At 35.4% G+C, this 72,089-nt stretch overlaps 1 protein-coding gene and 1 long non-coding RNA gene across 3 annotated transcripts; both read right to left on the minus strand.

The window, feature by feature from the left end:
- Positions 1-5,778: 5,778 nt before the first annotated feature.
- LOC134723745 (dentin sialophosphoprotein-like) lies at positions 5,779-20,391 on the minus strand. Its single transcript, XM_063587290.1, has 5 exons — positions 20,287-20,391; positions 15,400-15,474; positions 9,001-9,453; positions 7,839-8,012; positions 5,779-7,106 (listed from the first exon to the last, which is right to left on the minus strand). Exons 2-5 carry the CDS (start codon positions 15,466-15,468, stop codon positions 6,045-6,047), a joined length of 1,758 nt encoding a protein of 585 aa, XP_063443360.1. The 5' UTR covers positions 15,469-15,474; positions 20,287-20,391; the 3' UTR covers positions 5,779-6,044.
- An 8,530-nt stretch (positions 20,392-28,921) lies between these two features.
- LOC134721841 (uncharacterized) lies at positions 28,922-35,794 on the minus strand. 2 transcript variants are annotated; one of them, XR_010107940.1, is made up of 3 exons: positions 35,639-35,794; positions 30,426-35,215; positions 28,922-29,204 (listed from the first exon to the last, which is right to left on the minus strand). It is a non-coding gene; the product is annotated as an uncharacterized LOC134721841 (long non-coding RNA). The 2 variants fall into 2 exon arrangements; XR_010107939.1 differs by having other exon boundaries at positions 30,426-35,794.
- Positions 35,795-72,089: the final 36,295 nt, after the last annotated feature.

Genomic DNA, 72,089 nt, shown 5'->3' on the forward strand with positions numbered 1-72,089 from the left:
GCGAGTGACGCTATGCAGACAAATAAAGTAACAATGTATAAATCACCAAAAACTGTTGTTTAAGAATACATTCATGTGTGTATTTATGATAAGCTTTGGCGAAAGAGGTTGCGAAAAAAATAATTGACCCAGGGGAAACCCTGGTACTATGTTTATATAAAAACCATTATGTCTGGTCAACAGAAGTAACAAATAAACGTAAGTTTAGTACATTACAATAAATACCCAAAACATGCAATGGAATGATTACTTTGAAAGTTAACGAATCCATCATACAAATCAGATTTAATAATTGGGAGCGAACAATATTATTCTCAAAGGGGCATTAGCTAGTATCATCATATTCACTGATTTGACTCAAATTCTCATATTTGATTATAACGATTTAAAAAATATCTCCGATTAAATTATGTCTGACACAAACACGTATCAATGCATGGATCGATAATAAATATCGGCCTTTCGTTTTTGTGTAGTCTAGAAGCCATCAATTAACCATCGGTCATATAACCAGATATCAACATAAGCATAAATACAAATAGATCGCTTCCTCGTGCAATTAGATTTTTCTATGTCTGATGGATTTCATGTTATAGGTTAAAACAAACAAGTTCATCATCGTTTTACCTGTAAAAGAATGTTTTTTTTTAGTGAATCGAATCAGCCAAAATTTCATAGAAATTGATCCAATATCCACCCATTTAGGTGCGAATCATATCTCTGGCCAGAGATATGATTCGCACCTAAATGGGTGGATATTGGATCAATTTCTATGAGACAAAATGGTTACTTTTGATTCACTTTCAATGTTGGCATGCTTATCCTTTTAATAACTGAACTCGACTAAAACATGCGTAACCAATCACTTGCTGATGGGTTAAACTGAAGGTCACACACATACGGATTCAATGAGACCAATCTATTCACCTGAAAGTGAATAACGCATCAGCGATCTTTCTTTACTTGATTTGACAAAATTGAGCTAAGCTGGGTGTTATAAACCAAATTAGTATTACTATTTCGCTTTCATTCATGATAAGACAAAAACAAATCCTATATTATTTTTTTCATATACCTTGTAGCTAATGTCCTTTTAATGTCATGCAATCTTCCACACACAAGCATATGCTGATTTAAATTCAGCTTAATATAGCATATATGCTTCACTAAAGTAATACATTATCATTATACATTATATACATATAATTACGGTTTAGACAAATCTTAGAATATAAGAAATAAAACAGTTTTATACAATCAACTAGCAAATTATGTAATATAATTGAGTTTGATTTTGATTTTTATTCTAATTGACCTTTCACGCTTGTTTATTGCTCAAATTATTTTGTCGGATAAAAAATGTATGAATTAAATGGACAATAGTATAGCTGTCAAATTCATTCTCAATTTGATTTATAGTATATTTTCAAATTCCCCCAAAAAGTCAAAAGAAACAGCAATCATTCCCCGTTTCCCTTCTCAATTCTTATTATAATGCAATAGCATTTCCTGCGTAATTTTAACTAGATGCCATATAATATCCGAAGACTATCAATGGTCAGATAAACCTATATTTATAAACAAAGGAGTACGGTCCAGTAAGACCCCTTTTTGGCCCCAAAATATAGCAGTTTTACAAAATTGTTAAAATGTAAACTTTTAGTTATTTAGTGCACAGTAAAATGCTTCTGCTACATAAATATGGGCTGTTTTGACAATACAATGCCCTTATATCGGGTACTATTAAGTCATGCTAAATTACTGAAAACTTCACTATTCTAGCATTTTAGTTAAATTTTAGACGGTTTTCGTGTAAAACGAAAGTGGCCGCATTCGTGTTCATCCTTAATATTGAAATGTAAGTTGTATTTTACGATAATACATACCATATATAAAGGTTGAGGATGAACACGGGTGCGGCCACTTTCATTTCAGGCAAAAACAAGCTGAAGAGTGACATTTTTCGGCATATTTGGTAGATTTTTCATATTTCAGCTTGAATCGGTGCGTTTTTCATGACTTAATTAGGTAATCACATAAACTAATTGATTTAAATAGAATAGACACGTAAGTGTTTAAAAAGTGTTCAAAATCTTTCGTCAGATGAAATTTGAGGCCAAATTCGGCCCTTACCGGACCTACTCCTTTGAAAATAGAATAAGAGGAAGCTTTTGCGATCGTATGCTAACTATTTTATCATATATCATATGTATGTTTGATTTCATGTTATACATTAAAAATACTATGTATGTCATGGTTTTATCTATATAAGAACAATTAAATTGTTGTGCTACGGATTAGAAAGAAAATGGTTATTATTGATTGCTCCGTTGTTTCACATCATAATATTATCTTTCTTTTCTTTTCAAATGAATGAACCACTTGTTGAACACATTCGCCACCCATGCATTTCTACTAAAGGTTAACTTAAAAATCGCATGAATGCGGATTCATCTGAGTTGAATCATTGACTTACAACCAAACAACACATCAGCGACATAGTGTGGTTTATTTTGACAAAATTGAACAAAACTGGCACCTAATGTCGAAATATTATTTGTATATTCAGATTTTATACATGTTTGAAACATAAAAATAACAAATTTTTTAACAGGTTTTAGTCTGATTCGTAGCTAATGCCCCATCAACTCTTAGGAAAACATGAAACAATAATAAAATAACGTAAAAGCTATATACACAAGTACTTATTTTATAATTTTTCACTGAACTGTACTTGTCATCTTATTACAAAACAAATAAATAATAAATAACAATATATGACTAACAGAAAAAAAAGCAAATACATTTGCCTTGAAACGAACGTAGCGAGTACGAACATTATTGTCGAACAAATTACAAAATACGTTCGATTTACACAGAACAACTTTTACTAAAGACATCGCATATTTTGAAATTAATAAACTGGCCATATTAATCTAATATGTTTAGTTTAGAATATTTCATCCTTTTCGATGATCGATTTATGCTCATGGAAGCATTTGATTGCGTACGATATTTTAAGCGAGACAAACAAAAAATAACTGGCCGTCTCATAGCATCATCGAAGTGATAATGTCAATAGACTTCTGATAATACCGATTATAACTGTTTATGAATTTTACAATTATGTAGAACTAACAATAACACATATAAATACAAACAAAACATGCGTTTGTAATTAAGACAACCCCTCCATTATCTACCTTATAAAGCTTTCATAAAACTCAAGTTATGACTTAATATCAGACGAAATAAACAAAATCACTTGATAGATATTTAAAAATAATAAATGTAAGACCCTTCAGATGTGCACAAGGCTTGCGAGTTTTGATTCATTTATAATTTTTGTCTGAGGTATTTTTTAACAGGGTTCAAACTGCAATATTCAACTGTAAAAACTGCCAAAATAATTGTCCGACATTAAAATCATACAGTGCATTGACTATTTTATTTATTGTGTCTGTTTATTTAACGCACCAATGTAAATATAACGGAATTTGATGAGTCTGTCATTAAAGTGAGAGGGTTAGCGCTATAGAACCAGGTTTAATCCACCATTTTTCTACATTTGAAAATGCCTGTACCAAGTCAGGAATATGACAGTTCGTATCCATTCGTTTTTTATGCGTTTTGTTAATTGATTTTGCCATGTGATTATGGACTTTCCGAATTGATTTTTCTCTACATTAAGTATTTTTGTAATTTTACTTTTAATACCAAGAACAATACCTCTCGTTATGGGGTTAGTATGTTTTGTTCCATTGGTTTACACTTGTCAAATGTGTATTTGATAAACTTTCATGAAATTAATCACGGAAAATTCTAGCGAGCTTTAAAATCTTATATGAACAATATACTACTGCATATAGAATAGTCATACACACATAAATGTACAAAAGCGACATAATTCAATAACTTTCTAAAATATCAATTAGACCGTTTAAACGATAGAAATGTCAAATGATTTGAAAATTCTAAAACAAAATGTTAACCTGTATGGAAATTTTGAGATTCAAGCTTTATATAAGATGGGTTCTTAAATTTGCGAGTATGAATTAACTCATCATAGATACCAGGAATTATCGTGGATTGACAACTCATTTAAAAGCATTGGTGATGTAAAACAAAATTGTGTGTAAACTGTACAAAACTGCTATAACGCTGATTTATCTTGCGCTGTTTTTAAAGATTGGATTAAGCATGACTTAAATTAATTCTGTCCAACAAATGAAATACTTTTTTGACAATGTGAAAGATAATATATTCATTGTGATATGATGTGACAATTTTCCAAAAAATGTTAAAGTCACAAATGAAAAGTAAAATAATAAAAATACTGAACTCCAAGAAAAATTCAATCGTCCCTACTAAAATGGCAAAATCAAATAAAATTCTATATAATTCTTTAAAAAAAAAACAAATTCAAAATGGATAGGAACCTTTTGTGGTTGTATATAAGTGTTGAAGCATTGACCATGGTTGTATATGAGTGTTGAAGCATTGACCAATACTCACTTATTAAAATGAAAAAAGGGGACAAATACTATTGATATTTATTTTTTGGTAAATCACATTGCAGAACATTCAAAAATTGTTATTCTATACTACAATAATTACATTATATGCATGTTTCATTATAATACTTTATTCTGATTGGCTAACTGCACATCACGCGTTATTCCGTAAGCAGTTGCATTTCTCAATACAACTTTTCATTCATGATAACACGTGGTCGAACAATAAAGTGCACAGGTGAATTAAATTAAAAAAATACATAAAATTCGTGTTTTCATGATCATAGCTAAAAAATGTAATTATAAGTATTGAATACTTCTTTTTGTAACTTTATAGGGTTGTAAAAGCGTTGACCATGCGCACATTTTTAGAATGAAACGCTTCCGCGCTTCATACAAAATGTACTTCGGTCAACGCTTTTACACCCAAATAACAAAAAGAAGCATTCAATTCTTAATTGTAATGCACTTGTAATGACTTCTATATATATTAAGCTATTATTTCCTTTGAACATAAAGTCTCGTATGTCAAATTAGTCAAATTCATTGCAATATAAACTAATAAATAACAGCTTATTATCAACTAATTGCTACACATATAACTAGCAAATCAGTTATCACCGAGAGTGTTTTCCTATATTTTAATATCATCTTGGATTTTTACTGCCATGCATCATCGAAGTGATAGTACCGGGGGTCATTTACTAGTCCCCTGAACATGGACTTCTGATAATACCGATTATAACTGTTTATGAATTTTACAATTATGTAGAACTGCCAATAGCACATATAAATCCGGGAAAAAACATGTGTCTGTAATTGAGTCAACCCCTCTATTGTCTACCTTATAAAGATGCCATAAAAACTCAAGTTATGAGCACAATCACTTAATAGATGTTTTTAAAAAAAAATGTAGCACCCTTCACAAGGCGTAAGTCTGTTAGTATTTATATTTTTATTAGTTTTGTCTTGAGTATTTTTAACTATGTTCAAACTGCTCTTATTTAACTTTTAAAAACTGCCAAAAATTGAATTGCTTAAAATCTTAGTCATACGTATTGATAGATATGAGTTAAGGCTTAACTCAAAAATGTTAATTTAATACAAGACGTCTTTTACAATTAATCTATGTTAGTGTTGGTAACTATTACTTTATTGTAACGCATTTTGCTCTAATCTAATCATGTCAAAACTACGTGTTAAAGGGAAATTTTGTTTTTCATTCATTATATGTAATCTAAATTAATAAACACATGGCATTACCTTTACTAACCATAAAATCAATGTCGTTTGAATATGTTATACAGTAACTGTGGATTCATTATTATTCGTTGGATATCAATGAATTTTGAAGGTTTCGGTAAAACACGAATTAGAATGTTCAACGAATGAAAAATTCATCAAGGTGTTATGCAGACTGTGGCAACACCACGAAATCAAATATTCATGAATATGCAAGTGTTTTTCAGTCCACAAAAATTGGTAACAACGAAATAAATGAATCCACAGTGTTATAAAGTTTTAGTTTTTCTAATTGCATACCAGATTTAAAGAAACGTTATTTCCATTTATAATATTGATAGTTGGCTGACTTGCAATCTTTGTAACTTCTACTGACCCTTTCAGTACTGCAACGTTATTTACATCACTGACAATGTTCGATGCATCAATTTCTATTATCGTTTCTTCTTTATTTGAGGTCATTTTCACCACTGAATTTTCCTGTAGCGACATATGGCTACATGCGGAGGTGTAGGAATCTTCAGACTTGTTGCTATCCGAACTATCTTGGCTACATCTGTTTGAATGCTTGTTGGCAGAAGCAACTTTCTCATTGACATTCATATTAGCATATTTACGCATGATAGGAAGAGGGGTATCTTCATCAGTTGTAAAATCTACTGGATTTATATTATCGACATCACTTGTTGAACCTTGATAATTTTCATATTGATGGGCATCTGATTCTGGCAAGGTTTGGACGAAAGGCTCAGATACAATTATCTTTGATAACACCAAATCCGATTTTGGACACTCACTCTTTCCTGTTTCAACTGATGAACTAGATATGTCACTTGCTCGATTTTTAATATCAGTACTAAAGCTATCTGACTCAAAGTTATTATTTTTATTATTGTCAGATATTTTGCATTTTTTGAAAGAACAAGCCGCCTTGCGTCCTCTCACTAGACCTTGCTTTTTCGATTGAGTAATATTTTCTACGTCGAAAATTTCGATTGTTTCGTCTTGGAAATGAAGAGTTTCATATCCCTTCTCATCTGGATCTTCTTCAACCGTATCATAGTCGCCTTCTTTATTATCCTCTTTCGGTGTATTTCCATTGGTCACATCAAGGGTTGTAGAAAAAGATTCTGTAACGGATCTATCTACGATTTCCGATTCTGATGGACTGATGCCTCCTTTTGATATTTTGATTTCGCGTTCATCATCATTTATTGGTGGAAGGTTGCACTTTGTGTCTTTAAATCTCGTTTTATCCATCTCATCTGTCAAACCCTCATTTTTTCTTATTGAACTTGAGTTTTCATATGGACTACTTGAAGGTCTGTCTGATTGAATGTTTGGGAGACTCTATATCAAAAAATGAAATACTATTAAAATGTTTCTGAATTATTCTTTGACATTTGCATTCACAAATACATTCGTATTTGCACGTACGATAATTTCATGTATAAAACCAATTGGTTATTTTTTTATTCTTTGTGCTGTAAAATTTATAATAGTGAGATTAGTTTGATGATTGCAGTTGTCTGTTAAATATCATTGCTCAGAAAAAGAGTCATATGTATACATCATTTTATCGCATGATACCTGTACTGTAGAGTTATTGTTTTCAATACTCCTCTGAAAATGTCGGGTCAGGGGATTGCACTATTGCAAGTATGTTTGCATCCTCTGAGGTCTATGTGTATTCGTTTCATTTTGTTTTTGCATATGTCGGGCTGGGGATTTCCTCTTTCGAAATGTATTTAGTTAATATCTTGTCGTAACATATGCTTTTGTTGCTAACTGTACTACGTATATTTGACTGTTGTTGAATGCTAAACAGTGTCCAATAGTCGTTTTTAGCTTCTTTCTTTTTTTTTTTAACTATAATGGAGACAGATGCAGCATGGGAATCACTACTTTCCTTCCCGGACAAAAGTATCTTAGTGGGGTGTGTGTTACAAATTCCTTAGATATCTTTTACCTAATTTGCTACATAAGATTGGTAGTACCTGCCACAGACATTGTCTTGTCAAATTAAGGAGATACTACGTATGATATGCATGTTATCTTTTATAAAGTATAGGAATAATTTACCTTTTCTGGTTCCTCAGTAGAAGTTGGATATTTTGTGTATCTTGGCTTCTCATCAACTTCTTTTTCATCCTCTTTTGAAAATAATAAACCCTTTTGTTGTCCACTTAAGTTGTTTTCCTTCGTCTTGTCTGCATTGAATGATATAGGATTTTCACTGGTGTCGCTTCCGTCAATCTATAGGTCGAGAAGGCAAAATGTTAAAAACAACTTGTATTGTATTGATATTCATTGTTATTTGAAGAAGAGAATAATTATGTGGTATGTCCATGACACAAGATCGTTGTGCGAAGTTATTAATATTGAGTTGTGCTTCCGATTAAAGATATGGTATAAGGGGAACAAGAACGACTTACCCTTTTAGAGCATCTGACATTAACCCAGTCTTTAAAGTATTCATGTACATCAATCTTAAATTTCTGTGCTTTGTGTACTTTTACATGTGTTTGTCTATTCATATTTTCTATGGACTTTTAAAATTATATCGTTTTTTTCTTCCAATTTTTGGAATATTCTTATAATTCTTTACTCAAATCAGTCGGTGATATTTTAGCGTTAGATGAAATTTATTCGTTTCAGCAGGCAGATTAAATAATTTGACCTCGCAATGTATCGTTTTATGTTGGAATGATAGTGCCTTTTTAAGGGACTGCATATTAAAAAATCTGTTAAATCAAGCTGAAGTTCTTCCATTATCTAAAAGTTTTACGAACACAATCATGATTTAATTTACCGAATAAAATATCTGTCCGGAGACATACATGAATAAATACACACTTTTTTTATAAAATTTAAATCCTGGTTTCTATGATGAGTTTATTTTATGTCGTTGGTTTTAAAGATTCTGAACAAAATGTACGAAATGTTTTAAGGAAATCGGTGTTTATGTTTCATTAATTTTATATTGATTTACAAAGGGAAAACTGATTCATGTTCGATAATTAGTTCGAAATAGTTCGAAAAAAGTTTTCATCCTTTTGAAAATTATGAAAAAAAGGTTTAAAAACTGAACACAATGCATCATTTTCATAGTATTATAAAAAGGCAAATCAGAATTAAAATGCAAAAGCCTTCCAGCTAAAACTGTCTACACGATTAGACCAATAATTACTGAATTAAATGAATGCTTTTCAATCAAAAATAACTCTTCTTAATTTTTAAATACCTTGGTGCATTTCGTCGAATTACGTTTTATATCTCCACTCCGATTTTTGCAACAAACATACACCACCATCATTCCCAAAGCTACTGCCAGGAGGGCAGATAGACCAATGAATATATATAACAAAATTCCTTTTGATTGTGTCTCTTTGAGTATATCTTCACATGAACATGTTGTTTTTAAAGAACTATCCTGACACAATATGAAACAGGCCAAACACACTTTATTTTCGTTGAGTGTTATTCCATAATGACTTGAAGGACATTTTCTTTTGCATACAACCATGTTTGATTCGAATTCATCGTGCTTTTCGTAACATTTGCCTTTCAATTGGTAATACTCTTTCGGACATCCATAGGTCTTACAGCTGTCATTCTGTAGATTCGTGCAATCGGGACAGCACGTGTCATCTAATGTGGTGTTGATGTAGTTGCATTTAGGTGTTTCTTTCTTTCCCTTTAAAACATATTGTTAGATTTTGTTTTAAATATTTGAAAAATATGATAATAGAAAAAACACTGGCTTGAGCACACTAAAATCTTTACCATAGTTTTATACACTTCCAATGTGTATATAGAGTTCCTTGTGGAATGTCAGTCCTCGAAGGTAATATCTGATCCAATCAAGTTCAAACTGATATATAAAGTAAAACATATTCATTTCATACCTAGAATTTTTAAAGCATTTTCATTCAAAATTATTTATAGCAGGGAAAAAAGTAAAATCAAATTGGTAAGTCCATAATTACATGGCAAATTCTAAAAGACAAAACACATCAAAAATGAATGGACAACAACTGTCATATTCCTGACTTGATACAGGGATTTTCAAATGTAGGTATTGATGGATTAAATCTGGTTTTAAAGCGTTAAACCTCTGACTTTGTACGACAGTGTTATCAAATTCAGTTATATTTACAACGATGCGTGAACTTAACAGACATACTAAATAAAATAATCAAAATATTGGTACAGCAGTCATCATCGTGTTACAATTTTAAAAGAATCAATTTCGCGTGTCTGACGTCAAAAAACTTATACGTCACATATTTTTGTCGTTCAATATTTATACGAACAATTTTAAAATTTCTTAGGGCAATGTTAGCATACATCGTTGAAAATCAAAATATATGTAAGAATTAATTTCAGAAAGAGACCGAGATTAAAAATAGTCTAAAAGTTCAATAGAATTTATAAGAATCCACAAATGGTTCATTCCACTACGTGATTAAATATTTTGACGAGTGTTGTTCCACGTATTTTTTAATCTATAATAGAAATATTATAACATAATGACATATTATAGAACAATTACATACTGATATTCTAAAATTTACCAAAAGCCTTCGAAGGCTTACTATGACTTGCTTGAGTGTTTAGAATGATTTAGACGATTTATAAAATAAATTACACCTAACAACGGTTTCATCGACTAATCACAACTTTTACAGCATCGTAGAATAAACCTTTTATGTCTCTATGGGTTGCTCGAATAATTTGTCAATATAACGGAAGTTTCTATTATTTTTCTTGATCAGTGTGAGAAAAATATTTCTCCTCACTAGTGAAATATCTGTTGGTCGAAATGTAATTATGACGTCAATTTGTCTTAGTTTCATCTAAATTCCCTATTGTTACGTCATAAGAATAGGCAATCATGCGTTGTGACGTAAAATATAAAGAATACAGCTTTCTACAATTTTTTTCAAAAGGAAGGACAAAAATCATTAGAGAAAAAGATTTGTGATTTGTACATTAAAAATTAAAATTGACTGTCCGAGTGAAGAAATATCGAAACACACTGGTTGCAGTGATGAAATCTATATATAAACAAACAACTATCCAGCAAGTGAGAATTTTAGTCAGCTTTAATCCAAGTTGATATACCATTTCCTCGGAACATGCCTGCACAGTTAGAAATATGGCAGTTGTTTTTACCTGTTAAGTAATTCGTAACAATTGATTATGTCAGTTGTTAAGTACTTTCTTCTTCTTTTTATTTATTTCGAGTAATGTATTTGTGCCCTACTTTTATAATACTAAGGCTTTCCAAAGGAAAATATTACCTTAGCTGTATTTGACAAAACGTTTAGAAATTTTTGGTCGTCAATGCTTTTCAAATTCGTACTTTATTCGGCCTATTTAACATTTTTTGATTCGAGTGTCACTGATGAGTCTTTATTAGACGAAACGCGCGTCTGGCGAAAATATTTTATTTTGATCCTGGTATCTATAATGAGTTTAGTTGTTCATTTCCCAGAATACAAATAAGATGATTAAAGTGAATTGATTGGTATTCGTCGAATACCAATTATCGTGGTGCTTGTGGGTATAGATGAATAACGAATAGCATGATTTTATAGGCTGTGTTTTTCGAGATTGGCAAAACCACGAAATCAAATACCAACGAAAATGTATTTTTCCTCAATTTGCGAAAATTCATAACCACGAAATTAAATAAATGAATCCACATTATTCCTGCGAAAGAATTCGAAAAACACATTATAACTCTGTTAGGCACTTTACAGAAGACACTTTTCAAAGACGACGATTTTTAGATTTTTTTATAAGGAAAACACATTAATTGCATCGGTTTAATGCTCAGTGCTTCGGGGAATTATGTTAATCATATTCGTCTTAATATTATTCGGATTAATATATTTTGCATATTTAATATTCATATTCCACGAAATATAAGCTTGTTAGGTCCTAGTTGCTCTGGTATTTTAACACATATCCATATATAGCTCAAAGAAATTTGGCAGCTCCTAAACGGGAGGATGCATTAGTTTGTTCTTCGAAAGCCAATTAAATAGGGGGAAAATGTGATTAAAGTGTACATTTTGTTTGTTATGATGGACCAACCGTTTCTTCGTTTGACTGTCTTGTTTGCAATTTAAGTTTGTAAGATATTTTGATAAAAGTGCATTATATGCAGATAGATGTTGCTTCGATCTTTAAAAATCCTTTGCTTTCAGGTATTTGGCTTTGAGTATTCCTGATAAAGATTAACCAGGAGAGAGCTTTGGAAGTATGGAAGTTGTAAAAAGTAAAATAACAAACAATACCGAACTCCGAGGAAAATTCATAGCAGAAGTGAGTAATCAAATGGCAAAACCAAAAGCTCAAACACATCAAATGAATGGATAACAGCTGTCATGAAGCGTTTGTTTCATATCATATATATATGCTTGAGTGTAGCATTGTATGAGCAAAAAATGGCCAGACACATGATTCAATAGTCAATCATTCGATACTGAATTGATTTATGACCCTTTTTTTCCGTAAAATCTCTGTTGATGAATTAAATAAGATCTCAAGTTTAAATTTCCTTAGGCAAAGTTGACTGAAAGTAAGCTTTTCGTTGGTATGATTTTCACGTTTTGTGTCTTGTACATATTTGGCTATCAATTTCAAAATTTTAATCGTGGGCGTTCCTGATTAAGTTGAATAAGGGACATCGATTCAGACGCGCGAAATTGTCTGTCGGAACTGTATGCGTGTTTTAAATCTTTTATTTTGCATGATTTAATTTATCATCGACAATGGCTGGATTTTAAAAAAATACATCGATCGGGTCTCGTTTGAAATCACACTAAAGCAGACACTAGACTGTACGTTCGCCAGTTAAGTGAAAACAAAAAGAAATACGATATCAACTTGATGGTTTATAAATCTTGGTGATTAAATTTGCTTTAATTTGAAAATAGTTATCTGGGAAATAAAGTGTCTTACAAAACTGCTATGATTATAAGCCAGATAAGCTACAGATAAGCTAGAGGACAGTTATCTTGAAGAAAATTTATAATTTTTGATCTATGTATGATCATTTAAACTTTTTTCATCCCACCCCTTTGCTTATGGCTTGTATTCGTAAAGTTCTAATCTTTGAAAGCGACTTAATCCTTTATAATTGTTATATCAATCAAAATATCTTTAGTGTTTAAGTTGTGAATAGTAAATAGCTGTATTCCTTAAAGGATAACAGTTGCGTTTATACTTGATAATGAGATTTAATTAATAACAACAACAAAATAATTTAACTTCCTTTTGTGGAAAAATGACAACTGAATGCATCACGGTATCATTCACAATAGTTAAATAAGTAATTGTATAAAATCCTTCGTGCGAACTTTTTCATTATTTACAATTGGCAAACTATCAAAAATATTTAGCTTCTAAAGATTTTATGAGGGTAAAGAACACGTATATATAGAAATTACAGAATACATTTAGAAAGTAAAAAGTAATTTACCTAATTTTTCCGTATATTTGAGCTTGTACATCCCATTTTTTTCTGATTCCATTGGTTGTTGTTATTTCATTATTTACAATAGTTACAATATTGCCTTGTCTTTTGTTTATGTGTTTATATTTTTTTTTTTTTTTTTTTATTGTTAAATAAGGCCTACGATTTTTTCATTTGAATTGTTTTACATTTTGTCACTTCTGGGCCTTTTGTAGCTGACTATGCGGTATTGGCTTTGCTCATTGTTGAAGGCCGCACGGCGACCTATAGTTGTTAATTTCTGTTTAATTTGGTCTCTTGTGGAGATTTGTCTCATTAGCAATTATACCACATCTTCTTTTTTTATATTTATTATTTATCTAACAACCAACCAATAAAAGATCAGGTTTTTTATACTGGAATTATTTTTTGATTAGTTTAAACATATTTATTTATAGTGGATTGGGAAACAAGTTTTGCAATTTATATTAATCCCTTTCCACTTTTGCGGGTGCGAGTGCTGCCTTGTAGCAGCATTAGCCTACTCTTTTTCTAAATCTACAAGGGTGTCTTTAACGTGCAAGAGATATGTCTTATCTCTCTTAACACGGGTCAGCCATTTATCGGCCCCTTCCGACCATCTTCGCTAGCCAAGGGTTACGATCCACTCCCGTTCTCTTCACCCTTGGCGGATTGAGATAATATTTCGGAGACACAAGGTAAGGATTTATATTGGTTGCAGTAGATACTCGCTGCATCCAATCAAAAAGCGCCTATAACATGATCACGTGTAAATGTTGAAAGTGTTTGTAAACAATTGCCACGTGTTTATTGTGCAACAAGTCTTTACATCACTAAACATAGGACTATATTTAGTGACAACTTGAATGTTTTTTTATCAACTAATAGAAGTTTCTGTGTATGTTTCATGCACAAATGCATGAATATTGACATATATTTTCGTTTCCGGCTTTACCAAGTGGTTAGCATCTAGACGCTACCGTGTTTTTATCTCCAAATTGAAGAGTTCAAGTGCTACCATTGGTCAAGAATAATTTATTCGGAATGGGCGTGACTTTAAACTTCCGATAGATGGCGCAACATTGATATCACAAATGTTGGCTCAATCTGCCAAGGGTGAAGAGAACGGGAGTGGATCGTAACCCTTGGCTAGCGAAGATGCTTCCGACGGACTATCATCGTTTCCTTAAGAACATACAAATGTGATTGCATGTATTCATTTACAGTTTTACCTTGATTATATGGAATATTATACATTAAGTCTGAAAATTGAAAACTATCTTTGAAATAGTAGTGAACAATATATAGAGGCCACTATTAAATATTACAAATGCAACACCAATCTGCATGTTTTAGATAACAATAAATGCAATTGGTGATACTCAGAACTCGGTTGACAGTTATGATTTTTCAACGCTCTGAATTATTACGTTCACATACTGTTATCAAACAGACGATTTCTTTTCAAGATGCCCCTTTTAAGAATTTTAATTGAAAGAGCATTTGCTGCAACTTAAATTCAACTTTTCCATCTTTTTTCTAAATATACACATATTTAACCGTAACGAAATGTTTAACATGATTAATCTGTAAATCTTACCGTTTGCAATATCTATATATATATATATATATAAAAGAAGATTTGTTATTATTGTAAATGAGACAACTCTTTACAAGAGATCAAATGATACAACAAATTACAACTATATGTCACAGTATGGCCTTCAACACTGAGCAAATCCTATACCACGGCTAGTCAGCTATAAAAAGTCCCGTTTCAGAACGTCAATTTGATTAAATTGTATATATTCATTGACCTTTAACACAGACTTGTTCCTTGATTTCTATAATCATATTGCTACGCAAACTTAAAAAACACGGGATTTCGCATCCTAGCTTTTATGCTCATGCATCATGGAACACTTTCTAGTCTATAGTTTTGACTCAAATGAACTCCTTCACACTGTGTTTAATTATGGTCTCTCATATCTAGCTTTGGACATTTCCAAAATTGTGCCAATGTTGTCATATGAATGTTATTGTTTTTTGTTTGTATTTGTGTATGGTTATCTATGTGTATTAATCAGATACAGTTGATAATTTTACCAGTATATCAAGACAGTTTGATATAATAAGAATGACAGTTAGACATACCTGAAATTGAGTTGCTGTATTTACATATAATAATAGCCATATTAACGTGCTCTTTTTCTGCAAGCTCATTATCACCTAAAAGATAAACTTTTTTATATCATCATATGAATATGACGAAATCTCAATTGAGTATACACCAATAAAAATTGATAACGAAAATAGAAGTAAACTAAATAATCTTATAAGGTAAAAGGAATTAAAAAAGAAATCCAAAGTACTTAAAATGTACTGGTGCTGAACTGGACATATGTAAATAATGCAAGAATTTTAAGTCTCAGAAAGTTGTCTTAAAGTAAAATACTACTTGGTAATAGCCCAAATGTAGTTGCATGGCGTCATTTGAAAAAAAAATATATATCATTGGTATTAATAATTGAATTGGATATTGAAGTTAGAAAAATGAAATAGATTTTTTTATTTTAGTAGCGCAGCGCTTAATCGTCACGATATAGGAATTGAAACTCTTCATTATATATTTTTATAGTTTGACGAGCCATAAAAACAGGTTTAATCCAATCATGTTTTCTTAGAATTTCCTTTTCCAAGTCAGAAATATGGCAGTTGTTATCAAATATTCCGTTCTTTGAATGATGTCGTTTGTTTTTGTTGCAGTTCAGTGCCTCCGGGTTTTTTTAAGACGATTTTTTCTTTCTCTCGATTTATTGATTTATGACTATTGAACAGTTGTATATTACTGTTGTCTTCATTTATAGACCCCGTTCATACTAGCATTTTTTAATCGATCTTAATATAACAAGTAAGCATTGGCATTATCTATAAAAAGACTCATCAGTGACGCTCGAATCCAAAAAAGTAGAAAATTGAAGAGCATTGAGGACCAAAATTACTAAAAGTTTTGCCAAATCCATCTAAGGTTATCTATGCCTGAGGTAAAAAAGAGTTAATATTCAAAAAAAGTTTTGTAAACAGTTCATTTATAAAACACGTTGTTGTATAAATAAAAATGATTAATCAAAATAATGTAATGATAAACACACTTAGAACAATTAATTAATCAGAATATTGTTACACTTATGTTTTACTAGTAGTTCAAATTTTGATACTTATAAAAAAGAAGATGTTGTATGATTGCCAAGTAGCCCAGTCAAACTAAGTTTTTAACCTCAAACTAATTGTAACGGGAAATATTTTAGTTCTGATCTAGCATTAAGCCCCAAATATACACAGAAAAGTCCCATGAAGTCATACTTGATGATTACTCAAAATCAGCATTTTTAATTTCCTATGGAAATCATCATTGGAAAAGGGATAACTCCTCAAACATAAGCCTATTTTTGTCAGTTTTTTGTCGATTTTCTTAAAAGTCATGTTACGTATGATACTTTGTAATTCTTGTTAAATGTCACTATAAATAAAATAAAAAGGACCACATACAGTCAAACGAAATGCATGTAATAGTATCGCTACCTTAAATTAATAATAGGATTGTTATTATCGTAAACACTTGTTTGGTGTGAATGTCATAATTTAAACAAATCAATTCAGGAATATCTTGGGCAAAATGAAATTTTATTATATCGAAATGCTAAATTAATATTACTTTAACCATCAACTTTAGGCAGTATTCTTTTCTTATCGTTCTAGTAAGGCCCTTTTGGCTGTTGTATTTTATTACATGCTCTTGAAAAATCTTACATATCATTTGATATCTCTGGCAAGTTTAAGATAACGTCATACTAAGAAAGCTACGTATATACCACCCAAATGTTTGTTTTAACCCACTTGTTGAATGAAACATTTAAAGTAAATCATTAATTAAAATACTTAGCTCAGAGGAAAATTCAAAACGGAAAGTCGCTAATCAAATGGCAAAATCAAAAACTTAAACACATCAATCGAATGATTAACAACTGTCATATTCCGGACTTGGAACAGACATTTTCTTGTGTAGACAATGGTAGACTGAACCTTGTTTTATAGCTGCTAAACCTCTCACTCGTATGACAGTAAACTGAATGATTGTTGCGCTGGTCTAATTTAACCATGCATTTGATTTGAAATATTCATTGTATATGTTATTTTACTATACTGACAAGTAATTGGTAACAGTTCCATATAAAATGATCCCATGGAATATGCACAATGCATCAAACATTCATCTGTTAATAGAGATATTTGCCATGCAAACTGAAATTGATGTCATACACGTTACTAGTAGAACAAATTAAAAACATTGTGATATAGACATTACATGTTTTCGGTTCAAAAGAAATCAACTGATTTGAAAGATAACAAAATCAAGGGGTGTTGATAGTGTTATATATTGTAAGAAACTGAATATAAAAATTGAAAATATATAGACGATGAAGTAAATTGGATTAGAAATGTTATATGTTATTTTGACAGAGAATTTGTTGGCCAACCTTTCGTTTTTAAAGCAATTAGAAAATAATCAATAGAAAATAAGTTTAGTCCTTATTCCGTCAATATAACGGAACTATAAAAAAAATATGGCATACAAGTGGGAGGTTGAGCTAGCTATCAAACCAGTTTGAAAGTATCATTTTCATTATAGGAAATCCCTGAACCAAGTCAGAAATAAGGCAGTTCTTTTTCATATAATGTTGATTGATAGCGTCTGATTTTGAGTTTTTATGGACTTCGCTTAAATTGTCTTGGGGGTTAAATATTTTTCAAATACATGAATAAAAATGCCTGTACCAAGTCAGGAATATGACATATGTTAACCATTTGTTAGATATGTTTGGGGTTTTGAAATTGAGATTTGATTAAGGACTTTCCGTTTGGAGTTCGGTATTTTTGTGATTTTACTTTTGTTAAACTTTTTCAAGCAAGCAAAAAATCAGTTTTAATCTTTTTTATTATTTTAAACATGCAGTTACTCTTTAAGCAAACAACATCTTAACGGTATTGATACCTCCAGAAAAAAAACCCAGACAAAATACATTATTACGTGATGTAAAGTTTCATGATACAGTTTTATAAGTATTATCCAAACATTTGATCAAAATTAACATAAAGTGACCAGTAAGTAATCGCCATTCCATTCGAAGGCCTTTGCTGCGTCGAATTTGTCTTTATGTTTGCTCGTGATTAAACCAGGTACTTGCTTTGCTCTTATCTACGATATCATAATATGGTATGGCAATTTTATAAGAATCGTTTGTTTGATTCTACAGAGCATGTTGAATCTACCTTTAAGTCTTCTTTTTTGTTTTGATAGGCAGTAGAGTGGGTTTCGCATGTTTGAGTCACTTTCAATATATTAGTATTTTGAACATACATATCTTTCTGCACGTGTTTGGATATTTTTTTTTTAGATGATGTTCTCTGCTCCCAGGTCTGATAATTATAAGGGCTTGAAATGTTCGGTCACTGAATTAATTTTTATATTTCTTCTGATGAATGGAAGAGTCCTGTTTGCTTTAGATGTCGTGTTCTACTTGTGTCTGTACCACTTTTAATTTGAAATATTTATAATTTTCAACTCACTCAAGAATGGGATAATGCATATTTTAATAGTTATAGAAATAAATAGATGTCATTCGTATGTTGCATTTGTGAGAATATAACCGATGGAGCCATTCCATTTCCCAATGTAATTGTCCGTTTTTGGTATCTTAGATCGAGTTATATATATGCAATCTGATTTATGTATGATCCGTCGGTAACGCACAAGATCCCTTTTTTGGCAAATTATTGCAAGTGGTTGTGAAAAGTATACGACATAGGTTGTGAAAAGAAAAACATCGTCGTCTTATGTCTAAAATTTTAATTTAATTTTTTTTGTACTAATACAAGTGGACAATATTGATTGTTAATAATATTTATTATCTTTATTTAGCTTTTGTTGTTGCTGCAAACTCAAATATGCACCATGTGGAATTCCTATATCAATTGCACATCAAAACAGTTATATGATTATCAATGCTTTATCAATCAAAAGAAGAATTTAATTCCCCCCCCCCCCCTTTTTATATAGAGAAAATGATCAAACATATTTATTGTATATGGAAAAGGTGAAGAAAGAAAGGAAGAAGAATAAGTGTAAAATATGTATATGCTAATAATGCTCAATTATAATTTTATTTCATATTCAATACCCTTAGTACATATTGTGTAATTAACTTTATATCTTCTTCTTCCAATTATAATTGAAATTCAGATCTGCTTTGTGAGAAAAAAATTGAGAAAATATAATTATACATAAAACTTCCAAAATAGTTCCTTATTCTAAATTTAGTAAAGAAATCCTCATTCTATATTTACCGTACATTTATTTAAATCACGTTGTGAAATATTGTATTGTTCAAAGCGTTCACTTTCAATACAGGGAAGTGATTTTAAAAGGAAAAACAATTAAAATTCTCTTTAATCGGGGTCTAAAAGGTTATTAATCTTATAAAAAGAATCATATCTGAAATTAATGAAATAAAATTTTGAGATGTTATGTTAAATCGGTGAACATGATTTTTATAACTAATACTGCTTTAAAACTGGTTTTTGTTATATACTAGCTTCATGTTGAAACATGATATTAATTGTTACACAAGACATGATTTATTTTCATCACTTCATATAAAAAAATCAATACCCCCCTTTTCTTGTTTTGAAGAATTTGATGAATATGTTTATTGTGACGGTAAAAAAAAATGTTCCAAACACACTTCAAAAAGAAATAAACGAATACATGTCTTACGTGGTTTTAAATTCAGTTATTTTCTTATTTTTTTAAAAATTTTTTCGGTCAGTTTTATTTTACCTCCTTTTGAAAAGAGAGAGGTTGTTGAAAATTGTTACCAAAATGTATTTCTTTCCAACAAGTATGTCAGAACTGATGTTGCGAAGATATAATTTTTTATTTGTATCTATAAAAAAAAAAACAATACATTTAGTAATACTTACTTTATTTTGATACTATTGTTAAATCCATTCTAATTGACAATCAAATTCAATTTAGAAAACATATTGAAAAAAATATAAATACATAGTATACTTCCAAAATACTTCCTTATTCTTTCCTCAGAAAAGGAAGCCTCGTCACTTTGCATATAATATATCAAGGTAAGTTCATGAATTTAAATATCAATTCATTAGTATATGGTTGAAATATTGCATTGACACTTTTTCTATCAATACATGGAAAGACGTTTTTATTTTTTTAAGGAAAAATGTGTTAAATGCTTTCAAAATGATTGTTATATATAAAAATGACTTATTATTGATCAACAAAAGGATTTTACCCACAAAAATCCTAGTGGACTTCAATATTTCCACTATACCTGCCTCCTTAACTAATTGTTCAAGAATGTGCAGGCCTACTAAAGTAGGTGGGACCGGAATTATATAAGGGATTAAAAGAATATCATTCACATATTTACGTCTTCAAATCCAAAATTGCATACTAGGAAAAAATGGACTAGTGGTATTAAAATCTTCAAATAGAAACTGCATACTAGTATTTGGTAATAGTTTTTTCTCTCAATTTTTCTCAATTCTAAAATGTCCCTCTTCTAAAGAAAAAACTGTGATTACCACTGACTCTTCTGGCTGTAACAAAAACTGCTTATAGTTAAATCAACTGAATTTAGAGGTTGAAAGGGTTATTTGTCAGGTTCAACAGAACTAGTGGTATATTCCATATTATAGCCAACTGACGGATTGGTGGCTTCGTATTAAATAATCCTTTTATCACGGACGATAATTCAATGCTGTTTGAAATTTTTATTCCATTCTGTTCGATCAATATGCTATAGCTGATTTAAATTATAACCAGATAAAATTTGTGGTATACATATTTTCAAACAGAAGAAAGATGCAAAAAGAATTATGTTACTTCATGTATACTTGAAGAAGTTGGACTGATATTGTGTTCTTTACACCAACCACATCATATACTCGTATTCTGAGTCTTGCACCATATACTGATTTGATGTTTTTCTTGCATGTGCCATTATCTCTTCAGTTTTGTCTGAAAATCCCTTTGATACATGATTTTCTTGGACCCATCGGTACAATCATAATAACAACCGTCTCGAATCTTTTGTAATACTCTAAGAACAAAAATTGGAGGAGGCAAAAAGTATATGCAAACACTTCTGTAAAGTGTCTAATATCCATTTATCTCGTTATATGATCATTCCCTACTTCCTGTGAAAAAATAACATACGCACCCCTACCTATTTTACAGTTTGTACAAAATTCTTTGAATTAACTATCTTAGAATTAGGAATTCTTTTGGACCGCCAGCATTTGGGTTAGAATTAACAGTGCTTGTCCTAGCAGTTTTAGCTTTATGATCAGAAATATCAGTAAAATCAGCTTTTCTCTTTCGATCGAACGTAAATTATCTTATCATGTATGTAGAGTGTCAAATTACTGTCCATTAAAAAGTTGAATGCCGAAAATAATCTACTTAATAAACTTCTGTTGTGTAGACATACATATGAAGTTCACATTTTCAAGGGAAACAATCTACTAGTAAAAACTGAATTTGAGATGACTCTTACAGCTAAATCAGCTATGCTTCTAAAGCAGTTACTAGTAATTAACGCTTTACATCCTTCAATTCTTTCGTCTTGACAGATTGCTTCATCATGAACGGTAGAATTAAATTCTCCCTCGACCTGCTCGTCTGAATTTAAAGTAATTATACTCTCAATTCCCAAGGCTTTGAAAAAACAAACACAGAAATAGGGTTAGTAGCTCGCAGTAACATTATTATCTTCTCTCGCGATACAAATTTTATTAAACTTTATAATACTGGGGTGGTGTTCTCGAAGCTATCTTATGATTAGGACGTGTCCTAAGTCTATCTTATGACAAGTCTTTGTCCTGAGTCGTGTTCTAGAAACTCTCTTAACTTATAATATATCTCATTTTTCGTCCTAACTTTAGGACACCCAATAACACTGGGGTAAAGCTGATGACCGTAACTGCATTCACGGTCATCCCAAGATGTCGGATGAAAAATTAGGTCAGTATTTTTATTGTCTGTTAAGGTGTTTCTACATCATTTTCTTTACGAAGCATTTTTTGATACGATGTAAATATATAAAAGATTCACACGGAAGTCACAAATCTCTACCGAGGAACGTGTATAAAACGGGAATTTGGATTTGGAAAATTCGCGAGGATGACCGTAAATCGTAATCGAGATGACCGTAACAGGATTAGCGATTCATAACAAGGCTGACCGTAATTGGTTAAAAGATGACCGTAAATTGTTAAGGATGACCGTAATTTATAAAGAATAACTAAATTTAAAAGGATGAGCGTCAATTGAAAGAAATATCCATATTTGTATGCATTGTTTTTTGTTGAGTTTGTCGCAATAGGGGCTCGGTTAGTTCTTTTTAACTATTTGGCTTGTAGTTGGATGCTACATATGACGAACCATGTATTTGAAGCACGTCTTATTTTTGTCTACCTTTAGGATAATGTTGTCTTAAAAAATTACACCTTTGTTAAGCCAATTTAGTCTTACTCAAAAACATAGAATCCACAGAAAGGCTAAAAAATATAATGACCCATCGGAGTGGTCAAAATTTAAGAAAATACGAAATGAAGTTACTAGTTTAATAAGAAAATCGAAGGATGATAATAACAACAATTTATTTAAAAAAATCACGAACAGTAACCCGTTCACTACTAACTGGTGGAAAACAGTTAAACAAATATCCGGATTAAAAACAAACGACGCAAGTGTACCCCCATTAATGGTTAATAACAACTTAATATTTGATGAAATCGAAAAGGCAAATGAAATTAATCGATTTTTTTCTTCCCAGTCATATATTGATTATTCAGGTGCTGTGTTACCTGAAGAACTTCATAATATTAGTAATGACATTAGTTATATAGAACTTACTGTTACTGAAGTTGAAGATATATTGAAAATTCTTAATCCCACAAAAGCTTCTGGCTCAGACCTCATAAGTCCCAAATTGTTAAAAGAAGCATCTTCTGTTTTAAAGTATCCACTATGTAAACTATTTAACTTATTGTTAAGTACGTCTACTTTTCCAGATCAATGAAAAAGAGCAAATGTTACCCCAGTTTATAAAAATAGTAAACCGATTGACGTTAAAAACTATAGACTTATTTCCTTGTTGAGTGTAATATCAAAGTGTATGGAACGATGTGTATATAAGCAGGTTTACAATCACTTTATGCGCAATAATATTTTAACGAAAAATCAGTCGGGCTTTACACGGGGGGATTCAGCAGTTAATCAATTAATTAACATTTCGAATGATTTTGGGAAGGCTTTAGATAGCGGTAAATAAATAAGGATAGTATTCGGTAATATGAGTATTAAGCGTTTGATCGAGTCTGGCATAAGGGACTGCTATTTAAACTTCAACAAGCGGGCATACCGGGTTCTTTACTAAAGACAAATAGAGTCCAGCGGGTGAATATTAACGGTTCAATGCGTCCAACAAGAGTCCATTCTAGGCCCTCTCCTTTTTTTGATATTTATAAACGATATTGTAGAAGACATTCAAGCTCAAATTAAGCTATTCGCAGATGACGCTTCATTATATAGTATGGTTGACAATCCAACAGAAACAGCTAAAATTTTAAATGACGATCTAGATAAGATTTATAATTGGTAGACACAAATGGCTTGTTAATCTTAATGCCAAAAACACGGAAAGTATGATAATTTCAAAAACAATAAATAGACCCTTTCATCCTCCATTAAATATTAACACCCAAGAGCTACAAACAGTAAGTAAACACAAACATCTAGGTGTCTCTTTTGCTAACAACGGATCCTGGAACGACCATATTGAATATATAGTTTTTAAATCTTACAAAAGAATAAATATAATGAGAAAAATGAAAAATGTTCTTTATAGATTTTGACTTTGAAAAAATTTCGCCCAATTCTTGAATATGCCGATGTCGTTTGGGACTCTCAAAATCAGAATTTGATTGCTAAACTTGAAAGTATTCAGCTTGACGCAGCGCGTATCGTCACGGGGGGTACTAAACTTACCAGTATAAACAATTTATATGTTGAAACTCGATTGGAAAAATTATCTGAAAGACGACGCAATCACAGACTAACTCGTTATCATAAAATTTTAAATAATAAAACTCCAAAGTATTTAAGAGACTTATTGCCTGATTCAGTAGGCAGTAGACATGATCATAATACAAGACAGAGAAATAATATTTCACAAGTCAACACACGGACCCGTTTATATTCTGAATATTTCATCCCTGCAACAACAAAACTATGGGACACTCTTAACTTAAACATAAGAAAATGTGAATCTTTATCATTATTCAATAAACAAGTTAGTACCCAAAATAGTAAGATCCCAGCGTATTATAATGTAGGACATCGTTTTGGTCAAGTTCTTCATGCTCGCTTAAAAATGGATTCAAGCTCAATGAATTCTCAACTTTTACTTTGTAACCTTTTCCTTTGTAACCTAGTAGACTCTCCAAATTGTCGTTGTGGTGATGTAGAAAAAATTTCTCACTACCTGTTATCTTGTCCTATATATATACTAATTTAAGAAAAGAACTATTGTATTCTGTTTCAGTTCTGCCTGTCCAAGTTAACACAAAAACTTTGCTTTTTGGATCAACGGTACTCTCAGATGAGCAAAATAGTATCTTATTTAGTTTGGTGCAGAAATCTATTATTAAAAGTAAAAGTTTTAACCCTTGATGTTAATGCCTCATCACTCAATAGGAACCAAAGCATTTAACACTGTATACATTACAATAATTCATGGTTATTTTTTTTAATTTATTTTTCTCATTAAATCTTTTCTTCTTTTTCTTCTTTCACCTTTTTCATATTCATATATTTATTACAGAGCATGCCAGTATTTATATTTATGTATTGTTCAATAAGTGTATTATTTTTGTAAAGGAGACAGATTTGGAAAAGAAAATTGCTTGTTTCTGAATCCTGAATATTATTTCCTTTGTATAATATCGAATCATGATGAATTAAATATTGTTTAAACTAATGTTGTCTTATGAATACGTCTTTCATCAACACGATTAATTATTTGATACAAAAAGGTAATACAAATACGGATATTTCTTAGAAATAACGGTTATACTATGAAAGGTACGGTCATCCTTTATAAATTACGGTCATCCTTTCGAAATTACGGTCATCATTTTACCAATCACGGTCATCCTTATTATATGTTACGGTCATCTTGAAAATATTTTAAAGATGATTTACGGTCATCTTAGCGAATTTTTCAAATCCAATTTCCCGTTCTATACACTTTCCTCGGTAGAGATTTGTGACTTCCGTGTGAATCTTTTATAAATTTACATCGTACCAATGTATGCTTTGTAAAGAAAATGATGTAGAAACACCTTAACAGACAATAAAAATACTGACCTAATTTTTCGTCCGACATCTTGGGATGACCGTGAATGCAGTTACGGTCATCAGCTTTACCCCAGTGAATAAGGAGTCTTAAGAGCATCCCATCTTCATCCTAGTGTAATAAAGTTTGGATTTCGCTTTTTGTTCATTATTTTACGTGAGAATGAACATGAAATGAAACGCACCATCGGGTTATCAACTCGTATTTAAAGAAATTGTGCATGATTTTAAACTTTGAACTTCGTATTTCACGATACGATTACACTACAAATTTAATTCTCATTTCAGATCATTTCAGAACAATTGTTTTCCAGTTTAAATAACAATCTTTATTTATATAATTACATTGGTAATTATGCATATAATTTAGTACATGTTATTATAAAATTCGTAAACAATTTTATTAAATAATTTCGTTATTAATAAATGTTTTATATAAACAACATAGCATATGATAAATACATGTAATAAACATAGCAGCCACTATATATATACTAATGTCACTAACTTCGTGACTATTCGACGTAACTTCTAGCACCTTCGATACTAATACATGTACATTTAAATGCAAAACTTTATATAGTACCATAAAACCTCACCTGTAGAAACATTTCTCACGTGCATTGTGCACGTAACAAAAATTTGTATTAATAGTACAAACTCTTGCAGAACTATATAGTTCCCATCTATATTTAATTACTACAAATACCAAACGGGGAAATCCCAATTTTAAATGAAATGAAATATATGTCATAAAACCATAGGAAACAGCTCTAAAGGTGTCCTAGCAGAGTTGTCAATACGACGAAAATCATTATCTAGTTCTCTATTGAAAGACAGTATTGTCATCCAACTTAGGAGGATAAGAATCATCTTTTAACCATAAAAGCCTTGTCGTACCTTCCACAAATTTTATAAATGTCCAACAATAGCTTCCTTTTCAATAAATTTCTAGTCTTTACCATGTCGGGCACCTTTCAAAAGCGATTTAGTTAATTCTGATACAAAGAAGGTTGGTCATTATCCTGAACCTCTCCTTCATTATTATATAAAGAGAACGGTAGCCATCTTGTAATTATAAGAAATTCATTCAACGCGATCGGATGCATCTAGTGCCCCTAGTAGAAACCAAATTGGGGTAGATGTAAATGAGATGAATGAGAGCTTCAATCATTAAGGTTTCAGGCACAGAACAATTACGACACCTGATCTGTAGTTGACATTTGATCATCGTAGGGTTTTGAATGTGACCCAAGGTAGAGCAGAAATAGGATTATCAACTGCTCAAACCACATTAGCGTTCATGTCCAACAGATTTTGCTTTAGCAAATTTTCTTCCCGTTATAGTAAACCTGTTCGTGACCATTGCGGAAATGTTTATTGTTTAAATATTTTCAGTCTTCATTTTGAATGTTATCGCCAATTACTATTTATTTTTTGTACCGCATGATGTACATTGTTGGTGTTAATCATGGTTGATAATATGGCGGACCACCACCTCCCCAGATGGACTTGTGCCCTGAGCTGACAATCTAAGGCAAAGATAACCTCAGTCGTATTTAGTACAACGTTTTGGAATTTTGGATCCACAATGCTCTTAAAACTTTGAACTTGTTTGGCTTTATAACCATTTTGATCTGAGCGTCACTAACAGTCTTTTATGTAGACGAAACGTGCGTCTTGCGTATACAACTGTAAGCCTGGTATCTTAGATAACTATTTACACCAATGTGTCGATGCCACTACTTGTGGACGTTTCGTCACAGAGTATATCACCAGCCCAGTAGTCAGCACTTCTATGTTGCCAGTAATATCAATTATATAGTTGTTTTTTTTCTTCTGTTTAGACAAGTATTAATTTTTCGAAATAAGGAGTTTCCAATACCAGGCTTAGTTTCCCTAGCAGTATTTGCTACGTTTTTGTGGCATTTTGGATCCCCAATGCTCTTAAAACTTTGAACTTGTTTGACTTACCTATTTTGATATGAGCGTCACTGATGAGTCTTGTGTAAACATGTACATCTTATAATCATTTCATACACCAAACAGTTGATCTATTGCATTTAGCACGAGGTGTGGACCTGGAATTCCTTCATTTGCCAGAGTACTATCCCTGTTAATAAATATCAGTGCAGGTCTTCACCAATTCAATTATGAATTGGTGGAGGTAAGATATAGGATGTTTGCTAATGTGCTTTTGTCTATGTGTGCTTTGGAATTTCTTTAATACACATGACCTTGCTCTGTACTTATACATCTTGTTACTGTGCTATCGGAAAACATCTTAGTATCCTCATCTTTTATTTTGCAAATGTTCTTTGCTTATATGCCTTTTGATGTTTCTTTTGTTTTGTTTACCTATTGTTGTCAGTTTAATGGAAATTGATGCAACTGTCATACAAGTGAGAGCTTAAGCTAGCTTAAAAACCAGGTTTAATCAATCATTTTCAACATAAGAAAATGCCTGTACCAAGTTAGGAATACGACATTATAAACATTCTTTGTACTGGCACAAAATTGTAACTTACCAATCATCAAATCAATATCTTCTAGCATGGCAAAAAATGAAGGTGTAAAAACAGATTGTTTGAGAGAATTGTTAGTTCAAGGACCATAACTCTGCACAAAATCATAAGACCTGAATAAATTTTGAACTTGACCTGCTCGTCATGATTAAATTACACCAAATACCAAATCTTCATTTCAAGAGTGAAAAAACAAGAATCTGTTGATATTACATCGATGCCCCATCTGGCACTATCATATTCTATTCTCAGTGGACATTAAAATTGGGGTCAAAACTTTTGAATAGACATCAAAATTAGAAAGATGATATCATAGCTATAGGGAACATGTGTACCAAGTTTCAAGTTGATTGGACTTCAACAAAAACAACACAGACTTCAAATATTTTACCTAAACCTGGATAGATGGATGAATGGATGGACAGACTTACGGAGCACATATTGAAAAACATAATGGCCCCAAGTGGAACACTGAATTGCCAAGCTGACCAATGTGTAGATGCAATCTTAAAATTTGTTCAACATCGCTGGTAAGGGACTAATAATTGGTTATATTTATGAAGATTTAATATCCCCAATAGTACGACAAGGAATATAAACGCTTTTTTTTATTACTGTTATCAGAAATCAGAACACCATAAAATACAACATAACATTTGATTTATTCTTTATAATCAATGCAATCTTCCTCAAAATATCAACGTGTTCATAGTATAAGATGGAATGTCTGATCAAATGCTGTCAACTGTACTTCTTTAGTTAAAGTCAAAAATCAACTGTAACAAATCTGCTTCAACAATCCAGTTAAAAGATAAGTTGGTCACTATCATCAATTGAAAAATCCATTAAAGTGAAAAATGGGTATGTTGAAATGAATCCTCCTTGAACAGAATCTTTACATCAGATATCATCCATGTGCTACCAGACTGCAAAGTAAATGATTGATTTTAAAAATCTACCTTTAATATAATCTGAAACTTTTAACATTCTTGTAACAAATGTTTTATACTACCTGAAAATTTAGAATGATTTCAAAATTGTCAAAGTTAAAAGTATCCATCGTTTTAAAATGAAATAGAAATAATCCTGTAGATTACTTTTAGAAATAATTTAATTTCAAAGTAATCTATTCTTAATATGCCGAGTAAAAATGAATTTAATTGGAACAAAAGTAACAGACCTTTGTATAATAAATATTTATAGCAGCATCAAATAAAATCACGTATATATCCAAATATGTTTATTCAAATGATTTTAGAAGTTTATTATGCCGACTTGATAGAATATCTCAACTTATTGTGTTCTGCTATTTTATTATCAAAGATGATGAGACACCGATGTATATACTACTGGACAATAACTTCCATTTAACTTTAACAATTTTGAAATCATCAAATTATCTATATCATATCCACATAACATTGGCAATGTTTACCTGCCTGTTAATCTTTTCTTCCTGATAATTTTTACCTTTCAAAATAATTTGCAGAATGGTGTTGATCATTTAAGGGCAACAATTCCTGTATGAAGTTGTCAAGACATCTTTGACATCAGATTTGAGCTGTAGTTTTTTTCAAGATAACAGGAAAAACTTGAATTACCTCTATTTTTCATCTTCAGTCATGTTGGTTGGGATGCAGGATTATTGTTTAAAGATAGAAACCACAATAATCATTGGTAATGAAAATTTTCTTTTCCTTTCATTGTGTTCAGTTTTCTTAATATATCCAATCAAACTGGATACAATTCATTAATTTTGTGACAGTCATCACATGAAAACTTTATAAAACCAACATCAATTTTTATAAGTATGCATATAATGTGCCTTAAGCATGTCTAAATGTTTGTATTGGTTTTTGTATTTTAAAGCTATGTAAATCTTAAATTCATGAAAGTATTTGTTAGACAGATATAATTTACATTTTTTTTTACCAAGAATATATTTTTTAGATGCAGCCTGATCTACAAGTAGTAATTTTTTTACTCAAACTGATCTTAGTAGCTATCTTAAACTCACTACCTATGTAGGATAGAGAAACGAAGTTCATTTGTTGTTGTTTTTTGTTCGTCTGTAGTGATTTTCTGGAAAACATGATTGGCACACATTTCTTTTCTGCCATCATTTTTTACTTGTATAATTTTCTTACCGAGTCAAAAGTAACATCACAAACTATATTTGTCAGCTTCATCAGTTGGTCTTGGTCTATCTTGAGTTTTCTAGTTTGGAGTTGGTTTGTGGCTAATTGCGTAGTTGATTTGAAGTCATCTTTAGTGGAGTTTGTGGTGAGACAAAAATTCAACAACTTGCAAAGAAATACATGCTTAAAAACTTTGCATTAAATTAGCTAATTCCTCGTTACTTTTCAAATTTCCAATTCATGCTGCCAAAAGTTGCAAATTATTAAATTTTAGCTTCACCACATTCTCTTCTGGTATCTGGTCTTGGTCACAGTCCCCTCACACATCACACACTGTATCTGTTTGTTGTCTGGTTCCTGGTTGGTTCATCATTTGGTTCATAGTCACCAAAGGCATCCATCCTGCATCTACCATTTCTATGTGTCTGTTTGGTTGGTTGAATCACCAGTTGGAACACCATGTACCATCTTGAGTTCTCTAGTTTGGAGTTGGTTAGTGGTTGATCGTCAGCTAGGCATCTTTTGAGTAGTTGATTTGCAGTCGTCTAAGGTGGAGTTTGTGGTGAGACAAAAATTTAACAACTTGCAAAGAAATACATGTAAAGAAACTATGCATTAAAATTACCTCATTATGTGTTGCTTTTGAAATTTTCAATTCATGCTGCCTTTACAAATTATTAAATTTTTGCTTCACCACATCCTCCTCTGGAATCTGGTCTTGGTCACTGTCCCCTCACACATCACACACTGTATCTGTTTGTTGTCTGGTTCCTGGTTGGTTCATCAGTTGGTTCATAGTCACCAAAGGCACCCATCCTGCATCTACCATTTCTATGTGTCTGTTTGGTTGGTTGAATCACCAGTTGGAACACCATGTACCATCTTGAGTTCTCTAGTTTGGAGTTGGTTAGTGGTTGATCGTCAGCTAGGCATCTTTTGAGTAGTTGATTTGCAGTTGTCTTTAGTGGAGTTTGTGGTGAGACAAAAATTTAACAACTTGCAAAGAAAAACATGTAAAGAAACTATGCATTAAAATTACCTCATTATGTGTTGCTTTTGAAATTTTCAATTCATGCTACCTTTACAAATTATTAAATTTTTGCTTCACCACATCCTCCTCTGGAATCTGGTCTTGGTCACTGTCCCCTCACACATCACACACTGTATCTGTTTGTTGTCTGGTTCCTGGTTGGTTCATCAGTTGGTTCATAGTCACCAAAGGCACCCATCCTGCATCTACCATTTCTATGTGTCTGTTTGGTTGGTTGAATCACCAGTTGGAACACCATGTACCATCTTGAGTTCTCTAGTTTGGAGTTGGTTAGTGGTTGATCGTCAGCTAGGCATCTTTTGAGTAGTTGATTTGCAGTTGTCTTTAGTGGAGTTTGTGGTGAGACAAAAATTTAACAACTTGCAAAGAAATACATGTAAAGAAACTATGCATTAAAATTACCTCATTATGTGTTGCTTTTGAAATTTTCAATTCATGCTACCTTTACAAATTATTAAATTTTTGCTTCACCACATTCTCTTCTGGCTCTGAAATCTGGTCTTGGTCACAGTCCCCTCACACATCACACACTGTATCTGTTTGTTGTCTGGTTTCTAGTTGGTTCATCAGTTGGTCCATAGTCACCAAAGGCATCCATCCTGCATCTACCATATATATGTGTCTGTATGGTTGGTTGGTTGAATCACCAGTTGGAACACCATGTACCATCTTGAGTTCTCTAGTTTGGAGTTGGTTAGTGGTAAATCGTCAGCTAGGCATCTTTTGAATAGTTGATTTGCAGTCGTCTAAGGTGGAGTTTGTGGTGAGACAAAAATCAACAACTTGCAAAGAAATACATGTAAAGAAACTATGCATTAAAATTACCTCATTATGTGTTGCTTTTGAAATTTTCAATTCATGCTGCCTTTACAAATTATTAAATTTTTGCTTCACCACATTTTCTTCTGGAATCTGGTCTTCGTTACAGTCCTCCCATACATCAAACACTGTATCTGTTTGTTGTCTGGTGTCTGGTTGGTTCATCATTTGGTTCATAGTCACCAAAGGCATCCATCCTGCATCTACCATTTCCATGTGTCTGTTTGGTTGGTTGGTTGGTTGCATCACCAGTTGGAACACCATGTACCATCTTGAGTTCTCTTGTTTGGAGTTGGTTAGTGGTTGATCGTCAGCTAGGCATCTTTTGAGTAGTTGATTTGCAGTCGTCTAAGGTGGAGTTTGTGGTGAGACAAAAATTTAACAACTTGCAAAGAAATACATGTAAAGAAACTATGCATTAAAATTACCTCATTATGTGTTGCTTTTGAAATTTTCAATTCATGCTGCCTTTACAAATTATTAAATTTTTGCTTCACCACATCCTCCTCTGGAATCTGGTCTTGGTCACTGTCCCCTCACACATCACACACTGTATCTGTTTGTTGTCTGGTTCCTGGTTGGTTCATCAGTTGGTTCATAGTCACCAAAGGCACCCATCCTGCATCTACCATTTCTATGTGTCTGTTTGGTTGGTTGAATCACCAGTTGGAACACCATGTACCATCTTGAGTTCTCTAGTTTGGAGTTGGTTAGTGGTTGATCGTCAGCTAGGCATCTTTTGAGTAGTTGATTTGCAGTTGTCTTTAGTGGAGTTTGTGGTGAGACAAAAATTTAACAACTTGCAAAGAAATACATGTAAAGAAACTATGCATTAAAATTACCTCATTATGTGTTGCTTTTGAAATTTTCAATTCATGCTACCTTTACAAATTATTAAATTTTTGCTTCACCACATCCTCCTCTGGAATCTGGTCTTGGTCACTGTCCCCTCACACATCACACACTGTATCTGTTTGTTGTCTGGTTCCTGGTTGGTTCATCAGTTGGTTCATAGTCACCAAAGGCACCCATCCTGCATCTACCATTTCTATGTGTCTGTTTGGTTGGTTGAATCACCAGTTGGAACACCATGTACCATCTTGAGTTCTCTAGTTTGGAGTTGGTTAGTGGTTGATCGTCAGCTAGGCATCTTTTGAGTAGTTGATTTGCAGTTGTCTTTAGTGGAGTTTGTGGTGAGACAAAAATTTAACAACTTGCAAAGAAATACATGTAAAGAAACTATGCATTAAAATTACCTCATTATGTGTTGCTTTTGAAATTTTCAATTCATGCTACCTTTACAAATTATTAAATTTTTGCTTCACCACATTCTCTTCTGGCTCTGAAATCTGGTCTTGGTCACAGTCCCCTCACACATCACACACTGTATCTGTTTGTTGTCTGGTTTCTAGTTGGTTCATCAGTTGGTCCATAGTCACCAAAGGCATCCATCCTGCATCTACCATATATATGTGTCTGTTTGGTTGGTTGGTTGAATCACCAGTTGGAACACCATGTACCATCTTGAGTTCTCTAGTTTGGAGTTGGTTAGTGGTAAATCGTCAGCTAGGCATCTTTTGAATAGTTGATTTGCAGTCGTCTAAGGTGGAGTTTGTGGTGAGACAAAAATCAACAACTTGCAAAGAAATACATGTAAAGAAACTATGCATTAAAATTACCTCATTATGTGTTGCTTTTGAAATTTTCAATTCATGCTGCCTTTACAAATTATTAAATTTTTGCTTCACCACATTTTCTTCTGGAATCTGGTCTTCGTTACAGTCCTCCCATACATCAAACACTGTATCTGTTTGTTGTCTGGTGTCTGGTTGGTTCATCATTTGGTTCATAGTCACCAAAGGCATCCATCCTGCATCTACCATTTCCATGTGTCTGTTTGGTTGGTTGGTTGGTTGCATCACCAGTTGGAACACCATGTACCATCTTGAGTTCTCTTGTTTGGAGTTGGTTAGTGGTTGATCGTCAGCTAGGCATCTTTTGAGTAGTTGATTTGCAGTCGTCTAAGGTGGAGTTTGTGGTGAGACAAAAATTTAACAACTTGCAAAGAAATACATGTAAAGAAACTATGCATTAAAATTACCTCATTATGTGTTGCTTTTGAAATTTTCAATTCATGCTGCCTTTACAAATTATTAAATTTTTGCTTCACCACATCCTCCTATGGAATCTGGTCTTGGTCACTGTCCCCTCACACATCACACACTGTATCTGTTTGTTGTCTGGTTCCTGGTTGGTTCATCAGTTGGTTCATAGTCACCAAAGGCACCCATCCTGCATCTACCATTTCTATGTGTCTGTTTGGTTGGTTGAATCACCAGTTGGAACACCATGTACCATCTTGAGTTCTCTAGTTTGGAGTTGGTTAGTGGTTGATCGTCAGCTAGGCATCTTTTGAGTAGTTGATTTGCAGTTGTCTTTAGTGGAGTTTGTGGTGAGACAAAAATTTAACAACTTGCAAAGAAATACATGTAAAGAAACTATGCATTAAAATTACCTCATTATGTGTTGCTTTTGAAATTTTCAATTCATGCTACCTTTACAAATTATTAAATTTTTGCTTCACCACATCCTCCTCTGGAATCTGGTCTTGGTCACTGTCCCCTCACACATCACACACTGTATCTGTTTGTTGTCTGGTTCCTGGTTGGTTCATCAGTTGGTTCATAGTCACCAAAGGCACCCATCCTGCATCTACCATTTCTATGTGTCTGTTTGGTTGGTTGAATCACCAGTTGGAACACCATGTACCATCTTGAGTTCTCTAGTTTGGAGTTGGTTAGTGGTTGATCGTCAGCTAGGCATCTTTTGAGTAGTTGATTTGCAGTTGTCTTTAGTGGAGTTTGTGGTGAGACAAAAATTTAACAACTTGCAAAGAAATACATGTAAAGAAACTATGCATTAAAATTACCTCATTATGTGTTGCTTTTGAAATTTTCAATTCATGCTACCTTTACAAATTATTAAATTTTTGCTTCACCACATTCTCTTCTGGCTCTGAAATCTGGTCTTGGTCACAGTCCCCTCACACATCACACACTGTATCTGTTTGTTGTCTGGTTTCTAGTTGGTTCATCAGTTGGTCCATAGTCACCAAAGGCATCCATCCTGCATCTACCATATATATGTGTCTGTTTGGTTGGTTGGTTGAATCACCAGTTGGAACACCATGTACCATCTTGAGTTCTCTAGTTTGGAGTTGGTTAGTGGTAAATCGTCAGCTAGGCATCTTTTGAATAGTTGATTTGCAGTCGTCTAAGGTGGAGTTTGTGGTGAGACAAAAATCAACAACTTGCAAAGAAATACATGTAAAGAAACTATGCATTAAAATTACCTCATTATGTGTTGCTTTTGAAATTTTCAATTCATGCTGCCTTTACAAATTATTAAATTTTTGCTTCACCACATTTTCTTCTGGAATCTGGTCTTCGTTACAGTCCTCCCATACATCAAACACTGTATCTGTTTGTTGTCTGGTTTCTAGTTGGTTCATCAGTTTGTCCAGTCACCAAAGGCATCCATCCTGCATCTACCATTTCTATGTGTCTGATTGGTTGGTTGCATCACCAGTTGGAACACCATGTACCATCTTGAGTTCTCTTGTTTGGAGTTGGTTAGTGGTTGATCGTCAGCTAGGCATCTTTTGAGTAGTTGATTTGCAGTCGTCTAAGGTGGAGTTTGTGGTGAGACAAAAATTCAACAACTTGCAAAGAAATACATGTAAAGAAACTATGCATTAAAATTACCTCATTATGTGTTGCTTTTGAAATTTTCAATTCATGCTACCTTTACAAATTATTAAATTTTTGCTTCACCACATTCTCTTATGGCTCTGGTCTTGGTCACAGTCCCCTCACACATCACACACTGTATCTGTTAGTTGTCTGGTTTCTAGTTGGTTCATCAGTTTGTCCAGTCACCAAAGGCATCCATCCTGCATCTACCATTTGTATGTGTCTGATTGGTTGGTTGCATTACCAGTTGGAACACCATGTACCATCTTGAGTTTTCTTGTTTGGAGTTGGTTAGTGGTTGATCGTCAGCTAGGCATCTTTTGAGTAGTTGATTTGCAGTAATCTAAGGTGGAGTTTGTGGTGAGACAAAAATTCAACAACTTGCAAAGAAATACATGTTAAGAAACTATGCATTAAAATTACCTCATTATGTGTTGCTTTTGATTTTTCAATTCATGCTACCTTTACAAATTATGAATTTTTTGCTTCACCACATTCTCTTCTGGCTCTGGTCTTGGTCACAGTCCCCTTACACATCACACACTGTATCTGTTTGTTGTCTGTTTCCTAGTTGGTTCATCAGGCGTGCTTCATCAGTTGGTCCATAGTCACCAAAGGCATCCATCCTGCATCTACCATTTCTATGTGTCTGATTGGTTGGTTGCATCACCAGTTGGAACACCATGTACCATCTTGAGTTCTCTTGTTTGGAGTTGGTTAGTGGTAAATCGTCAGCTAGGCATCTTTTGAATAGTTGATTTGCAGTCGTCTAAGGTGGAGTTTGTGGTGAGACAAAAATCAACAACTTGCAAAGAAATACATGTAAAGAAACTATGCATTAAAATTACCTCATTATGTGTTGCTTTTGAAATTTTCAATTCATGCTGCCTTTACAAATTATTAAATTTTTGCTTCACCACATTTTCTTCTGGAATCTGGTCTTCGTTACAGTCCTCCCATACATCAAACACTGTATCTGTTTGTTGTCTGGTTTCTAGTTGGTTCATCAGTTTGTCCAGTCACCAAAGGCATCCATCCTGCATCTACCATTTGTATGTGTCTGATTGGTTGGTTGCATCACCAGTTGGAACACCATGTACCATCTTGAGTTCTCTTGTTTGGAGTTGGTTAGTGGTTGATCGTCAGCTAGGCATCTTTTGAGTAGTTGATTTGCAGTCGTCTAAGGTGGAGTTTGTGGTGAGACAAAAATTCAACAACTTGCAAAGAAATACATGTAAAGAAACTATGCATTAAAATTACCTCATTATGTGTTGCTTTTGAAATTTTCAATTCATGCTGCCTTTACAAATTATTAAATTTTTGCTTCACCACATTCTCTTCTGGAATCTGGTCTTGGTCACAGTCCCCTCACACATCACACACTGTATCTGTTTGTTGTCTGTTTCCTAGTTGGTTCATCAGGCGTGCTTCATCAGTTGGTCCATAGTCACCAAAGGCATCCATCCTGCATCTACCATTTCTATGTGTGTTTGGTTGGTTGCATCACCAGTTGGAACACCATGTACCATCTTGAGTTCTCTAGTTTGGAGTTGGTTAGTGGTTGATCGTCAGCTAGGCATCTTTTGAGTAGTTGATTTGCAGTCGTCTAAGGTGGAGTTTGTGTTGAGACAAAAATTCAACAACTTGCAAAGAAATACATGTAAAGAAACTATGCATTAAAATAACCTCATTATGTGTTGCTTTTGAAATTTTCAATTCATGCTACCTTTACAAATTATGAATTTTTTGCTTCACCACATTCTCTTCTGGCTCTGGAATCTGGTCTAGGTCACAGTCCCCTCACACATCACACTGTATCTGTTTGTTGTCTGGTTTCTAGTTGGTTCATCAGTTGGTCCATAGTCACCAAAGGCATCCATTCTGCATCTACCATTTCTATGTGTCTGTTTGGTCGGTTGGTTGCATCACCAGTTGGAACACCATGTACCATCTTGAGTTCTCTAGTTTGGAGTTGGTTAGTGGTAGATCGTCAGCTAGGCATCTTTTGAGTAGTTGATTTGCAGTCGTCTTTAGTGGAGTTTGTGGTGAGACAAAAATTCAACAACTTGCAAAGAAATACATGTAAAGAAACTAAGGATTAAAATTACCTCATTATGTGTTGCTTTTGAAATTTTCAATTCATGCTACCTTTACAAATTATTAATTTTTTGCTTCACCACATTCTCTTCTGGCTCTGGTCTTGGTCACAGTCCCCTCACACATCACACACTGTATCTGTTAGTTGTCTGGTTTCTAGTTGGTTCATCAATTGGTCCAGTCACCAAAGGCATCCATCCTGCATCTACCATTTCTATGTGTCTGATTGGTTGGTTGGTTGCATCACCAGTTGGAACACCATGTACCATCTTGAGTTCTCTTGTTTGGAGTTGGTTAGTGGTTGATCGTCAGCTAGGCATCTTTTGAGTAGTTGATTTGCAGTCGTCTAAGGTGGAGTTTGTGGTGAGACAAAAATTCAACAACTTGCAAAGAAATACATGTAAAGAAACTATGCATTAAAATTACCTCATTATGTGTTGCTTTTGAAATTTTCAATTCATGCTACCTTTACAAATTATTAAATTTTTGCTTCACCACATTCTCTTATGGCTCTGGTCTTGGTCACAGTCCCCTTACACATCACACACTGTATCTGTTAGTTGTCTGGTTTCTAGTTGGTTCATCAGTTTGTCCAGTCACCAAAGGCATCCATCCTGCATCTACCATTTGTATGTGTCTGATTGGTTGGTTGCATTACCAGTTGGAACACCATGTACCATCTTGAGTTTTCTTGTTTGGAGTTGGTTAGTGGTTGATCGTCAGCTAGGCATCTTTTGAGTAGTTGATTTGCAGTAATCTAAGGTGGAGTTTGTGGTGAGACAAAAATTCAACAACTTGCAAAGAAATACATGTTAAGAAACTATGCATTAAAATTACCTCATTATGTGTTGCTTTTGATTTTTCAATTCATGCTACCTTTACAAATTATGAATTTTTTGCTTCACCACATTCTCTTCTGGCTCTGGAATCTGGTCTTGGTCACAGTCCCCTCACATATCACACACTGTATCTGTTTGTTGTCTGTTTCCTAGTTGGTTCATCAGGCGTGCTTCATCAGTTGGTCCATAGTCACCAAAGGCATCCATCCTGCATCTACCATTTCTATGTGTCTGATTGGTTGGTTGCATCACCAGTTGGAACACCATGTACCATCTTGAGTTCTCTTGTTTGGAGTTGGTTAGTGGTTGATCGTCAGCTAGGCATCTTTTGAGTAGTTGATTTGCAGTCGTCTAAGGTGGAGTTTGTGGTGAGACAAAAATTCAACAACTTGCAAAGAAATACATGTAAAGAAACTATGCATTAAAATTACCTCATTATGTGTTGCTTTTGATTTTTCAATCCATGCTACCTTTACAAATTATTAATTTTCTGCTTCACCACATTCTCTTCTGGCTTTGGAATCTGGTCTTGGTCACAGTCCCCTCACACATCACACACTGTATCTGTTTGTTGTTTGGTTTCTAGTTGGTTCATCAGTTGGTCCATAGTCACCAAAGGCATCCATTCTGCATCTACCATATATATGTGTCTGTTTGGTTGGTTGGTTGCATCACCAGTTGGAACACCATGTACCATCTTGAGTTCTCTAGTTTGGAGTTGGTTAGTGGTTGATCGTCAGCTAGGCATCTTTTGAGTAGTTGATTTGCATTCGTCTTTAGTGGAATTTGTGGTGAGACAAAAATTCAACAACTTGCAAAGAAATACATGAAAAGAAACTAAGGATTAAAATTACCTCATTATGTGTTGCTTTTGAAATTTTCAATTCATGCTACCTTTACAAATTATTAATTTTTGGCTTCACCACATTCTCTTCTGGCTCTGGAATCTGGTCTTGGTCACAGTCCCCTCACACATCACACACTGTATCTGTTTGTTGTCTGGTTTCTAGTTGGTTCATCAGTTGGTCCATAGTCACCAAAGGCATCCATTCTGCATCTACCATTTCTATGTGTCTGTTTGGTTGGTTGGTTGCATCACCAGTTGGAACACCATGTACCATCTTGAGTTCTCTAGTTTGGAGTTGGTTAGTGGTAGATCGTCAGCTAGGCATCTTTTGAGTAGTTGATTTGCAGTCGTCTTTAGTGGAATTTGTGGTGAGACAAAAATTCAACAACTTGCAAAGAAATACATGTAAAGAAACTAAGGATTAAAATTACCTCATTATGTGTTGCTTTTGAAATTTTCAATTCATGCTACCTTTACAAATTATTAAATTTTTGCTTCACCACATTCTCTTCTGGCTCTGGAATCTGGTCTTGGTCACAGTCCCCTCACACATCACACACTGTATCTGTTTGTTGTCTGTTTCCTAGTTAGTTCATCAGGCGTGCTTCATCAGTTGGTCCATAGTCACCAAAGGCATCCATTCTGCATCTACCATTTCTATGTGTCTGATTGGTTGGTTGCATCACCAGTTGGAACACCATGTACCATCTTGAGTTCTCTTGTTTGGAGTTGGTTAGTGGTTGATCGTCAGCTAGGCATCTTTTGAGTAGTTGATTTGCAGTCGTCTAAGGTGTAGCTTGTGGCGAGACAAAAATTCAACAACTTGCAAAGAAATACATGTAAAGAAACTATGCATTAAAATTACCTCATTATGTGTTGCTTTTGAAATTTTCAATTCATGCTACCTTTACAAATTATTAATTTTTTGCTTCACCACATTCTCTTCTGGCTCTGGTCTTGGTCACAGTCCCCTCACACATCACACACTGTATCTGTTAGTTGTCTGGTTTCTAGTTGGTTCATCAGTTTGTCCAGTCACCAAAGGCATCCATCCTGCATCTACCATTTCTATGTGTCTGATTGGTTGGTTGCATCACCAGTTGGAACACCATGTACCATCTTGAGTTTTCTTGTTTGGAGTTGGTTAGTGGTTGATCGTCAGCTAGGCATCTTTTGAGTAGTTGATTTGCAGTCGTCTAAGGTGGAGTTTGTGGTGAGACAAAAATTCAACAACTTGCAAAGAAATACATGTAAAGATACTATGCATTAAAATTACCTCATTATGTGTTGCTTTTGAAATTTTCAATTCATGCTACCTTTACAAATTATTAATTTTTTGCTTCACCACATTCTCTTCTGGCTCTGGAATCTGGTCTTGGTCACAGTCCCCTCACACATCACACACTGTATCTGTTAGTTGTCTGGTTTCTAGTTGCTTCATCAGTTGGTCCATAGTCACCAAAGGCATCCATCCTGCATCTACCATTTCTATGTGTCTGATTGGTTGGTTGCATCACCAGTTGGAACACCATGTACCATCTTGAGTTCTCTTGTTTGGAGTTGGTTAGTGGTTGATCGTCAGCTAGGCATCTTTTGAGTAGTTGATTTGCAGTCGTCTAAGGTGGAGTTTGTGGTGAGACAAAAATTCAACAACTTGCAAAGAAATACATGTAAAGAAACTATGCATTAAAATTACCTCATTATGTGTTGCTTTTGAAATTTTCAATTCATGCTTCCTTTACAAATTATTAATTTTTTGCTTCACCACATTCTCTTCTGGCTCTGGTCTTGGTCACAGTCCCCTCACACATCACACACTGTATCTGTTAGTTGTCTGGTTTCTAGTTGGTTCATCAGTTTGTCCAGTCACCAAAGGCATCCATTCTGCATCTACCATATATATGTGTCTGTTTGGTTGGTTGGTTGCATCACCAGTTGGAACACCATGTACCATCTTGAGTTCTCTTGTTTGGAGTTGGTTAGTGGTTGATCGTCAGCTAGGCATCTTTTGAGTAGTTGATTTGCAGTCGTCTTTAGTGGAGTTTGTGGTGAGACAAAAATTCAACAACTTGCAAAGAAATACATGAAAGGAAACTAAGGATTAAAATTACCTCATTATGTGTTGCTTTTGAAATTTTCAATTCATGCTACCTTTACAAATTATTAATTTTTTGCTTCACCACATTCTCTTCTGGCTCTGGAATCTGGTCTTGGTCACAGTCCCCTCACACATCACACACTGTATCTGTTTGTTGTCTGGTTTCTAGTTGGTTCATCAGTTGGTCCATAGTCACCAAAGGCATCCATTCTGCATCTACCATTTCTATGTGTCTGTTTGGTTGGTTGGTTGCATCACCAGTTGGAACACCATGTACCATCTTGAGTTCTCTAGTTTGGAGTTGGTTAGTGGTAGATCGTCAGCTAGGCATCTTTTGAGTAGTTGATTTGCAGTCGTCTTTAGTGGAATTTGTGGTGAGACAAAAATTCAACAACTTGCAAAGAAATTCATGTAAAGAAACTAAGGATTAAAATTACCTCATTATGTGTTGCTTTTGAAATTTTCAATTCATGCTACCTTTACAAATTATTAAATTTTTGCTTCACCACATTCTCTTCTGGCTCTGGAATCTGGTCTTGGTCACAGTCCCCTCACACATCACACACTGTATCTGTTTGTTGTCTGTTTCCTAGTTAGTTCATCAGGCGTGCTTCATCAGTTGGTCCATAGTCACCAAAGGCATCCATTCTGCATCTACCATTTCTATGTGTCTGATTGGTTGGTTGCATCACCAGTTGGAACACCATGTACCATCTTGAGTTCTCTTGTTTGGAGTTGGTTAGTGGTTGATCGTCAGCTAGGCATCTTTTGAGTAGTTGATTTGCAGTCGTCTAAGGTGTAGCTTGTGGCGAGACAAAAATTCAACAACTTGCAAAGAAATACATGTAAAGAAACTATGCATTAAAATTACCTCATTATGTGTTGCTTTTGAAATTTTCAATTCATGCTACCTTTACAAATTATTAATTTTTTGCTTCACCACATTCTCTTCTGGCTCTGGTCTTGGTCACAGTCCCCTCACACATCACACACTGTATCTGTTAGTTGTCTGGTTTCTAGTTGGTTCATCAGTTTGTCCAGTCACCAAAGGCATCCATCCTGCATCTACCATTTCTATGTGTCTGATTGGTTGGTTGCATCACCAGTTGGAACACCATGTACCATCTTGAGTTTTCTTGTTTGGAGTTGGTTAGTGGTTGATCGTCAGCTAGGCATCTTTTGAGTAGTTGATTTGCAGTCGTCTAAGGTGGAGTTTGTGGTGAGACAAAAATTCAACAACTTGCAAAGAAATACATGTAAAGAAACTATGCATTAAAATTACCTCATTATGTGTTGCTTTTGAAATTTTCAATTCATGCTACCTTTACAAATTAATTTTTTGCTTCACCACATTCTCTTCTGGCTCTGGAATCTGGTCTTGGTCACAGTCCCCTCACACATCACACACTGTATCTGTTTGTTGTCTGTTTCCTAGTTGGTTCATCAGGCGTGCTTCATCAGTTGGTCCATAGTCACCAAAGGCATCCATCCTGCATCTACCATTTCTATGTGTCTGATTGGTTGGTTGCATCACCAGTTGGAACACCATGTACCATCTTGAGTTCTCTTGTTTGGAGTTGGTTAGTGGTTGATCGTCAGCTAGGCATCTTTTGAGTAGTTGATTTGCAGTCGTCTAAGGTGGAGTTTGTGGTGAGACAAAAATTCAACAACTTGCAAAGAAATACATGTAAAGAAACTATGCATTAAAATTACCTCATTATGTGTTGCTTTTGAAATTTTCAATTCATGCTACCTTTACAAATTATTAATTTTTTGCTTCACCACATTCTCTTCTGGCTCTGGAATCTGGTCTTGGTCACAGTCCCCTCACACATCACACACTGTATCTGTTTGTTGTCTGTTTCCTAGTTGGTTCATCAGGCGTGCTTCATCAGTTGGTCCATAGTCACCAAAGGCATCCATCCTGCATCTACCATTTCTATGTGTCTGATTGGTTGGTTGCATCACCAGTTGGAACACCATGTACCATCTTGAGTTCTCTTGTTTGGAGTTGGTTAGTGGTTGATCGTCAGCTAGGCATCTTTTGAGTAGTTGATTTGCAGTCGTCTAAGGTGGAGTTTGTGGTGAGACAAAAATTCAACAACTTGCAAAGAAATACATGTAAAGAAACTATGCATTAAAATTACCTCATTATGTGTTGCTTTTGAAATTTTCAATTCATGCTTCCTTTACAAATTATTAATTTTTTGCTTCACCACATTCTCTTCTGGCTCTGGTCTTGGTCACAGTCCCCTCACACATCACACACTGTATCTGTTAGTTGTCTGGTTTCTAGTTGGTTCATCAGTTTGTCCAGTCACCAAAGGCATCCATCCTGCATCTACCATTTGTATGTGTCTGATTGGTTGGTTGGTTGCATCACCAGTTGGAACACCATGTACCATCTTGAGTTCTCTTGTTTGGAGTTGGTTAGTGGTTGATCGTCAGCTAGGCATCTTTTGAGTAGTTGATTTGCAGTCGTCTTTAGTGGAATTTGTGGTGAGACAAAAATTCAACAACTTGCAAAGAAATACATGTAAAGAAACTAAGGATTAAAATTACCTCATTATGTGTTGCTTTTGAAATTTTCAATTCATGCTACCTTTACAAATTATTAAATTTTTGCTTCACCACATTCTCTTCTGGCTCTGGAATCTGGTCTTGGTCACAGTCCCCTCACACATCACACACTGTATCTGTTTGTTGTCTGTTTCCTAGTTAGTTCATCAGGCGTGCTTCATCAGTTGGTCCATAGTCACCAAAGGCATCCATCCTGCATCTACCATTTCTATGTGTCTGATTGGTTGGTTGCATCACCAGTTGGAACACCATGTACCATCTTGAGTTCTCTTGTTTGGAGTTGGTTAGTGGTTGATTGTCAGCTAGGCATCTTTTGAGTAGTTGATTTGCAGTCGTCTAAGGTGTAGCTTGTGGCGAGACAAAAATTCAACAACTTGCAAAGAAATACATGTAAAGAAACTATGCATTAAAATTACCTCATTATGTGTTGCTTTTGAAATTTTCAATTCATGCTACCTTTACAAATTATTAATTTTTTGCTTCACCACATTCTCTTCTGGCTCTGGTCTTGGTCACAGTCCCCTCACACATCACACACTGTATCTGTTAGTTGTCTGGTTTCTAGTTGGTTCATCAGTTTGTCCAGTCACCAAAGGCATCCATCCTGCATCTACCATTTCTATGTGTCTGATTGGTTGGTTGCATCACCAGTTGGAACACCATGTACCATCTTCAGTTTTCTAGTTTGGAGTTGGTTAGTGGTAGATCGTCAGCTAGGCATCTTTTGAGTAGTTGATTTGCAGTTGTCTTTAGTGGAGTTTGTGGTGAGACAAAAATTCAACAACTTGCAAAGAAATACATGTAAAGAAACTAAGGATTAAAATTACCTCATTATGTGTTGCTTTTGAAATTTTCAATTCATGCTACCTTTACAAATTATTAATTTTTTGCTTCACCACATTCTCTTCTGGCTCTGGAATCTGGTCTTGGTCACAGTCCCCTCACACATCACACACTGTATCTGTTTGTTGTCTGGTTTCTAGTTGGTTCATCAGTTGGTCCATAGTCACCAAAGGCATCCATTCTGCATCTACCATTTCTATGTGTCTGTTTGGTTGGTTGGTTGCATCACCAGTTGGAACACCATGTACCATCTTGAGTTCTCTAGTTTGGAGTTGGTTAGTGGTAGATCGTCAGCTAGGCATCTTTTGAGTAGTTGATTTGCAGTTGTCTTTAGTGGAGTTTGTGGTGAGACAAAAATTCAACAACTTGCAAAGAAATACATGTAAAGAAACTAAGGATTAAAATTACCTCATTATGTGTTGCTTTTGAAATTTTCAATTCATGCTACCTTTACAAATTATTAATTTTTTGCTTCACCACATTCTCTTCTGGCTCTGGTCTTGGTCACAGTCCCCTCACACATCACACACTGTATCTGTTTGTTGTCTGGTTTCTAGTTGGTTCATCAGTTGGTCCATAGTCACCAAAGGCTACCATCCTGCATCTACCATTTCTATGTGTCTGTTTGGTTGGTTGGTTGCATCACCAGTTGGAACACCATGTACCATCTTGAGTTCTCTAGTTTGGAGTTGGTTAGTGGTAGATCGTCAGCTAGGCATCTTTTGAGTAGTTGATTTGCAGTCGTCTTTAGTGGAGTTTGTGGTGAGACAAAAATTCAACAACTTGCAAAGAAATACATGTAAAGAAACTAAGGATTAAAATTACCTCATTATGTGTTGCTTTTGAAATTTTCAATTCATGCTACCTTTACAAATTATTAATTTTTTGCTTCACCACATTCTCTTCTGGCTCTGGTCTTGGTCACAGTCCCCTTACACATCACACACTGTATCTGTTTGTTGTCTGGTTTCTAGTTGGTTCATCAGTTGGTCCAGTCACCAAAGGCATCCATCCTGCATCTACCATTTTTATGTGTCTGATTGGTTGGTTGCATCACCAGTTGGAACACCATGTACCATCTTGAGTTCTCTTGTTTGGAGTTGGTTAGTGGTTGATCGTCAGCTAGGCATCTTTTGAGTAGTTGATTTGCAGTCGTCTTTAGTGGAGTTTGTGGTGAGACAAAAATTCAACAACTTGCAAAGAAATACATGTAAAGAAACTATGCATTAAAACTACCTCATTATGTGTTGCTTTTGAAATTTTCAATTCATGCTACCTTTACAAATTATTAATTTTTTGCTTCACCACATTCTCTTCTGGCTCTGGTCTTGGTCACAGTCCCCTTACACATCACACACTGTATCTGTTAGTTGTCTGGTTTCTAGTTGGTTCATCAGTTGGTCCAGTCACCAAAGGCATCCATCCTGCATCTACCATTTCTATGTGTCTGATTGGTTGGTTGCATCACCAGTTGGAACACCATGTACCATCTTGAGTTCTCTTGTTTGGAGTTGGTTAGTGGTTGATCGTCAGCTAGGCATCTTTTGAGTAGTTGATTTGCAGTCGTCTAAGGTGGAGTTTGTGGTGAGACAAAAGTTCAACAACTTGCAAAGAAATACATGTAAAGAAACTATGCATTAAAATTACCTCATTATGTGTTGCTTTTGATTTTTCAATTCATGCTACCTTTACAAATTATGAATTTTTTGCTTCACCACATTCTCTTCTGGCTCTGGAATCTGGTCTTGGTCACAGTCCCCTCACACATCACACACTGTATCTGTTTGTTGTCTGGTTTCTAGTTGGTTCATCAGTTGGTCCATAGTCACCAAAGGCTACCATCCTGCATCTACCATTTCTACGTGTCTGTTTGGTTGGTTGGTTGCATCACCAGTTGGAACACCATGTACCATCTTGAGTTCTCTAGTTTGGAGTTGGTTAGTGGTAGATCGTCAGCTAGGCATCTTTTGAGTAGTTGATTTGCAGTCGTCTTTAGTGGAGTTTGTGGGGAGACAAAAATTCAACAACTTGCAAAGAAATACATGTAAAGAAACTAAGGATTAAAATTACCTCATTATGTGTTGCTTTTGAAATTTTCAATTCATGCTACCTTTACAAATTATGAATTTTTTGCTTCACCACAATCTCTTCTGGCTCTGGAATCTGGTCTTGGTCACAGTCCCCTCACACATCACACACTGTATCTGTTTGTTGTCTGGTTTCTAGTTGGTTCATCAGTTGGTCCATAGTCACCAAAGGCATCCATTCTGCATCTACCATTTCTATGTGTCTGTTTGGTTGGTTGGTTGCATCACCAGTTGGAACACCATGTACCATCTTGAGTTCTCTAGTTTGGAGTTGGTTAGTGGTAGATCGTCAGCTAGGCATCTTTTGAGTAGTTGATTTGCAGTCGTCTTTAGTGGAGTTTGTGGTGAGACAAAAATTCAACAACTTGCAAAGAAATACATGTAAAGAAACTAAGGATTAAAATTACCTCATTATGTGTTGCTTTTGAAATTTTCAATTCATGCTACCTTTACAAATTATTAATTTTTTGCTTCACCACATTCTCTTCTGGCTCTGGTCTTGGTCACAGTCCCCTTACACATCACACACTGTATCTGTTAGTTGTCTGGTTTCTAGTTGGTTCATCAATTGGTCCAGTCACCAAAGGCATCCATCCTGCATCTACCATTTTTATGTGTCTGATTGGTTGGTTGCATCACCAGTTGGAACACCATGTACCATCTTGAGTTCTCTTGTTTGGAGTTGGTTAGTGGTTGATCGTCAGCTAGGCATCTTTTGAGTAGTTGATTTGCAGTCGTCTAAGGTGGAGTTTGTGGTGAGACAAAAGTTCAACAACTTGCAAAGAAATACATGTAAAGAAACTATGCATTAAAATTACCTCATTATGTGTTGCTTTTGATTTTTCAATTCATGCTACCTTTACAAATTATGAATTTTTTGCTTCACCACATTCTCTTCTGGCTCTGGAATCTGGTCTTGGTCACAGTCCCCTCACACATCACACACTGTATCTGTTTGTTGTCTGGTTTCTAGTTGGTTCATCAGTTGGTCCATAGTCACCAAAGGCTACCATCCTGCATCTACCATTTCTACGTGTCTGTTTGGTTGGTTGGTTGCATCACCAGTTGGAACACCATGTACCATCTTGAGTTCTCTAGTTTGGAGTTGGTTAGTGGTAGATCGTCAGCTAGGCATCTTTTGAGTAGTTGATTTGCAGTCGTCTTTAGTGGAGTTTGTGGGGAGACAAAAATTCAACAACTTGCAAAGAAATACATGTAAAGAAACTAAGGATTAAAATTACCTCATTATGTGTTGCTTTTGAAATTTTCAATTCATGCTACCTTTACAAATTATGAATTTTTTGCTTCACCACAATCTCTTCTGGCTCTGGAATCTGGTCTTGGTCACAGTCCCCTCACACATCACACACTGTATCTGTTTGTTGTCTGGTTTCTAGTTGGTTCATCAGTTGGTCCATAGTCACCAAAGGCATCCATTCTGCATCTACCATTTCTATGTGTCTGTTTGGTTGGTTGGTTGCATCACCAGTTGGAACACCATGTACCATCTTGAGTTCTCTAGTTTGGAGTTGGTTAGTGGTAGATCGTCAGCTAGGCATCTTTTGAGTAGTTGATTTGCAGTCGTCTTTAGTGGAGTTTGTGGTGAGACAAAAATTCAACAACTTGCAAAGAAATACATGTAAAGAAACTAAGGATTAAAATTACCTCATTATGTGTTGCTTTTGAAATTTTCAATTCATGCTACCTTTACAAATTATTAATTTTTTGCTTCACCACATTCTCTTCTGGCTCTGGTCTTGGTCACAGTCCCCTTACACATCACACACTGTATCTGTTAGTTGTCTGGTTTCTAGTTGGTTCATCAATTGGTCCAGTCACCAAAGGCATCCATCCTGCATCTACCATTTTTATGTGTCTGATTGGTTGGTTGCATCACCAGTTGGAACACCATGTACCATCTTGAGTTCTCTTGTTTGGAGTTGGTTAGTGGTTGATCGTCAGCTAGGCATCTTTTGAGTAGTTGATTTGCAGTCGTCTAAGGTGGAGTTTGTGGTGAGACAAAAGTTCAACAACTTGCAAAGAAATACATGTAAAGAAACTATGCATTAAAATTACCTCATTATGTGTTGCTTTTGATTTTTCAATTCATGCTACCTTTACAAATTATGAATTTTTTGCTTCACCACATTCTCTTCTGGCTCTGGAATCTGGTCTTGGTCACAGTCCCCTCACACATCACACACTGTATCTGTTTGTTGTCTGGTTTCTAGTTGGTTCATCAGTTGGTCCATAGTCACCAAAGGCTACCATCCTGCATCTACCATTTCTACGTGTCTGTTTGGTTGGTTGGTTGCATCACCAGTTGGAACACCATGTACCATCTTGAGTTCTCTAGTTTGGAGTTGGTTAGTGGTAGATCGTCAGCTAGGCATCTTTTGAGTAGTTGATTTGCAGTCGTCTTTAGTGGAGTTTGTGGGGAGACAAAAATTCAACAACTTGCAAAGAAATACATGTAAAGAAACTAAGGATTAAAATTACCTCATTATGTGTTGCTTTTGAAATTTTCAATTCATGCTACCTTTACAAATTATGAATTTTTTGCTTCACCACAATCTCTTCTGGCTCTGGAATCTGGTCTTGGTCACAGTCCCCTCACACATCACACACTGTATCTGTTTGTTGTCTGGTTTCTAGTTGGTTCATCAGTTGGTCCATAGTCACCAAAGGCATCCATTCTGCATCTACCATTTCTATGTGTCTGTTTGGTTGGTTGGTTGCATCACCAGTTGGAACACCATGTACCATCTTGAGTTCTCTAGTTTGGAGTTGGTTAGTGGTAGATCGTCAGCTAGGCATCTTTTGAGTAGTTGATTTGCAGTCGTCTTTAGTGGAGTTTGTGGTGAGACAAAAATTCAACAACTTGCAAAGAAATACATGTAAAGAAACTAAGGATTAAAATTACCTCATTATGTGTTGCTTTTGAAATTTTCAATTCATGCTACCTTTACAAATTATTAATTTTTTGCTTCACCACATTCTCTTCTGGCTCTGGTCTTGGTCACAGTCCCCTGACACATCACACACTGTATCTGTTAGTTGTCTGGTTTCTAGTTGGTTCATCAATTGGTCCAGTCACCAAAGGCATCCATCCTGCATCTACCATTTTTATGTGTCTGATTGGTTGGTTGCATCACCAGTTGGAACACCATGTACCATCTTGAGTTCTCTTGTTTGGAGTTGGTTAGTGGTTGATCATCAGCTAGGCATCTTTTGAGTAGTTGATTTGCAGTCGTGTAGGGTGGAGTTTGTGGTGAGACAAATATTCAACAACTTGCAAAGAAATACATGTGAAGAAACTATGCATTAAAATTACCTCATTATGTGTTGCTTTTGAAATTTTCAATTCATGCTACCTTTACAAATTATTAATTTTTTGCTTCACCACATTCTCTTCTGGCTCTGGTCTTGGTCACAGTCCCCTCACACATCACACACTGTATCTGTTAGTTGTCTGGTTTCTAGTTGGTTCATCAGTTGGTCCAGTCACCAAAGGCATCCATCCTGCATCTACCATTTTTATGTGTCTGATTGGTTGGTTGCATCACCAGTTGGAACACCATGTACCATCTTGAGTTCTCTTGTTTGGAGTTGGTTAGTGGTTGATCGTCAGCTAGGCATCTTTTGAGTAGTTGATTTGCAGTCGTGTAGGGTGGAGTTTGTGGTGAGACAAAAATTCAACAACTTGCAAAGAAATACATGTAAAGAAACTATGCATTAAAATTACCTCATTATGTGTTGCTTTTGAAATTTTCAATTCATGCTACCTTTACAAATTATGAATTTTTTGCTTCACCACATTCTCTTCTGGCTCTGGAATCTGGTCATGGTCACAGTCCCCTCACACATCACACACTGTATCTGTTTGTTGTCTGGTTTCTAGTTGGTTCATCAGTTGGTCCATAGTCACCAAAGGCATCCATTCTGCATCTACCATTTCTATGTGTCTGTTTGGTTGGTTGGTTGCATCACCAGTTGGAACACCATGTACCATCTTGAGTTCTCTAGTTTGGAGTTGGTTAGTGGTTGATCGTCAGCTAGGCATCTTTTGAGTAGTTGATTTGCAGTCGTCTTTAGTGGAGTTTGTGGTGAGACAAAAATTCAACAACTTGCAAAGAAATACATGTAAAGAAACTAAGGATTAAAATTACCTCATTATGTGTTGCTTTTGAAATTTTCAATTCATGCTACCTTTACAAATTATTAATTTTTTGCTTCACCACATTCTCTTCTGGCTCTGGTCTTGGTCACAGTCCCCTTACACATCACACACTGTATCTGTTAGTTGTCTGGTTTCTAGTTGGTTCATCAATTGGTCCAGTCACCAAAGGCATCCATCCTGCATCTACCATTTTTATGTGTCTGATTGGTTGGTTGCATCACCAGTTGGAACACCATGTACCATCTTGAGTTCTCTTGTTTGGAGTTGGTTAGTGGTTGATCGTCAGCTAGGCATCTTTTGAGTAGTTGATTTGCAGTCGTGTAGGGTGGAGTTTGTGGTGAGACAAAAATTCAACAACTTGCAAAGAAATACATGTGAAGAAACTATGCATTAAAATTACCTCATTATGTGTTGCTTTTGAAATTTTCAATTCATGCTACCTTTACAAATTATTAATTTTTTGCTTCACCACATTCTCTTCTGGCTCTGGTCTTGGTCACAGTCCCCTCACACATCACACACTGTATCTGTTAGTTGTCTGGTTTCTAGTTGGTTCATCAGTTGGTCCAGTCACCAAAGGCATCCATCCTGCATCTACCATTTCTATGTGTCTGTTTGGTTGGTTGCATCACCAGTTGGAACACCATGTACCATCTTGAGTTCTCTTGTTTGGAGTTGGTTAGTGGTTGATCGTCAGCTAGGCATCTTTTGAGTAGTTGATTTGCAGTCGTCTAAGGTGGAGTTTGTGGTGAGACAAAAGTTCAACAACTTGCAAAGAAATACATGTAAAGAAACTATGCATTAAAATTACCTCATTATGTGTTGCTTTTGATTTTTCAATTCATGCTACCTTTACAAATTATGAATTTTTTGCTTCACCACATTCTCTTCTGGCTCTGGAATCTGGTCTTGGTCACAGTCCCCTCACACATCACACACTGTATCTGTTTGTTGTCTGGTTTCTAGTTGGTTCATCAGTTGGTCCATAGTCACCAAAGGCTACCATCCTGCATCTACCATTTCTACGTGTCTGTTTGGTTGGTTGGTTGCATCACCAGTTGGAACACCATGTACCATCTTGAGTTCTCTAGTTTGGAGTTGGTTAGTGGTAGATCGTCAGCTAGGCATCTTTTGAGTAGTTGATTTGCAGTCGTCTTTAGTGGAGTTTGTGGGGAGACAAAAATTCAACAACTTGCAAAGAAATACATGTAAAGAAACTAAGGATTAAAATTACCTCATTATGTGTTGCTTTTGAAATTTTCAATTCATGCTACCTTTACAAATTATGAATTTTTTGCTTCACCACAATCTCTTCTGGCTCTGGAATCTGGTCTTGGTCACAGTCCCCTCACACATCACACACTGTATCTGTTTGTTGTCTGGTTTCTAGTTGGTTCATCAGTTGGTCCATAGTCACCAAAGGCATCCATTCTGCATCTACCATTTCTATGTGTCTGTTTGGTTGGTTGGTTGCATCACCAGTTGGAACACCATGTACCATCTTGAGTTCTCTAGTTTGGAGTTGGTTAGTGGTAGATCGTCAGCTAGGCATCTTTTGAGTAGTTGATTTGCAGTCGTCTTTAGTGGAGTTTGTGGGGAGACAAAAATTCAACAACTTGCAAAGAAATACATGTAAAGAAACTAAGGATTAAAATTACCTCATTATGTGTTGCTTTTGAAATTTTCAATTCATGCTACCTTTACAAATAATGAATTTTTTGCTTCACCACATTCTCTTCTGGCTCTGGAATCTGGTCTTGGTCACAGTCCCCTCACACATCACACACTGTATCTGTTTGTTGTCTGGTTTCTAGTTGGTTCATCAGTTGGTCCATAGTCACCAAAGGCATCCATTCTGCATCTACCATTTCTATGTGTCTGTTTGGTTGGTTGGTTGCATCACCAGTTGGAACACCATGTACCATCTTGAGTTCTCTAGTTTGGAGTTGGTTAGTGGTAGATCGTCAGCTAGGCATCTTTTGAGTAGTTGATTTGCAGTCGTCTTTAGTGGAGTTTGTGGTGAGACAAAAATTCAACAACTTGCAAAGAAATACATGTAAAGAAACTAAGGATTAAAATTACCTCATTATGTGTTGCTTTTGAAATTTTCAATTCATGCTACCTTTACAAATTATTAATTTTTTGCTTCACCACATTCTCTTCTGGCTCTGGTCTTGGTCACAGTCCCCTTACACATCACACACTGTATCTGTTAGTTGTCTGGTTTCTAGTTGGTTCATCAATTGGTCCAGTCACCAAAGGCATCCATCCTGCATCTACCATTTTTATGTGTCTGATTGGTTGGTTGCATCACCAGTTGGAACACCATGTACCATCTTGAGTTCTCTTGTTTGGAGTTGGTTAGTGGTTGATCGTCAGCTAGGCATCTTTTGAGTAGTTGATTTGCAGTCGTGTAGGGTGGAGTTTGTGGTGAGACAAAAATTCAACAACTTGCAAAGAAATACATGTGAAGAAACTATGCATTAAAATTACCTCATTATGTGTTGCTTTTGAAATTTTCAATTCATGCTACCTTTACAAATTATTAATTTTTTGCTTCACCACATTCTCTTCTGGCTCTGGTCTTGGTCACAGTCCCCTCACACATCACACACTGTATCTGTTAGTTGTCTGGTTTCTAGTTGGTTCATCAGTTGGTCCAGTCACCAAAGGCATCCATCCTGCATCTACCATTTCTATGTGTCTGTTTGGTTGGTTGCATCACCAGTTGGAACACCATGTACCATCTTGAGTTCTCTTGTTTGGAGTTGGTTAGTGGTTGATCGTCAGCTAGGCATCTTTTGAGTAGTTGATTTGCAGTCGTCTAAGGTGGAGTTTGTGGTGAGACAAAAGTTGAACAACTTGCAAAGAAATACATGTAAAGAAACTATGCATTAAAATTACCTCATTATGTGTTGCTTTTGATTTTTCAATTCATGCTACCTTTACAAATTATGAATTTTTTGCTTCACCACATTCTCTTCTGGCTCTGGAATCTGGTCTTGGTCACAGTCCCCTCACACATCACACACTGTATCTGTTTGTTGTCTGGTTTCTAGTTGGTTCATCAGTTGGTCCATAGTCACCAAAGGCTACCATCCTGCATCTACCATTTCTACGTGTCTGTTTGGTTGGTTGGTTGCATCACCAGTTGGAACACCATGTACCATCTTGAGTTCTCTAGTTTGGAGTTGGTTAGTGGTAGATCGTCAGCTAGGCATCTTTTGAGTAGTTGATTTGCAGTCGTCTTTAGTGGAGTTTGTGGGGAGACAAAAATTCAACAACTTGCAAAGAAATACATGTAAAGAAACTAAGGATTAAAATTACCTCATTATGTGTTGCTTTTGAAATTTTCAATTCATGCTACCTTTACAAATTATGAATTTTTTGCTTCACCACAATCTCTTCTGGCTCTGGAATCTGGTCTTGGTCACAGTCCCCTCACACATCACACACTGTATCTGTTTGTTGTCTGGTTTCTAGTTGGTTCATCAGTTGGTCCATAGTCACCAAAGGCATCCATTCTGCATCTACCATTTCTATGTGTCTGTTTGGTTGGTTGGTTGCATCACCAGTTGGAACACCATGTACCATCTTGAGTTCTCTAGTTTGGAGTTGGTTAGTGGTAGATCGTCAGCTAGGCATCTTTTGAGTAGTTGATTTGCAGTCGTCTTTAGTGGAGTTTGTGGGGAGACAAAAATTCAACAACTTGCAAAGAAATACATGTAAAGAAACTAAGGATTAAAATTACCTCATTATGTGTTGCTTTTGAAATTTTCAATTCATGCTACCTTTACAAATTATTAATTTTTTGCTTCACCACAATCTCTTCTGGCTCTGGAATCTGGTCTTGGTCACAGTCCCCTCACACATCACACACTGTATCTGTTTGTTGTCTGGTTTCTAGTTGGTTCATCAGTTGGTCCATAGTCACCAAAGGCATCCATTCTGCATCTACCATTTCTATGTGTCTGTTTGGTTGGTTGGTTGCATCACCAGTTGGAACACCATGTACCATCTTGAGTTCTCTAGTTTGGAGTTGGTTAGTGGTAGATCGTCAGCTAGGCATCTTTTGAGTAGTTGATTTGCAGTCGTCTTTAGTGGAGTTTGTGGGGAGACAAAAATTCAACAACTTGCAAAGAAATACATGTAAAGAAACTAAGGATTAAAATTACCTCATTATGTGTTGCTTTTGAAATTTTCAATTCATGCTACCTTTACAAATTATTAATTTTTTGCTTCACCACATTCTCTTCTGGCTCTGGTCTTGGTCACAGTCCCCTGACACATCACACACTGTATCTGTTAGTTGTCTCGTTTCTAGTTGGTTCATCAATTGGTCCAGTCACCAAAGGCATCCATCCTGCATCTACCATTTTTATGTGTCTGATTGGTTGGTTGCATCACCAGTTGGAACACCATGTACCATCTTGAGTTCTCTTGTTTGGAGTTGGTTAGTGGTTGATCATCAGCTAGGCATCTTTTGAGTAGTTGATTTGCAGTCGTGTAGGGTGGAGTTTGTGGTGAGACAAAAATTCAACAACTTGCAAAGAAATACATGTGAAGAAACTATGCATTAAAATTACCTCATTATGTGTTGCTTTTGAAATTTTCAATTCATGCTACCTTTACAAATTATTAATTTTTTGCTTCACCACATTCTCTTCTGGCTCTGGTCTTGGTCACAGTCCCCTCACACATCACACACTGTATCTGTTAGTTGTCTGGTTTCTAGTTGGTTCATCAGTTGGTCCAGTCACCAAAGGCATCCATCCTGCATCTACCATTTCTATGTGTCTGTTTGGTTGGTTGCATCACCAGTTGGAACACCATGTACCATCTTGAGTTCTCTTGTTTGGAGTTGGTTAGTGGTTGATCGTCAGCTAGGCATCTTTTGAGTAGTTGATTTGCAGTCGTCTAAGGTGGAGTTTGTGGTGAGACAAAAGTTCAACAACTTGCAAAGAAATACATGTAAAGAAACTATGCATTAAAATTACCTCATTATGTGTTGCTTTTGATTTTTCAATTCATGCTACCTTTACAAATTATGAATTTTTTGCTTCACCACATTCTCTTCTGGCTCTGGAATCTGGTCTTGGTCACAGTCCCCTCACACATCACACACTGTATCTGTTTGTTGTCTGGTTTCTAGTTGGTTCATCAGTTGGTCCATAGTCACCAAAGGCTACCATCCTGCATCTACCATTTCTACGTGTCTGTTTGGTTGGTTGGTTGCATCACCAGTTGGAACACCATGTACCATCTTGAGTTCTCTAGTTTGGAGTTGGTTAGTGGTAGATCGTCAGCTAGGCATCTTTTGAGTAGTTGATTTGCAGTCGTCTTTAGTGGAGTTTGTGGGGAGACAAAAATTCAACAACTTGCAAAGAAATACATGTAAAGAAACTAAGGATTAAAATTACCTCATTATGTGTTGCTTTTGAAATTTTCAATTCATGCTACCTTTACAAATTATGAATTTTTTGCTTCACCACAATCTCTTCTGGCTCTGGAATCTGGTCTTGGTCACAGTCCCCTCACACATCACACACTGTATCTGTTTGTTGTCTGGTTTCTAGTTGGTTCATCAGTTGGTCCATAGTCACCAAAGGCATCCATTCTGCATCTACCATTTCTATGTGTCTGTTTGGTTGGTTGGTTGCATCACCAGTTGGAACACCATGTACCATCTTGAGTTCTCTAGTTTGGAGTTGGTTAGTGGTAGATCGTCAGCTAGGCATCTTTTGAGTAGTTGATTTGCAGTCGTCTTTAGTGGAGTTTGTGGGGAGACAAAAATTCAACAACTTGCAAAGAAATACATGTAAAGAAACTAAGGATTAAAATTACCTCATTATGTGTTGCTTTTGAAATTTTCAATTCATGCTACCTTTACAAATTATTAATTTTTTGCTTCACCACATTCTCTTCTGGCTCTGGTCTTGGTCACAGTCCCCTGACACATCACACACTGTATCTGTTAGTTGTCTGGTTTCTAGTTGGTTCATCAATTGGTCCAGTCACCAAAGGCATCCATCCTGCATCTACCATTTTTATGTGTCTGATTGGTTGGTTGCATCACCAGTTGGAACACCATGTACCATCTTGAGTTCTCTTGTTTGGAGTTGGTTAGTGGTTGATCATCAGCTAGGCATCTTTTGAGTAGTTGATTTGCAGTCGTGTAGGGTGGAGTTTGTGGTGAGACAAAAATTCAACAACTTGCAAAGAAATACATGTGAAGAAACTATGCATTAAAATTACCTCATTATGTGTTGCTTTTGAAATTTTCAATTCATGCTACCTTTACAAATTATTAATTTTTTGCTTCACCACATTCTCTTCTGGCTCTGGTCTTGGTCACAGTCCCCTCACACATCACACACTGTATCTGTTAGTTGTCTGGTTTCTAGTTGGTTCATCAGTTGGTCCAGTCACCAAAGGCATCCATCCTGCATCTACCATTTTTATGTGTCTGATTGGTTGGTTGCATCACCAGTTGGAACACCATGTACCATCTTGAGTTCTCTTGTTTGGAGTTGGTTAGTGGTAGATCGTCAGCTAGGCATCTTTTGAGTAGTTGATTTGCAGTCGTCTTTAGTGGAGTTTGTGGGGAGACAAAAATTCAACAACTTGCAAAGAAATACATGTAAAGAAACTATGCATTAAAATTACCTCATTATGTGTTGCTTTTGAAATTTTCAATTCATGCTACCTTTACAAATTATGAATTTTTTGCTTCACCACATTCTCTTCTGGCTCTGGAATCTGGTCATGGTCACAGTCCCCTCACACATCACACACTGTATCTGTTTGTTGTCTGGTTTCTAGTTGGTTCATCAGTTGGTCCATAGTCACCAAAGGCATCCATTCTGCATCTACCATTTCTATGTGTCTGTTTGGTTGGTTGGTTGCATCACCAGTTGGAACACCATGTACCATCTTGAGTTCTCTAGTTTGGAGTTGGTTAGTGGTTGATCGTCAGCTAGGCATCTTTTGAGTAGTTGATTTGCAGTCGTCTTTAGTGGAGTTTGTGGTGAGACAAAAATTCAACAACTTGCAAAGAAATACATGTAAAGAAACTAAGGATTAAAATTACCTCATTATGTGTTGCTTTTGAAATTTTCAATTCATGCTACCTTTACAAATTATTAATTTTTTGCTTCACCACATTCTCTTCTGGCTCTGGTCTTGGTCACAGTCCCCTTACACATCACACACTGTATCTGTTAGTTGTCTGGTTTCTAGTTGGTTCATCAATTGGTCCAGTCACCAAAGGCATCCATCCTGCATCTACCATTTTTATGTGTCTGATTGGTTGGTTGCATCACCAGTTGGAACACCATGTACCATCTTGAGTTCTCTTGTTTGGAGTTGGTTAGTGGTTGATCGTCAGCTAGGCATCTTTTGAGTAGTTGATTTGCAGTCGTGTAGGGTGGAGTTTGTGGTGAGACAAAAATTCAACAACTTGCAAAGAAATACATGTGAAGAAACTATGCATTAAAATTACCTCATTATGTGTTGCTTTTGAAATTTTCAATTCATGCTACCTTTACAAATTATTAATTTTTTGCTTCACCACATTCTCTTCTGGCTCTGGTCTTGGTCACAGTCCCCTCACACATCACACACTGTATCTGTTAGTTGTCTGGTTTCTAGTTGGTTCATCAGTTGGTCCAGTCACCAAAGGCATCCATCCTGCATCTACCATTTCTATGTGTCTGTTTGGTTGGTTGCATCACCAGTTGGAACACCATGTACCATCTTGAGTTCTCTTGTTTGGAGTTGGTTAGTGGTTGATCGTCAGCTAGGCATCTTTTGAGTAGTTGATTTGCAGTCGTCTAAGGTGGAGTTTGTGGTGAGACAAAAGTTCAACAACTTGCAAAGAAATACATGTAAAGAAACTATGCATTAAAATTACCTCATTATGTGTTGCTTTTGATTTTTCAATTCATGCTACCTTTACAAATTATGAATTTTTTGCTTCACCACATTCTCTTCTGGCTCTGGAATCTGGTCTTGGTCACAGTCCCCTCACACATCACACACTGTATCTGTTTGTTGTCTGGTTTCTAGTTGGTTCATCAGTTGGTCCATAGTCACCAAAGGCTACCATCCTGCATCTACCATTTCTACGTGTCTGTTTGGTTGGTTGGTTGCATCACCAGTTGGAACACCATGTACCATCTTGAGTTCTCTAGTTTGGAGTTGGTTAGTGGTAGATCGTCAGCTAGGCATCTTTTGAGTAGTTGATTTGCAGTCGTCTTTAGTGGAGTTTGTGGGGAGACAAAAATTCAACAACTTGCAAAGAAATACATGTAAAGAAACTAAGGATTAAAATTACCTCATTATGTGTTGCTTTTGAAATTTTCAATTCATGCTACCTTTACAAATTATGAATTTTTTGCTTCACCACAATCTCTTCTGGCTCTGGAATCTGGTCTTGGTCACAGTCCCCTCACACATCACACACTGTATCTGTTTGTTGTCTGGTTTCTAGTTGGTTCATCAGTTGGTCCATAGTCACCAAAGGCATCCATTCTGCATCTACCATTTCTATGTGTCTGTTTGGTTGGTTGGTTGCATCACCAGTTGGAACACCATGTACCATCTTGAGTTCTCTAGTTTGGAGTTGGTTAGTGGTAGATCGTCAGCTAGGCATCTTTTGAGTAGTTGATTTGCAGTCGTCTTTAGTGGAGTTTGTGGGGAGACAAAAATTCAACAACTTGCAAAGAAATACATGTAAAGAAACTAAGGATTAAAATTACCTCATTATGTGTTGCTTTTGAAATTTTCAATTCATGCTACCTTTACAAATAATGAATTTTTTGCTTCACCACATTCTCTTCTGGCTCTGGAATCTGGTCTTGGTCACAGTCCCCTCACACATCACACACTGTATCTGTTTGTTGTCTGGTTTCTAGTTGGTTCATCAGTTGGTCCATAGTCACCAAAGGCATCCATTCTGCATCTACCATTTCTATGTGTCTGTTTGGTTGGTTGGTTGCATCACCAGTTGGAACACCATGTACCATCTTGAGTTCTCTAGTTTGGAGTTGGTTAGTGGTAGATCGTCAGCTAGGCATCTTTTGAGTAGTTGATTTGCAGTCGTCTTTAGTGGAGTTTGTGGTGAGACAAAAATTCAACAACTTGCAAAGAAATACATGTAAAGAAACTAAGGATTAAAATTACCTCATTATGTGTTGCTTTTGAAATTTTCAATTCATGCTACCTTTACAAATTATTAATTTTTTGCTTCACCACATTCTCTTCTGGCTCTGGTCTTGGTCACAGTCCCCTTACACATCACACACTGTATCTGTTAGTTGTCTGGTTTCTAGTTGGTTCATCAATTGGTCCAGTCACCAAAGGCATCCATCCTGCATCTACCATTTTTATGTGTCTGATTGGTTGGTTGCATCACCAGTTGGAACACCATGTACCATCTTGAGTTCTCTTGTTTGGAGTTGGTTAGTGGTTGATCGTCAGCTAGGCATCTTTTGAGTAGTTGATTTGCAGTCGTGTAGGGTGGAGTTTGTGGTGAGACAAAAATTCAACAACTTGCAAAGAAATACATGTGAAGAAACTATGCATTAAAATTACCTCATTATGTGTTGCTTTTGAAATTTTCAATTCATGCTACCTTTACAAATTATTAATTTTTTGCTTCACCACATTCTCTTCTGGCTCTGGTCTTGGTCACAGTCCCCTCACACATCACACACTGTATCTGTTAGTTGTCTGGTTTCTAGTTGGTTCATCAGTTGGTCCAGTCACCAAAGGCATCCATCCTGCATCTACCATTTCTATGTGTCTGTTTGGTTGGTTGCATCACCAGTTGGAACACCATGTACCATCTTGAGTTCTCTTGTTTGGAGTTGGTTAGTGGTTGATCGTCAGCTAGGCATCTTTTGAGTAGTTGATTTGCAGTCGTCTAAGGTGGAGTTTGTGGTGAGACAAAAGTTCAACAACTTGCAAAGAAATACATGTAAAGAAACTATGCATTAAAATTACCTCATTATGTGTTGCTTTTGATTTTTCAATTCATGCTACCTTTACAAATTATGAATTTTTTGCTTCACCACATTCTCTTCTGGCTCTGGAATCTGGTCTTGGTCACAGTCCCCTCACACATCACACACTGTATCTGTTTGTTGTCTGGTTTCTAGTTGGTTCATCAGTTGGTCCATAGTCACCAAAGGCTACCATCCTGCATCTACCATTTCTACGTGTCTGTTTGGTTGGTTGGTTGCATCACCAGTTGGAACACCATGTACCATCTTGAGTTCTCTAGTTTGGAGTTGGTTAGTGGTAGATCGTCAGCTAGGCATCTTTTGAGTAGTTGATTTGCAGTCGTCTTTAGTGGAGTTTGTGGGGAGACAAAAATTCAACAACTTGCAAAGAAATACATGTAAAGAAACTAAGGATTAAAATTACCTCATTATGTGTTGCTTTTGAAATTTTCAATTCATGCTACCTTTACAAATTATGAATTTTTTGCTTCACCACAATCTCTTCTGGCTCTGGAATCTGGTCTTGGTCACAGTCCCCTCACACATCACACACTGTATCTGTTTGTTGTCTGGTTTCTAGTTGGTTCATCAGTTGGTCCATAGTCACCAAAGGCATCCATTCTGCATCTACCATTTCTATGTGTCTGTTTGGTTGGTTGGTTGCATCACCAGTTGGAACACCATGTACCATCTTGAGTTCTCTAGTTTGGAGTTGGTTAGTGGTAGATCGTCAGCTAGGCATCTTTTGAGTAGTTGATTTGCAGTCGTCTTTAGTGGAGTTTGTGGGGAGACAAAAATTCAACAACTTGCAAAGAAATACATGTAAAGAAACTAAGGATTAAAATTACCTCATTATGTGTTGCTTTTGAAATTTTCAATTCATGCTACCTTTACAAATTATTAATTTTTTGCTTCACCACATTCTCTTCTGGCTCTGGTCTTGGTCACAGTCCCCTGACACATCACACACTGTATCTGTTAGTTGTCTGGTTTCTAGTTGGTTCATCAATTGGTCCAGTCACCAAATGCATCCATCCTGCATCTACCATTTTTATGTGTCTGATTGGTTGGTTGCATCACCAGTTGGAACACCATGTACCATCTTGAGTTCTCTTGTTTGGAGTTGGTTAGTGGTTGATCATCAGCTAGGCATCTTTTGAGTAGTTGATTTGCAGTCGTGTAGGGTGGAGTTTGTGGTGAGACAAAAATTCAACAACTTGCAAAGAAATACATGTGAAGAAACTATGCATTAAAATTACCTCATTATGTGTTGCTTTTGAAATTTTCAATTCATGCTACCTTTACAAATTATTAATTTTTTGCTTCACCACATTCTCTTCTGGCTCTGGTCTTGGTCACAGTCCCCTCACACATCACACACTGTATCTGTTAGTTGTCTGGTTTCTAGTTGGTTCATCAGTTGGTCCAGTCACCAAAGGCATCCATCCTGCATCTACCATTTTTATGTGTCTGATTGGTTGGTTGCATCACCAGTTGGAACACCATGTACCATCTTGAGTTCTCTTGTTTGGAGTTGGTTAGTGGTTGATCGTCAGCTAGGCATCTTTTGAGTAGTTGATTTGCAGTCGTGTAGGGTGGAGTTTGTGGTGAGACAAAAATTCAACAACTTGCAAAGAAATACATGTAAAGAAACTATGCATTAAAATTACCTCATTATGTGTTGCTTTTGAAATTTTCAATTCATGCTACCTTTACAAATTATGAATTTTTTGCTTCACCACATTCTCTTCTGGCTCTGGAATCCGGTCTTGGTCACAGTCCCCTCACACATCACACACTGTATCTGTTTGTTGTCTGGTTTCTAGTTGGTTCATCAGTTGGTCCATAGTCACCAAAGGCATCCATTCTGCATCTACCATTTCTATGTGTCTGTTTGGTTGGTTGGTTGCATCACCAGTTGGAACACCATGTACCATCTTGAGTTCTCTAGTTTGGAGTTGGTTAGTGGTTGATCGTCAGCTAGGCATCTTTTGAGTAGTTGATTTGCAGTCGTCTTTAGTGGAGTTTGTGGTGAGACAAAAATTCAACAACTTGCAAAGAAATACATGTAAAGAAACTAAGGATTAAAATTACCTCATTATGTGTTGCTTTTGAAATTTTCAATTCATGCTACCTTTACAAATTATTAATTTTTTGCTTCACCACATTCTCTTCTGGCTCTGGTCTTGGTCACAGTCCCCTTACACATCACACACTGTATCTGTTAGTTGTCTGGTTTCTAGTTGGTTCATCAATTGGTCCAGTCACCAAAGGCATCCATCCTGCATCTACCATTTTTATGTGTCTGATTGGTTGGTTGCATCACCAGTTGGAACACCATGTACCATCTTGAGTTCTCTTGTTTGGAGTTGGTTAGTGGTTGATCGTCAGCTAGGCATCTTTTGAGTAGTTGATTTGCAGTCGTGTAGGGTGGAGTTTGTGGTGAGACAAAAATTCAACAACTTGCAAAGAAATACATGTGAAGAAACTATGCATTAAAATTACCTCATTATGTGTTGCTTTTGAAATTTTCAATTCATGCTACCTTTACAAATTATTAATTTTTTGCTTCACCACATTCTCTTCTGGCTCTGGTCTTGGTCACAGTCCCCTCACACATCACACACTGTATCTGTTAGTTGTCTGGTTTCTAGTTGGTTCATCAGTTGGTCCAGTCACCAAAGGCATCCATCCTGCATCTACCATTTCTATGTGTCTGTTTGGTTGGTTGCATCACCAGTTGGAACACCATGTACCATCTTGAGTTCTCTTGTTTGGAGTTGGTTAGTGGTTGATCGTCAGCTAGGCATCTTTTGAGTAGTTGATTTGCAGTCGTCTTTAGTGGAGTTTGTGGTGAGACAAAAATTCAACAACTTGCAAAGAAATACATGTAAAGAAACTAAGGATTAAAATTACCTCATTATGTGTTGCTTTTGAAATTTTCAATTCATGCTACCTTTACAAATAATGAATTTTTTGCTTCACCACATTCTCTTCTGGCTCTGGAATCTGGTCTTGGTCACAGTCCCCTCACACATCACACACTGTATCTGTTTGTTGTCTGGTTTCTAGTTGGTTCATCAGTTGGTCCATAGTCACCAAAGGCATCCATTCTGCATCTACCATTTCTATGTGTCTGTTTGGTTGGTTGGTTGCATCACCAGTTGGAACACCATGTACCATCTTGAGTTCTCTAGTTTGGAGTTGGTTAGTGGTAGATCGTCAGCTAGGCATCTTTTGAGTAGTTGATTTGCAGTCGTCTTTAGTGGAGTTTGTGGTGAGACAAAAATTCAACAACTTGCAAAGAAATACATGTAAAGAAACTAAGGATTAAAATTACCTCATTATGTGTTGCTTTTGAAATTTTCAATTCATGCTACCTTTACAAGTTATTAATTTTTTGCTTCACCACATTCTCTTCTGGCTCTGGTCTTGGTCACAGTCCCCTGACACATCACACACTGTATCTGTTAGTTGTCTGGTTTCTAGTTGGTTCATCAATTGGTCCAGTCACCAAAGGCATCCATCCTGCATCTACCATTTTTATGTGTCTGATTGGTTGGTTGCATCACCAGTTGGAACACCATGTACCATCTTGAGTTCTCTTGTTTGGAGTTGGTTAGTGGTTGATCATCAGCTAGGCATCTTTTGAGTAGTTGATTTGCAGTCGTGTAGGGTGGAGTTTGTGGTGAGACAAAAATTCAACAACTTGCAAAGAAATACATGTGAAGAAACTATGCATTAAAATTACCTCATTATGTGTTGCTTTTGAAATTTTCAATTCATGCTACCTTTACAAATTATTAATTTTTTGCTTCACCACATTCTCTTCTGGCTCTGGTCTTGGTCACAGTCCCCTCACACATCACACACTGTATCTGTTAGTTGTCTGGTTTCTAGTTGGTTCATCAGTTGGTCCAGTCACCAAAGGCATCCATCCTGCATCTACCATTTTTATGTGTCTGATTGGTTGGTTGGTTGCATCACCAGTTGGAACACCATGTACCATCTTGAGTTCTCTTGTTTGGAGTTGGTTAGTGGTTGATCGTCAGCTAGGCATCTTTTGAGTAGTTGATTTGCAGTCGTGTAGGGTGGAGTTTGTGGTGAGACAAAAATTCAACAACTTGCAAAGAAATACATGTAAAGAAACTATGCATTAAAATTACCTCATTATGTGTTGCTTTTGAAATTTTCAATTCATGCTACCTTTACAAATTATGAATTTTTTGCTTCACCACATTCTCTTCTGGCTCTGGAATCTGGTCTTGGTCACAGTCCCCTCACACATCACACACTGTATCTGTTTGTTGTCTGGTTTCTAGTTGGTTCATCAGTTGGTCCATAGTCACCAAAGGCATCCATTCTGCATCTACCATTTCTATGTGTCTGTTTGGTTGGTTGGTTGCATCACCAGTTGGAACACCATGTACCATCTTGAGTTCTCTAGTTTGGAGTTGGTTAGTGGTTGATCGTCAGCTAGGCATCTTTTGAGTAGTTGATTTGCAGTCGTCTTTAGTGGAGTTTGTGGTGAGACAAAAATTCAACAACTTGCAAAGAAATACATGTAAAGAAACTAAGGATTAAAATTACCTCATTATGTGTTGCTTTTGAAATTTTCAATTCATGCTACCTTTACAAATTATTAATTTTTTGCTTCACCACATTCTCTTCTGGCTCTGGTCTTGGTCACAGTCCCCTTACACATCACACACTGTATCTGTTAGTTGTCTGGTTTCTAGTTGGTTCATCAATTGGTCCAGTCACCAAAGGCATCCATCCTGCATCTACCATTTTTATGTGTCTGATTGGTTGGTTGCATCACCAGTTGGAACACCATGTACCATCTTGAGTTCTCTTGTTTGGAGTTCAGCTAGGCATCTTTTGAGTAGTTGATTTGCAGTCGTGTAGGGTGGAGTTTGTGGTGAGACAAAAATTCAACAACTTGCAAAGAAATACATGTGAAGAAACTATGCATTAAAATTACCTCATTATGTGTTGCTTTTGAAATTTTCAATTCATGCTACCTTTACAAATTATTAATTTTTTGCTTCACCACATTCTCTTCTGGCTCTGGTCTTGGTCACAGTCCCCTCACACATCACACACTGTATCTGTTAGTTGTCTGGTTTCTAGTTGGTTCATCAGTTGGTCCAGTCACCAAAGGCATCCATCCTGCATCTACCATTTCTATGTGTCTGTTTGGTTGGTTGCATCACCAGTTGGAACACCATGTACCATCTTGAGTTCTCTTGTTTGGAGTTGGTTAGTGGTTGATCGTCAGCTAGGCATCTTTTGAGTAGTTGATTTGCAGTCGTCTTTAGTGGAGTTTGTGGTGAGACAAAAATTCAACAACTTGCAAAGAAATACATGTAAAGAAACTAAGGATTAAAATTACCTCATTATGTGTTGCTTTTGAAATTTTCAGTTCATGCTACCTTTACAAATAATGAATTTTTTGCTTCACCACATTCTCTTCTGGCTCTGGAATCTGGTCTTGGTCACAGTCCCCTCACACATCACACACTGTATCTGTTTGTTGTCTGGTTTCTAGTTGGTTCATCAGTTGGTCCATAGTCACCAAAGGCATCCATTCTGCATCTACCATTTCTATGTGTCTGTTTGGTTGGTTGGTTGCATCACCAGTTGGAACACCATGTACCATCTTGAGTTCTCTAGTTTGGAGTTGGTTAGTGGTTGATCGTCAGCTAGGCATCTTTTGAGTAGTTGATTTGCAGTCGTCTTTAGTGGAGTTTGTGGTGAGACAAAAATTCAACAACTTGCAAAGAAATACATGTAAAGAAACTAAGGATTAAAATTACCTCATTATGTGTTGCTTTTGAAATTTTCAATTCATGCTACCTTTACAAATTATTAATTTTTTGCTTCACCACATTCTCTTCTGGCTCTGGTCTTGGTCACAGTCCCCTTTCACATCACACACTGTATCTGTTAGTTGTCTGGTTTCTAGTTGGTTCATCAATTGGTCCATAGTCACCAAAGGCATCCATCCTGCATCTACCATTTCTATGTGTCTGATTGGTTGGTTGCATCACCAGTTGGAACACCATGTACCATCTTGAGTTCTCTTGTTTGGAGTTGGTTAGTGGTTGATCGTCAGCTAGGCATCTTTTGAGTAGTTGATTTGCAGTCGTCTAAGGTGGAGTTTGTGGTGAGACAAAAATTCAACAACTTGCAAAGAAATACATGTAAAGAAACTATGCATTAAAATTACCTCATTATGTGTTGCTTTTGAAATTTTCAATTCATGCTGCCTTTACAAATTATTAAATTTTTGCTTCACCACATTCTCTTCTGGAATCTGGTCTTGGTCACAGTCCCCTCACACATCACACACTGTATCTGTTTGTTGTCTGTTTCCTAGTTGGTTCATCAGTTGGTCCATAGTCACCAAAGGCTACCATCCTGCATCTACCATTTCTATGTGTCTGTTTGGTTGGTTGCATCACCAGTTGGAACACCATGTACCATCTTGAGTTCTCTTGTTTGGAGTTGGTTAGTGGTTGATCGTCAGCTAGGCATCTTTTGAGTAGTTAATTTGCAGTCGTCTTTAGTGGAGTTTGTGGTGAGACAAAAATTCAACAACTTGCAAAGAAATACATGTAAAGAAACTATGCATTAAAATTACCTCATTATGTGTTGCTTTTGAAATTTTCAATTCATGCTGCCTTTACAAATTATTAAATTTTTGCTTCACCACATTCTCCTCTGGAATCTGGTCTTGGTCACAGTCCCCTCACACATCACACACTGTATCTGTTTGTTGTCTGGTTCCTGGTTGGTTCATCAGTTGGTCCATAGTCACCAAAGGCTACCATCCTGCATCTACCATTTCTATGTGTCTGTTTGGTTGGTTGAATCACCAGTTGGAACACCATGTTCCATCTTGAGTTCTCTAGTTTGGAGTTGGTTAGTGGTTGATCGTCAGCTAGGCATCTTTTGAGTAGTTCATTTGCAATTGTCTTTAGTGGAGTTTGTGGTGAGACAAAAATTCAACAACTTGCAAAGAAATACATGTAAAGAAACTATGCTTAAAATTACCTTATTCTGTGTTGCTTTTGAAATTTTTAATTGATGATGCGTTCACAAATTATCATCATATTTGTTTGTCTTGTTCCTGGTTTGGTCCCTATTCACCAAAGACATTCGTCCTGCTTGCACCATTACCATATGCCTGTTGGTTGGTTGTTCATTGCATCACAAGTAATATCTCCAAATTCTGTTTGTCCTTGGTAACAAACTATTGGTTCAATCCTTATCAACACCATGTTGTACTGCAAGTTTTGCTGTGGTGTCATTTTTGGGTTTTTGTTATACAAGTATAATTTTTTTTTGCACTTTCACCTTTGGTGATTTGTTTTGTTAATTTTTATTTGTAGGTCAACAATGGGTTTTTTTCAAGTGTACTTTCAAAGTTCATTATTTCCTAGAGTGCTTTTTTTGTTTCTGTAGAATTCTGGATTTTATTTAATTTTTTTCAACAGCAGAGACTTTTTGCCTGGTAGATGCTTATGAGCCTATTATCTTTTTAAGTCACTCAATAACTCATTTCTCTTCCAAACAAATTTTGAATAAAGTTTTTTGTTACTTTTAAATTGTGTCCTGATTATGGCACACATTACAAATGATAACAAAATATTTGTCAATTTCAGTAGTCAAAACCAAAAAAAAATTTAAAAATAAAAAAGTCATGTATATTTCAAAATCCCAACTTGGACCTTTGGAAGTCAAATAGAAATGTACAATCTTACTTCTCATTTCCAGCACAAGATCTGTATACACTTTTTTGTTGCCGCATATGGTCACTCATAGTGGAATGCAGGTCAATATTTATGCCTTTGATTCAGGAATTATGAATCTTAATTGATAAAATCTTCGACCAACTCCTCGTGACTTGTCTGCATACCAGCACCAAATGACTTCTCCCAGATTGAAAATGAAGATACTTAAATAAACACTTAAACAGTTAACATTGATGTCCATGGACTTAGATACCACATTAATGGAAAATTTAATTGCTGTCTCATTGACATAAATAACCCATGGTTCACAGAAAGGTGTTCTAAATTGAAGTTGACCACGGATCAAGACTTAATTGCCAACAATTATAAAACTACTACAACCAAGAAAATTACAATGCCTGCGTCATATTGTAAATACTAGATATTAAACTTAAAGAGGAAACCTTGTCAAGTTTACAATGTCCAAGCTATAGATAAGATGGAATGTTATTGAAACAGTGGCATTAGATTCATACAAGGTTGGGCGGTAAATACCAACCCCTGTATTTACCAGTGGTATTTACCGGTATTTACCGCCCCGGACAATACTCCCCAAGTGGTCAATACTGGCAAATACTGGTCAATTGAATTTTCATGGTTGTTTCTACTATTGATTGAAGTAAAATCTTGATCAAAAGACAAATATAATGTGTCAGCTTATAAAATTAATGAATTTGATATGTTTTATTCATTTATAACACTTATTCTTACGGATTTAAAATTTAGTTTTTATGAATTATGATATTGCATACTTAAGAATTTACAAATTTTATATTTTATTTCAACATGTTTCAATCAATATATTTTTATTCCAAATGTATGATTTTACAGGTAATTAAAATTAAAGGTAAATGAAGTTACATGGGTCTTTTTACCTATCACCTGGCATTGCTAGGTGTGAAAATTTAATTACTAAAACAACAGCCTCCAATAAAAGTTGACAGTACATGGGTTGAAAGTAATAAAATTGATATATGAAGACTCCCTTGAACAATAAATTATTTCCTGTCTATAGCTATTTAACTGTGAGATTAAAACCTTCTTCATGCTGCATGGGAACGGAAATTTGAAGCAGGGACAAAAAGTTTTTATCTTTTGTATATTATGTACACATTTATCAATGTAGATCTTTTTTTGAATTTACTATAGAATTAGAAATGAAAGCATTAAAAATGATTTGAACACTTTCTTTATAAATGAATTATTAATTGTAATTATAATTAATTGGCCAAGTAAATAGTGTTTTTTATAGTAATGACCACTCAAAATTCCAATCGACCAGTATTTGCCGGTATTTCCCAGTTTTTGCCAGTATTTCCCGGTATTTACCACTGGCATGGTCAATACTAGTATTGACCGCTTTTTTGCCAACTAATTGAAAGACAAGATTTTTGAACACAATCCTAACCCCTTGTATCTGCAGTTTTCATCGCAAAAGTGTCATATTTTGATTAGTTTATGAAATGTTAATGTGTTTACATGTACATATCAAATTTCCAGTCTATTTGGACTAAACCATGTAGATTTAAAAAAAAAAGAAACAGGTCTACAGCACAGAAGGCAACTTGAACTATTAAATTCTTTTATACAAATTCACCTTTTAATTTACTAGATGTCCTTAATGCTAAATCAACATAACATTGAAAACATAACCTTCATTCTAAACTGAATAAATGACACTTTTGTGATATATCGTGTGGATGCTATTACACTTGACTGTTGGGTAGCAAATAAAGTGTATGAATGATGGGCTAACAAGTGTGTGGATCATCATCTTCCTTGAATAACCTGTGCAATAATTAGCTCTTTGATTGTACTTTTGTGCTTGGTTCCTTAAAATCCGATTAAAATACAGAGCCAGTGTCCATGCTTTACTTGTAGAGGATTTGAAAACTCTCGATTCAACCGTTCAGGATCTAAAATATTTGTAGTGATGAAACTCGCTACTATAAAAAATTTGACAGCCGACATTTCATTGGAAGTAGAAAGTAAACAGTGTTTTCAGACCATTGTAAGCTTAGCATAGACAGAGGTTTTGTATTATTATGATTTTTTAGGTGTAGTGAATTTTTTTTGTGTAAACATGAATATTTTGAAGGATCTGCAGATCTCTCCTTATAACAGCACCAAACCTGAACTAATAATAAGGGTACCTGCTTTTGATATAGCTTTGTTTTTCACCATTTATCAGTATTGTACCTTCAAGCCTTCACTCTACTGGACAACCTTGATCAGCCTTCAGGGGTTCAATAAGTCAATTAAGTGTCCACAATAAAACACAACCCAATAACAAGTGTCTCCATGAAATCATAAGACGATTGGAAAGTGGAAGCATGTCGTTAGCCATTGGTCAAGAACAGGTCACACCTTTTTGCTTTACTGCACTGCAATAACTTCACTTGTTTCAACTATTGACAATTGTTAGGATAAAAATCAGTACAAGTATCTGAAACCTCAGTGTTTTAAGAAATTTCAAGAAAAAAAATACACAGAATAATAGCACTTTTTGTGCTTAAATATACATCTCATTTAAAATTGAAGTGTTTTGAACCAGATCATATCAAATATAAAGTATCAATAAAATAAATTTTTCAATTGAACAAATTCTACAAGTCTAATGGCTCATCAAAAGAACATAGACAAACCAATAATTTACCTTCACCTCTCATTCTATTTA

The sequence above is a fragment of the Mytilus trossulus genome, chromosome 6, assembly GCF_036588685.1.
Source record: "Mytilus trossulus isolate FHL-02 chromosome 6, PNRI_Mtr1.1.1.hap1, whole genome shotgun sequence".
Taxonomy (NCBI): Eukaryota; Metazoa; Mollusca; class Bivalvia; order Mytilida; family Mytilidae; genus Mytilus; species Mytilus trossulus.

What these genes read in the sequence shown, in the direction of transcription:
- LOC134723745 (XM_063587290.1), bottom strand. Translation starts at nt 15,468, where the DNA reads ATGAGCTTGCAGAAAAAGAGCACGTTAATATGGCTATTATTATATGTA. An exon ending in ATTCGACGAAATGCACCAAG is followed by an intron (nt 8,013 to 9,000) that starts GTATTTAAAAAT and finishes CTCGACCTATAG; the next exon opens with ATTGACGGAAGCGACACCAG. An exon ending in CTACTGAGGAACCAGAAAAG is followed by an intron (nt 7,107 to 7,838) that starts GTAAATTATTCC and finishes TTTTTGATATAG; the next exon opens with AGTCTCCCAAACATTCAATC.